Source organism: Lycium barbarum, chromosome 9 (assembly GCF_019175385.1).
Source record: "Lycium barbarum isolate Lr01 chromosome 9, ASM1917538v2, whole genome shotgun sequence".
Classification (NCBI taxonomy): Eukaryota; Viridiplantae; Streptophyta; class Magnoliopsida; order Solanales; family Solanaceae; genus Lycium; species Lycium barbarum.
Window position 1 is genome coordinate 17204633 of NC_083345.1, and position 51896 is coordinate 17256528.

A 51896-nucleotide genomic window follows, 5' to 3' on the forward strand; every position below is an offset into this window, starting at 1 on the left:
ATGTGCAACCAACCATACGCTTGTAATTACACTGTAATTACGTTATGACAAACAAACAGACTGTCGTAATTACTATGTTGCGTAACTACTGGGCTGTGTAATTACTACCCTAGCAATTACAAGTCCACTTAGAAGGTGGCTTTCCAAACGGACACTAAATGATTCTGGTGAATGGTGCTTTTACAAATCTTGGTTGCTTACCCAAGTTGTGGTGGGGCGATAAGTATCTGTGAATCCTAAACTAAAAGTTTCGAGATCAAATTTTGAGAATAAAATCTCATTTAATAGGGGACAATTTACTCTAAATTATAACTTTCCAATGCAAATCCAGATTATCGGATCCCAAAGCGGTTATCGAACACAAGTTGGAAACCCAAAAAAATAATCTTGGTTGCTTAGGGAATTTAAGACAATGTGAATCGGAGAATTTGCTCAACTATCTACATACGTTTTTGAATTGGAAAAATATATTTGGCATAACCATAAATGGCACAACTTGGCACAACTCCACCTTTTTAGGGGTATTAATGTAAATTCAAGTGGGATTTTGGCACAAATTGCACAAATGCCGTCTTTGTCTATTACGTTTATGTCCTTTCTGAAAATTTTAGAAGCAAATTTCAAATTCATTCAAATTTGAATCTCTTCACCCAAGATCATTATTACATATATTCCGATTTTCTATTTATTTATTTATTCCTTGTTGTTTTATTGGTCATCAAATAGGTGTTAACCAATTACCTATAGTAAAAAAAAAGTAGAACCTAGTATACAACTTATATATATATATATATATATATATATATATATATATATATATATATATATATATATATATATATATATATATATATATACGTATATTCCTATTTTTTTTTTGTTTTATTGGTCATCAAATAGATGATGACCAATTATCTATAGTAAGAAAAAAAGTAGAACTTATTATACAACCTACTTTTTTTCTTATACAGTATAGACAATTGCATGCCTGTTTTTTGAAAAAATACTATTCAAAAATATCTTCTTTGGAAAGCATATCTTCTTCCAATTCCTCGGATCTATATACCTCTGTACTCTTTGATATAAGGCAATGCATGTGGTTACATAAAAAAATATTCTAGTAAAAATAGAAATAAAATTATTAATAAAGATTTATAAAAGTATATACTAACATGTATATAAATTCTTCATTTTTTTCATTAGTCATCACAGAGACGGGAGAAGCTTATATTTTTCTTTTATTTCTTTTTATGGTTTTTTTTTTTTAAAAGATTATGATGAAACTGAGTTCATATTTTACATGGATGACCAACATTCATTTACCCTCTTTTATTTTTTCATTTATTCCATTATGATTGACTTTAATTTAAACATTAAATTAACTCAATTTAGCTAAACATTAGATATAATTGAGTAACAATTAACAAATTTTAATTTAAGTCAATCAATTTTTAAAAAAATAATAGATGTGACAACTCAACATTATGGTTGACTTTAATTGAAATATTGAAATGGTTCAATTTAACTAAGTATTACTTATATAAGATTGAGTAAAACAAATTGATAACTATTGATTCAATTTCATCAATTAAAAAAAATGTGGATGTAACAAGTAGTCAACACTAATGGTTACTTTAATTGAAACATTGAATTATCTCAATTTAGCTAGGTATAAGATAGAATTGGTAACAATTAATAAGTTTAGATCTAATTCAATCAATTTTTTTTTTAAAATAGTGGATGTAATAAGTAGTCAACATTATGATTGACTTTAATTAAATTTAATTAAATTTCTTTAATTTAGCTAAGTATTATATATGATTGAGTAACAATTAGCAACTTTTGATTTATTTAATCATTTTTTTTTAAAAGATGTAACAAGTAGTCAATACTATGGTTGATTTTAATTGAAACATTGAATTATCTCAGTTAGCTATGTATTAGATAGAATTGAGTAATAATTATCAAGTTTAGATCTAATCCAATCAAATTAAACAAAAATAGTGAATGTAACAAGTAATCAACACCATAGTTGACTTTAATTGAAACATTGAATTCCTTCAATTTAGCTAAGTATTAATATAAAATATTGAGTAAAATGTTTGGTAAGTTTTTTTTTTTTTTAATTACATAGGGGGTAGGGGAAGGGGAAATGGGGAAGGTGTAACGGTTCGCTTTTTCGCGCGGGTTTAGGGCGCAAAAAGACTACTACAAACTCGTTGATGCTCTTTCGGACTTGTTTTGAAAAAGAGTCGCCACCTAATATTTAGGAAATTAGGAAAACCAGTTTTGAAGGGTTTATTCAAATACCGTGAAAAAACCTTTGTAATCCAGAGTTCTAGGTAAGGGTTCTGATGATCCCCTCGGGAATGTGTTAGGCACCCCAGTATTAAGGATCCGTACTTTACGATTGACCTTCGAATTCCAGTGTATGAGTTTTTGTTTAAACTGCCTATTTCGTGTTTATTTTCCCTTAAAAAGAGCCGTCATGCGTATTATATAGTTTGGGAAAATATATCCCCTTTATTTATAGAGGTATCGTAATTTCGGATTTATTATCCGAGTATAAATCGCTTCCTTTTATGTATAAGGAATAAGTATAAGTTGTGAAGTAAACGTTGTTTATAAGTTATTTTATACTCAGACACCGGGGTTTGGGTTGACTCGTATTGGTACGTTTCAGTCTTTATCCGGAACTTTATATTACGCGTAGGTTCTTTAATCGTTTATAAAGGCATTTTATATTTGAACGAGTGTGTCTCGCCTAAAATATGCATTAAGTTAGGCCCATTTTGAGCCAAAACAGTATCATAAGTAAAAATCCCTTTATTTGTTTTAAACTCTTTCGAAACAAATGTTGTAACTTGAAAATCTGCTTTTATCCAAATCTGTTTGGTGCGTTTTTTGCCAAAAAGAGAATATTATCATTTATGCAAAAGGAATTTTTTTTAAATATTTAGAAGTCATCTTCTATTTTATCCAAAAATACTGATTTGATTTGAAAGAAAAGCCAGTTCGCATTTGACTGAGTTAGAAACTTTGTTTCTTGAAATCCTCTTGTTTAATGCTGATATCCTTGTTTCGGGTTTAGAAAAAAGAACTTTATCCTTAATTTATACTTAAAACCAGTTTTGAGTGATGCCATTTACATACTTAGCCATTTAAAAACGCTATATTCGAGTCCGTGGTTTTTGAAAATGCGTTCGGGGACCTAAAGTCGACTAAACGGCACAAGAACCGTTGTCCTAAGACGTCTAATTCCAATCATAAGAATTTTTCACCATAATATGAGTTTGAATACACATTTTTACAAGTGCATCAAGTTGGAAATAAGTTAACCAAATATAAAGAGACTAAGTTTAGACTAGGGGCATACTAAGCCCCTAGTTGGTCATTTTCACGTATGGCTGGGCCTTCTGCGCGCGTTGCTATCTTCCCTTTGTCTTTCCGGACTTTATTTTGAAATAGTATTCCTACTAAGGTCCAACGGGGTGATTTCATGCATTGTGACCCGAGTGGTCGCGTGATAGGAGGAGGGGGGGGGAGGGGAAGAAAGAAAAACACCGGTTAGTTTATAATCGCTGAATTTATCACTAGGGTAAATAACTAAAATTATAAACACACACACGTGTATAAGATAAAGCATACACACATATACATATATATACAAGGCAACCCACACTTGTTCCACACTTACCCCTTTGCCTACTGTAACAAAGCTCAAATTATCCTAAGACTTAGACGTGGCATGAGGACTAGGTCTGGATCCCGTATACCCGATGTCGCACAAGTTCCAAAGGGTTTCGAAGAACCCCAGGCATGGCTAACACCGAGAGATTAAGACAACCCCGAATTAGCACACTTGGCCTTAGATTCATTTGGGCCTTATTGAGAGTGGACAGAGAGAGAACAAAACCAAAATGCTATGGATACACAATTAATATGCTAGTAGCTTCAACGAATGGTTATGGACACTATACAAGTATATACACTGAAACAATCCTCCTAGAGAAACTGGATATCACAAAATGGCACTTGACTAATCAAATTCAACTTCTTTTGAAAGGGCAAAAGCAAGCAGCACCAGCATTTGTAAACAAAGACACAAGGGAAGGAAACAAGCAGCTGCCAAGGGTAAATACAACAAACCCAAATACTTGTAGGCTCAAACAGTCCAGCCAGATGACAACCACCCTCAAAATACTTATATAAGCACCTCATGTTTAGCAGGTGACAACCAACCTCAAACATTTAAAACTTAACATGACTAAACTTAAGCTGGCATCCAGTATGCAGACTAAAATGGAGAGAAGTGTGCATGATAAAATGTAGGAAACAATGTTGGGCAAAATGGAACACCTTGGAGGTTATGTGGTCACACATAAGCAAGCATACAAGGTTTTTTCAACCAAAAGAGAAGCAAAAGAAGAGAGAAACACACAAAAAGAGGCAAGTCAAAAAGGAAACAGGAATGTCTTGCAAAAAACACAGGAAAACAATAGCACAGGGTGGTGTGGGTAGGCAGCTTATGACACTAGAGATGAAGGAGGACAGAGGCAAGGCCACAAGGGAAGCTAGCAGGCAGAAATAGATGTAAGTCCTGGGGCCACGAATCACACACACAGATGCAGCAGCCCATACAAAATCAAAGCATGATTATAAAGAAAGGTTTCACTCCACAGATGTAAAATGGGAAAGTGTTAATGGCAATGTCACATAGGTATAGGGTGAGTAAGACACAAAGCTGGGGACATTCAAATAACTCATAACAGCTTGGTTCTAACTCTATGCCATGGGAGGGGCTAAGACAAGATATCAGCAAAGAAACAACACAACACAGTCATGGACAAGTGGGGATCCAACCAATATTTCAGACCAAATTTCAAACCGAGCAAGGCTCAGAAACCTATAGACTCTTTAGACCAAAGAACCCTTAAGAGAGGAAAGAGCAAAGTAAGGATCACATAGCACTCAGACTAGGCAGACATCTACAGTAGCAAACTAACTGGTTCATGAGGACTAGGTTCAGGTTTCAGAGACCTTTGACATCAAATCCAAATGCAAATACTGGGAACAAGCATTTTCATAGGCACACAATAGGTGGGAATAAACTAATCATCCCTAACATCTATAAACTGAACCAAAAAAAAAAAAAAAAACATAGGGAGAGACTCTTATTTTTTATCACACCAGAATTTAGAAGAAAGAGCACACCTTTTGTTTATCAGAATCAAACCACAAGGAAGACAAATTGCAACACCAAGTGAACATAGAGGCCACAAGACAATTTGAAAAGGATTTTTGAAGACAAAAGAAGTCAAACAAGAAAGAGAACTCCCAGTTTGAAAATGTAAATCCATGTAACACACAGAAGTTTCAGAATGAGGACAAGCATAGTAGGAGAAGGCCCAGGTCAAAGCACATAGTTGCGTTTCCAGGAAATATAAGGACTAATGCTTCATTTTCTGAGGCCAAATGGCTTCCAAGTCTAAAATGCACACACAAACACATCCATGGGACTTCATCAAATTCCAAACAAGATAAATCATCTGGAGACCTTAGCTTAATCGGCTAGTTGATCACACAGTAAGATCAAACAAGAATAAAGAAAGGACACAAGACTTTCATGACACAAAACCAACTTGAACCAAATCACAAGCCGCAAGACTTGCAGGTTTTTAGACAAAAGGAGAACTCATGGTCTATGTTAAGCCTAGGACACTTGAAGACTTATTTATTTTTTATTAAAAGTTTACAGGAAAGGAGGTTTTGAAGAAAATACAGTTTGTAACTTGAGATCCATCCACATGTAGGTTCAATGAACACAGACATCACAAGAGGGTCTGTAAACCAAACATAAGTTCAAAGAAGCAAATTCTTTTGAAAGTTCAATGACAAAGCAAATGTCTAGAACTGATTCTTATGATCTTCAAACTTGATAAAAAACTTTTGACTCAAAAACCTGATCATGTTATAAGTACAGACTAAAAATGGAAGGACAAAATGGAAAGGACAAGAATAGACTGTGGAACAGTCATGACACAAAACCAATTCTCTTAATTCCTAGTATTTCATTAGCTAGATGACCACGCAAGGAGAACAAGGCAAAGAGACATAAGACCTCACTTAACTCTAAGTTGCTTACAGATTTACAATAGACTAAGTAACTGTGCCAAATGAGAAACTTCATCAAATTCAGACAAACTAGGGGGTACAAGCAAGACAATCCTTAAAGCAGTAGCCCAGGTCACACACATAACTTGATCTTTTAAGAAAAATACTTGCCTTAAGTGATCACAACACATATGAACAAAGATCTTCCTCTTTTAAGGTCAACCACCACTTTACACTACTGGTCTGGACAAATGAAAAGACTAAGGACCCAAACTTATACTAACTTTGCAAAACTCTTCAACACTTGGTAAAAATTATTCAAGAAACAGTTTGACCCTTCACCCCTTGGCCAAAAGAGTAGTTCAATCAAATAGGTAAAACAGATGCCAAATAAAGTTCAGTCCATGTTTTCAAACCCTTCCTCAGTTTATCTTAACCTATATATAGGTGGAGTAAATTTACATGAAAACAGTCTTTTCTTATAAGCAAACATTCCAGGCCACTTAGAAGAATCCAAACAAGTCAGGAATGAATCACATACACTTAACTGAACTCTAAGTAAGTTATTTTAGGAAAAGTAGTAGTTATCAGGCAACAAAGAAAACAGAGGAAGTGTTTGTTAATTAGAAGTACATCTAACCAGTTCCAATTACAAGCTTACATTGAGTAAATTCCAAAGATCCACTCAATATGATCAAACAGGTTCAAGAGGGAGGGACCAGAACCCCATCATGAACAGACAAACTCAAAGGAAAAGGAAACAGATAAGTTTAAATACAGTTTGAAAGAAAGAAAAAGGGACAACCCCTGTATCGGACAAAACCAATCTCAACTTAGCCAAAACCAACCTCACATAGATCAAGTGAAGAAACTTAGTATCATCACAGATTAGTAATCAAATTGACTAAAGCTTGGCACATATGAATTCAGACTAGGCTAATTAACAAAGAATCAGTTCTAGGGATTAATCACTTAGACAGAATAGACTGTAACCACAACTACTCTAGCCATTAACCATTAAGTCTAAACACTGAAAATAAAAACTGTGGATATCTCAAAGTTAAAACATGAACCTATCTCTAATCTAAACCTCAGTCAAGTAGAACAGACAAGACTAAACAAATATCAATAGAAGAACTCCATTAAACTACTGTCTTAGCTAAGCTTAACACAAGTCCTATGTGCACTAATTCAAAAAGGCAAATGTGCTTAAACTGATTTATTTCTTCATCAAATCCATTTATCTATAAAGGGAAAATAAGAACAAATCTAGGGAACACAATAGTCTAGATTCAAACAGGTTCTACCAATACCTAGGTCAAACTGGGCCAAACTGAAGAACACAAAATTGAAATTAATTAACAACATTACCAAATAATTAAATACTAACCTCTCAACATAAATAAACCACCGTATAATCACAGTTAACTAGCAAAAACCATAAAAACTCTGGGACATAACTAAAACAAGTATTAAAAGACTGAAATTAAAACAAGGGAACAACAAGAATGAGTACTACCTTTTGTTGGCACGGCCTAGACCAAAATCGAACTTGGATGTCACCTCCTCCAAACTCAAGCCTAGAAATGCCAAGAATAACAAAGAACAACAAATTTTAGAAACTAGGTTTTCGAACAAATCGAAGAAACCTTAAATCTTTTGATAAAAATAACTTTTTAAGGACTAATATTTCAAATCCCTAATATTTTCTTAATATTCCGACTCTCTTTCTTTCGTGAATGGGGGTTTCTATTTATAAAAACCCCAGAAATGCTCTGAAATTACAACCAATCAATGTGGGTCTTGCAAGTTTTATGCAAGTCTCACTCACAAGCTTAAATTAACGGCTCAGATCTGAAGCAAAACGAAATCAAAGGTTTAAAACACTTCAATCCTAACCAAATATATAACATGGGGGGTGGGTATACCTTTAAGGCCAGTTTGGCTGTCTCTTGGTGAGAGAAGGACGAAGCTTTTAATGCTTCGTCCTCTCCTCCGCTTTACATGCTTCCAAAATCGATAAGACGTGACCGAGAAACAGTGGTGGGTAGGTGGTGATGGTGTACAGGGAGGCGGCGCTAGGGTTGCCCCTAGCCGCCTCCCTCTTCCCTCCTTTGCACATAGGCCCTTAGGGCAAAAATAAAATGAATGGGGAGGAGTATAAGACTCCCCCCCCCCCCCCCCCCCCCCCCCCCTTAGCTGCTAAATGGACAGGGTCTGGTCCTTTTGGACTGGGCCTGGTCCGAGCATATATATATATATATATATATATATATATATATCACACCATGTATATTGATATATACATGGTGTATATACATACCTATATATAGAGGGTTGGGGGGAAAAATAGACTAGTACATAAAATAAAAATGAAAAACTAATTGTTAGTCCATTAGGACTTAAATAATTTAAGAATCCAACCCCTAAAATAAAGTAAAAATCATTTTGCAGATACCGACTGTTGAGTTAAGAAAATTAATCGACTACGCAAACGCACACAAAATCCGGATTTAAAGGGTAAAATGGTCATTCCTTTTAATTACTCAAAATGCCCTGGACAATAAATCTGGAATAAAATTACTCATTAATCTAATTTTCCTGATTTAATTAACTAAACAAATAATTATCCAAAAGGGATTTTCTTGCCCCTTCAATTAATTACAATAAAATTTTCTTCAAAATCAATTTCCACAAAATTTAAAATACCTCAGATGTTTCTTTATCAACTCAAAAGGGTGAAATATTATCCCAAATAATTTCATAAAAATTATCTAGACCCCTTTGAGGTGCGCAACTGATTTTATTTATTGTTCAAGGACTCCGAGCACTTAAAATAGATTTCGGGAGGTCAAAAATTAGCTGTCAACAGAGGGGATTACAATGTGGGGATTCAAACCCTCACCAATAAGGTGAAAGTTCAGGTAGCCAACCAACTGAGCTACTAGATCCCTACAAAATGTTTGGCAAGTTTTGATTCAATTATAAATAAAATATATGCGAAAAGTCGACTATATGGTTGATTTCAGTTGAAACAATTAATTATCTCAATTTAACTAAATACTAGATAGAGTTGAGTAGCAATTAGTGAGTTTAGATTTAATTCAATCATTTTTTTTTTAAAGTGTGGATAACAAGTAGTCAACACTATGATTGACTTTAATTGAAATATCGAATTGCTTCAATTTAGCTAAGTATTATGTAAGATTGAGTACAATTTTTGCTAAGTTTTGATTCAATTCAAGATAAAATGTATATAAAAAGTAGTCAACACTATGGTTGATTTTAATTGCAATATTGAATTATCTCAATTTAACTAAGTATTGGATACAATTGAGTAACAATAAGCATGTTCAAATCTAATTCAATCAATCTAAAATATACAGTAGATGTACCAAGCAGTCAACACTATGGTCGATTTTAATTGAATTGAATTGCTTTCAATTTACCTAAGTATTATACATGAATACATGATAGAGTAAAATGTTTGCTAAATTTTGATTTAATTCAACCTTTATTTTTAAAAACAAAATATAGATGTAACAAGTAGTCAATACTATGATTGACATTAATTTAAACATTGAATTATCTCAATTAGCTAGGTATTAAATATAATTGAGTAACAATTAACAAGTTCTGATTTACTTCAATCAGTTTTCTTTTACAAAAACGGCTGATGGAACAAGTAGTCAACATTATGTTTGACTTTGAATGGAATATTTAATTTAGAAAAAAAATACAGATAAGTATTATATATGATTGAGGAACAATTAACAAGTTATTATTTATTTTAATCAATTTTTTAAAAATCGCAAACAATATATGAAACAAGCAGTCAACATTATGATTGACTTTAATTAAAACATTAAATTATTTCAATATAGGTAAATATATTATATCAAATTGAGTAAAAGTTTTTACTAAGTTTTGATTCAATTCAATCATTTTTTCTTATAAAATAAATAAAATTTCGTCAAGAAGTAGACAAGTTTTCTATTTAATTTAGTTTTTTTCTTCTATTGTTTATAAGATATTTATAGTGCACATTAACATGTAGTTTGTATTGTAGACCGTATAAATAGGTTGACTGTATAACTAAATTAGGTGTATATCTATATGTATAAACATTTTAGAGGGAAAAATAAAAAAATATTTATAAAATATCGATTTATTATCTCTAAGTGTTGGAAGAATAAAAAGATGAGGCATGCAAAGTGTAATAAATGCTTTGTCTTGGAGGGAAATATGGAGCCAATTCTTCATTAAGGGTATAACAAACTTTTTAATCGAGTTGTGCTAAATTGTGCCGTTTTGAGTTGTGCCAAATAGCAGCACCCTTTTGAATTTTCTCGCTTTGTCGTGCAAGAGAAAATTGAAATGATTGGATAGTAATACCTCACTGAGGTTCATGTTTGAGTTTGACCAAAAACTTTGTTTCAGTCATTATAATACTACGAGTAGTATTTTTTTCTTTTCATATTTACGGGTTAGTGTTGGTAACTATTTATAACTATTGACTTAATTTAACATTTGAACTTTGAGTGAAATATATAGAATTGAAATACTGATTTTACATGTGCATTCAAGTGAAATATTAGTTTTCACTCACAATGCTTCGACTTCACACGCTTTTATTTTCAAGTGAACTTTATGTCCAAGCACACTTTCTTCTACAACCTTTTTTTCAGTTTCAAATCTTAAGCTTTTGTTAGAAAAGTAGGTAAATATAATTGAAGAAGAAATTGCTTTGAGGCGAGGAAGAATCGACTTTCCTTAAAGAGATACTATCCGTATAGAAATTGGGAAAAATACAAACAATTTCTTTTAGAATACAACAAAACCCATGTTTATACATGCAGATTTTTCAATATGCTACTCTAAGAGTGTCCTTCTATTAATAGAATTTGAAAGATTACTTTTTAGAATAGTCATGTCCTTTCACGAACAGATCTATTCAATTAATTAAGACCTCCTGTATTACAAGCTATCTAACAGCTTTTACTCACAAGTCACAAATTTTCAACTATCATCTTTTCTAAGAAATAAAATTCATAGACAAATATATATACAACGACTTCCACAAAGTTTCTTTCAACCTCGCCTCAGATTCTTTCCAAATGAATAAAGACACTTCAAGAAAGACAATGATGCTTTCTCTACAAGGAAGTGGGATTTTGATTGAAAATGAATTCCAACTTCTTGGACATAAATCAACAACTAACACACGGGAAAAAAAGACGTGGATGTATGGTAATCATTCAGGTACAGACGCATAACAACAGCTAGCTACAGAACCTTTTGTCTATTGACTCGTAATAATTTTATTGTCTTTAGACTACAAAATAATGGGTAATTTGCGGAGGTTGAAAGTTGCAATTTCCGGAGGTTTTAGCTTCCACTAGTTGCTAAAAGAGGGCATGACGCAGTTTCAGCTTACCGAGGACATGATCTTAGATAAAAGGTTGTGGAGGACTCAGATTAGGATAGAAGGCAAGGAGGTAGTCTCGCTTATTCTTTCGTCCTAGTAGTTGTAATTTTGTTCATTCGTTTATTGCCATTTGATTTCTGATTATATTTGTTGGGTCTTGTACTTCGATTATTTTATTTATCTATGGTAGTTACTGCTCATTTCTTTTCAGATTGTTTTATCATGACTTTCTCGCTTTTGTTATTTCTCGTTTTCATATTGTTTTGATATGTTTTTCCTTATCTGACCTTTTTGTCTTGTTCTCTCTTGAGCCGAGGGTCTTTCGGAAACAATCTCCCTACATTTCAAGGTGGGGGTAAGGTCTGCGTACACTCTACCCTCCCCAGACCCCACAGTGTGGATTCTACTGGGTATGTTGTTGTAGTTGCTAGAAGAGGCTAAAACCTCCGCGAATTGCAACTTTTAACCTCCGTAAATTACCTTTTTTTTTTGTTTGTTGTGTTAGCTCTTAACTTTTGTTTTTCTTCATTCTTATATAATAATATTTAGTGCACACTAAGCTTGCGCAAATGAATATTGCATAATTGGCTTTAATTTGACAAGGACAATTATTGCTTTTGTCCTTGTCAAAATTAAAAATCACAACATCTAGATTCTGAATAGTACTTTAGTGGAGTTGGTAGAAAAATTTATTTTTTGTCTTATAGAAAAGAGTCTCATACAACTAATGTCAGTTGTGTGAGGCATATATTAAAAAATTTCGAGCTGGTACAAATAAAAACAATGTCTCTCGAATGCACACTGCTCAATTCGTCACTGCTTACGTTATTTTTGCTAAATTTGTAGTATCAGTGTTACCCTTTTTTAAGTACTGTGTTTCTTTCACCTAAACAAATGTTGAAAGTAGATTATTTTATTCGTCGACAAAAAAAAAGGTATAGAATTTCATTCCACTTATTAGAAAATTTGATATAATAATTTAAGATTAGAAAGCCAAAGGTTAAAAAGTTGACAAAATATATCAAATAAAAGAACGGAATTTAATCCTCACAATTTATTCACTTGCATGCATATTGATAGTATAGTAGTATATTCTTTCAACATGTACGAAAATATTCATATCACGTGTGGAAGAAGGACAATGCTTGCGAGGTGGATAGCAACTAGTCACTAATAGATTAAAAAATATTTTCCTCCTCACTGAACTTGATTGCTTCTTTAAGTACTATTACTTTTTTTCAATTTATGTGACACTATTTTCTAATTATTCCATACTAAAGAAAATGATATATTTTTATACTTAATAATTAATTAAAAAAATTATAACCACATAAATATTATAATACGTTTACCACTATAAATTTTAAAAAATCAATTTAGTATTTAAAAGTTTGATATAATCTTGTTTAACAGTACCCCACGGCTTTAATTGATGGTTGTCCACAATTTGCCTTCTCTTTTAATGGGGTATAAAGTTGACAATTGTACACAGAAAATGATACCAATAATTAGTGTACGAATCCTCTATTGAAAATGACCGCTACGCATCTTTGTTTTCACTTTACTTTCTTTTTGGATTGGAAGACCAAGTAATGAAATATGAAGAAGGAGATGCGAATATTTTGGTGATGATTGAATATTGTACTTCATAGATTAGAGTATAATTTAAAAATTCTATTAATGACCTTCTACTCTATTTTCTACGTTTCTCTTCATTCTTCGACACTAGTAAGTAAAAGGTAAAGTGAGTAAAAGGTACATAAACATTAGTCAAATATTGATCTGCTTTTCAAAAAAGACGCAAAATACAAGTCACAGCAATTAATGACACCAAATTAGCTAAGAATTAGGCGTGACAACAATAAGTCAAAACAATAAGAGCCTGTTTGGAAAGCCAAAAGGGAATGGGAATTGGGTGTAATTTGATGTAATTACACAACATGACATATTTGTTTGGTCAGGTAATTATCAAGTTAGAGGAGAATCGAGTGTAATTACACTCTCCAATTCTCCGGGGGAGGGAGGGGGGAGGGTTGAGAATTGTGTTTAATTACACCATGTAATTACATGGAAATTTGTTTTTTTATATATTAATTTCCTCTTTTAAATTTATTTCAATTTTTTTATTTCTTTTCTTTAAATTTATTTTAAATTTATTTTTTGTTTTTACTTTATGAATTGTTTTTATTTTTAATTTATTTTCTTACATATTTAGGTTTCATTTTCTTTCTTCTCTTTTTCCGACCTTTACTTCTTGTGATTTCATATAATTGCTCGTAGTTTTTTTTTTCCATTTATTTAGCGTAACTGCGTTATTATAGTTTTTGAAACTGCACCTCGTAATATTAGAAAAATGAGTCGTTAACAAACTTGCATTTAACGAGTGATGTCATCAAAGTATAATTTCGTAGTTGAATGAGGTTGTAGACTTATGTAGGCTTAATGCATATGCATCCCCCTAAACTTGTCCCTTTTTTTCATTTTGGCACTTCAACAAAGTGTTGTTCCTATTGAACCCTTGAACTCGACCTCTAGTGTGTCTATCAAACATAATCCGACTTACATTATAACATTTATGGTGAGTTTCATTTTCTTTAGTCTTGCGCGTGAATGCCAATCTCATCCTACGTGAAAAATTTAACCAATTAAAACACCCCATCCATTTTAATTATACACATCATTAAATATGTGTATAACGGCCTTTTTTCAAGAACCAAGCAGTTCGGCCAACCAAGAATTGAAGACTAGCCTTTTGAGAGTTATTTTGAATCTTTTTTGGGATTCTGGAATAACAAAATAGGATCTGAGGTTGCTTAATATTTTTGACTTCTTATTTTCCAATTTTGGTTTCTTATTTTTAGTTTTAGTTTCCAATTTTGATTTCTTATTTTCCAGTTTTGTTATTTGATTGGTTTAAATGGTGCTTCTTCACTTGTATGACACAGTAGCACACTTCTTCTTATCTAATCTGTATAATTAAAATGAGTGGGGTGTTTTAATTGGTTGAATTTTTCACGTAGGATACGATTGACATTCACGCCCATGGCTACAAAAAATGAAACTCACCATATTGTTACTATGTAAGTTGGATTGTGTTTGATAGACACACTTGAGGCCAAGTTTAGGGGTTCAATAGGAACAACACTTAGTTGAGGTGTCAAAATGAAAAAAAAAAAAACGACAAGTTTAGGGGGCTGCATATGCATTAAGCCTTTTGTTGGAACTTATTTTATGTTATGTTGGAATTTGACATAAGAGTATTATGTTTTTAAAAAATTATAGAATTTGAATTTTTGTTAAATTTTGGGTTCCAAGTCGTTCATTTTTCCAATTAGAATAGATAGAAATGTTTTAGTCAAACATATTTAGAAATATTAAGTAATTTTTTTCTCAAACATGTCCATGAATTTTTTACAAAATGTATGTTTTCAGTTTTTATAATTAATTATACTAAAATATTATTAATATGAAAAATATATATCAACTATTTTTTTACAATATTAGTTACAAATATATGATTATTAATTAATATATTTTCAAGAAATAATATGTATCCTAAATATATAATTTAGCATCATTTATAATTGGCAAATATTTGTCAAATTAAATATTAACTTTTAATTTTGATGACTAATTTTTATTTTTAAAATTTAATTAAACTATGTAATTACACTTGTACAACCAAATAATACGCTTATAATTACATTATAAGAAACAGGCAGACCATCGCAATTACTATATTGTGTAATTAGTAGGCTGTGTAATTACTACCCTAGTAATTACACCAATCCCAATTATCAGATGGCTTTCCAAACTGACCCTAAGCATTTGTTAGCCAACTCTTCCAAAACAGACGGAAAAAAAATGAAGTGAACTCTAACTCAAATTTCACTCAATAACCCATAAAATTCTAAAGATGATCTTCTAAACCCGGGAAAAATGACAAGTCGCATTTCCAATACTTTTTTTTGTCCAAGATTGATTATACTTTCTCATATAAAAAGAAATTCTTTTTATATGTGTTTTTAGTGGGTGTGGCTGGAATTGGTTTGAAACATATATACGAGGTTACAGACAAATTTAAGGAAGACTGAATTGAAAGTGATTAGGACTAAATTGGAGTTAAAATCCAGAGTTGAAAATGTTTGTGATGTGTATATTGGGTATATCACAGACAGATTCTCAGGATATACATATATATATATAAGAGATACAAGGTTATACAAAGGGATATATACAGATATACAGGGGGATACACGAAAGTGCTCGTCTTCAACATCGAGTTTTCAATATAAAAATCAACTCAATCCATCTCAGATAGTCTTCAAATATCTCCAATATTTATCTTCAAACTCTTTAATTTTTTTTAAAAGAACTCGATATCAACCAATCGAAACAAATCATATTATGCAGATTGAAAATGTCGAATCAAACTTCAACGATCTTTAACGGGGTACGGACGACGATGTTAATGACAAGCCCTTTCCATCCACTCACTGTTATCACACGTCTCCCTACTGCTATTGGTTACTAATATTGTGATCCGGATTTGACCGCAAACTAATTACAGCAGTGACAGAAATATATACGAAGGTGGGAGATTTATACTTCACTATTAAATAGGAAATTTTAGTTGAATTTTAGAGAAACCCCAAATGGTCAAATTGTAGAAGGGTATTAGTTAAGGTTTAGTTCATCACCTGCTGCATTTTGGATTCTACGACAAAAGATGGCTTGGCGAGAATAAGAATGTTCATTAAAAAAGGAATTTAGAATTAATTAGGAGGTCATTCGCACCAATGTCCCTATCTTGGGGTGGTATTTAATTTTTGTCCCTCAAATCGATCTTTAATTTTTGTCCTCGGCACTTTAAATAACAACAAAAGTGGCCAAAAATATCTTGATATTGAAAAAACAAAAAAAAAAGAAATTCGGTCTATCCTAATATATGACCTAATTTCGCAAGGCAAAGTTTCATTGTCTTATCCGGCATAAGTTCTATAGGAATTAAGTTATTCGGGATTACTTCATTTCTACAGAACTTATGCCGGACAAGACAAAACTTATGACGCCTTGCGAATTAGTGACTACAGAACTTATGCCGGATAACTTTATTTTTACAGAATTTATGCCGGACAAGATAAAGTTTCTATGCGATTTTTTTTCCGACTCTACTAGGGATCGAACCCAAAATCTCTGATTTCGTAGACCATGGAATAAGGATACTTTAGCCTACAAAATTTTATTAAACGAAAAACAGGAGCAAAAATTAAAGACCAGCGATTTGAGAGGCAAAAATAAAGACCACTCCGCATGAAGGATAATCCGCGCAAAAAGCTGTTAATTCGTCTTCTTGTACTTGGTTATAGATTGCCAACTTTTTCTCAAATTGAGTTGGAGCTTGCTAATAAATAAAGTGGATCATTTTTGTCAATTATATCTCCCGCCGGTAGATTTATGTCATTTTTCTAATCATGGGGCAGATGGGGCTATAATTAATTTCCCCTCTCTTTTCTTTCATGCAATTCGATTAATATTTGGGATCTTTATATAAATAGACGGTCGGATTTACTGCTTATATTTTTTAGCTGATATATATAAATTATACACTATATATATATATATATATATATATATATATATATATATATATATATATACACGTTCGTCGGCTATTTTTAGTTTAAGCAGTTAAATAACCGTAATTCTTCAGAATATGAATATCTTTTCTCCTGCTATTGGTTGATTGACTGACCAAATAATTGAAACAAAACTTCATATCTTCAAGGGCAAAAAACATATATATACATAGTAAGAGGGTATATTTACAGAACACGACGATACTTTTCAGTTTACAAAATATATCGATAGACGAGGAAAGAAAATCCGGAAATTTTAGGGAGAAGGATTTGGCCCTGACTGATAAACTAACAAAAGGAAAACGAAATGCAACTCATCCGAATAAGACCAATTTTGTTACAAAATCTATGCGAATTAAGTAAATTAAAAAGAAGCAAATAAAACACATTAAATAAATTGCTTTCCTTGTTTTATTCACTTTTCTCTCTCCATTAAAAATTAAGAGATATTGTTCCCTGATTTTCTCTAACTTTTGTTCTTTTATTTCATCCATTTTCTCTCCCCATTCAAAATTAAGAGATGTTGTTCCCTAATTTTCTCCAACTTTTACTCAAAAAGTCTATTCTAGTCGGTAATTTTTTATATACAAAGTTCATACACCAGAAAACATGTATGTATAATTTTGTATGCAATATGTATAACTGTATAAATTCGTTATAATTTTTATATATGAAACATGTATAAAAATAGTATGTGTATTTTGATTATGATAGATTACAATTTAATTGTATAAAATATAATCAAAGTATGTATAAATTTTGAGAAAATATGTATAATAAATTTGTAATTGGTACAAACCAGATTTCATACAAAGTTCATACTCCAGAAAATAAATATGTATAAATTTTTGTATGCAATATGTATAACTTTATAAATTTGTTATAATTTTCATATATGAAATATGTATAAAAGTTGTATGTATATTTTCATCATGATAAAGTACATATAAATTGTATAAAATCTAATCAAAGTATGTATAGATTATGAGAAAGTATATATGTGTAATAAGTTTTCTGATTGATGCAAACCAGATTCCATACACATTTCATACACATATCAGTTTTCAACATTTTTAAGACTAATTCATATCGAATTTATTCGCATTTCATACAAATTGTACCACATATATCTAAATGATATATAGCAGATTCCATACACATTTCATACATATATTAGTTTTCAACATTTTTGAAAACTACAATTTATATAATATACAAAGATTTCAAACACACAATGATCACACATATCTCAAAACGATACAAACCAATTTTTATATACAATTAATACATAAGTCAATAATAAAAAATACTTTGTAATATTAGTTTGAAAATTGATTCTAGGAGAGAAGATGAATTTTAGGTCTGAAAATGGTGTCTATCATAGAAGGAGAGAGAGAGAGAGAGAGAAAAATCTTTTTTAAAAGAAGAAGAAGTTTATTGGTAACTAATAACTATCCTAAAATTGAACCCACATTTAAAATCAGATTCTTTTCCTTAAAAAAAATCTAAAATCGTGGGTATCCCATTAAACCAAATCTGGTATACTTTGTGATTTTATTGGTATATTTTATAAATAAAAAAAAATATCCTTATATTTTGTAATATAGAGTTTTTAAGTAGTATTATCAGGTCATTTTCCCTATCTTCAATCTTCAACGCCGCAAACTAGAATGGGCTACATGTTGCTATAATGCCACACACACAATTTTTTGGGCCACAATGTAGAAGGAGAATCAGGCCCATCATGGCATATTGCGGGCCTCATCCATTTGTCAGGTCATTAAACGAAGAAAATAATTGGAGGTTTAAGGATAAGATTTTTAATTTTTTTTTTCAAGTCCTCAAGTTTGGGGGTAAATTTATTTCATCCCTATTATGTTCTCTTGAGCACAACTGATCTTTTAAGTTTTATATGGAACTCCCAGAAGCATATGGCAATTCTCTTAGTTTTAATCGTTGATTTAAATGGTCGGTCAGTTGGACCAAGAGTGCTTAACTTATGGCAACTTAGGGAAATAAATATAGTTTTGGAAAAAAAATAAGAAACAATATATATTTTCCCTCTACACTGTCACGAAAAATCACTTCACACTTAAACATCTTTTTATCTCTTTGAAATTAATACAACCCTAACGAATCGAACATCTATCTTTTCTAAGCGCTATGCGATGATGATCATACGGAGCACGACTACTGCATGGCTAATGGCTTTGGACATTTTTAATCTTTTAACCATCTCACCGCGTTAACTAAGACTTAAATCATTCAGTACACCATTAACATGTTCAAATATTTTGTTATTCGCATATAAATCCTAAACACCTCGAGTTTGGGAGTGTTAAAACTCGTAGGGGTGTGATTTCATTTTGAGCAAGAATAAATAGCACTAAGAGATTACTCATAAAATTAAGGCTCAATGCATATGCGACCCCTTAAACTTGTCCTTTTTTTCATTTTGGCACCTGAACTAAGTGTTGTTCCTATTGAACCCCTGAACTCGTCATCAAGTGTGTCTATCAAACCCCCTAAATTTAATTTTTATTAGAAGCAGAAATTAAATTAGGAAAATAAAGGTGGAGTAATATTTTAGACACGTGATAAGCTATTCTTTAGGTCATGGATGTGTCGGTTTCTGCTGGTTTTGCTCTTCCACTGCCAGCTTAATTAAGAGCTACTCTTTTTTCCATTCTCAATTGCTGCTAATCTTAGCTAAAAGATGACATAATTAAATTAGAATATATATTAGCACGTTGCTAAATTGAAGTTGAAATACTATGTAAGTCAGATTGTATTTGATAGACACACTTGATGACGAGTCTAGAGGTTCAATAGGAATAACACTTAGTTGAGGCATCAAAATAGAAAAAAAGAGACAAGTTTAGGGGGCCGGATATGTATTAAGCCTTAAATTAAAGTGTGTAACTAAGTTTTCAATACAAGTTTGTGGGGGCAATTTATGTATTACTCAAAAAGAAATGGTCAAAGATACTCCTAAAAGATGATTACTCCAATAATAATAAACCTAGTTAAAAAAACTGGGGATAATTAGAAAACTTTGGGAAGTGAGCTCACACACTTTAAACTTAAGGCTTAAGGGTTGTATATTAGTAGCTGTGCCGCTTCACTTTTGTTATTAGGGTTTTTCATAGTCTCTCTTTCTCTCTACCTTTTCTCATCTACTCAGTCCATACACAAAATTCAAATATGAGGTAATCAACATCTCTCCCTTTTTCAATTATTATTCTACTAATTTTGTTGCTTTCAATTAGATCTCACCATGTTATTTTTTATTTCTTTTTGCTGAACCTTTATTGCTGGATCTTTAACAAATTCGTTTACTATCGTTGTTACTTTAATTAGTCCACTTATGTATAACTGTGATTTGTTTGCACTAATATTTTCTCGTGGTTTATGGTTATTTTTTCTTACATAATTATCAGTTTTTTTTTTTAATTTTAGGTAATGTTAATTATAGATTTAGAAGTTGACATGGTAGTTGATCTATTGAAGTCAAGGTGGAAATGGTCTGGTAGGATAGTCATGTTAAATAATGTCTCATGAACAGGGAAGGTAAAAATTGTGTTATCTAGCGAAACATTAAAATGATGGAACAAATTCTTATTTTAGTTTATAAATGAGTTTCGTGATGCGCCACCTTTTTTGTCGCTTAGAGAATTTAATTTTTCCGTCCTTGTGAGATATCTAATTTGCACCAAACATTAAAATGATAAAACGAATGCTTATTTTAGTTAGTAAATGAGTTTCGTGATGCGCCACCTTTTTTGTCGCTTAGAGAATTTAATTTTTCCGTCCTTGTGAGATATCTAATTTGCACCAAACATTAAAATGATAAAACGAATGCTTATTTTAGTTAGTAAATGAGTTTCGTGATGCGCCACATTTTTTGTCGCTTAGAGAATTTAATTGTATGTGAATATATTGTGACTCTGTCTAATTTGCACAAAGCCCTATATATATATAGTAGAAATTCCCTCTTATTTTGTCCGTTCTAGGTGTCTGAATATATTGGTGGCTCATCTAGTTTGCACCAAACATTAATATGATGAAGCGAATTCTTATTTTAGTTTGTAGTTGAGTTTCGTGATGCCACATTTTTTCTATGCTTAGTCAATTTCTTTTGTCATCCTCTGTATGTGAAATATATTGTGACTCATCTAATTTGCACGAAACCGCGCATATATGTTTAAAAATTCCGTCTTTTAGCTAAAAGTCATCTTTTCTTGGTTGGCAGCCTCTATCCAGAAGTCAAGTGGGCACAGAGGCCTGATGTGGTGTATCTCACCGTGATGTTACCTGATGCTAAAGATCCAAAAGTAGACTTGCAGCCAGAAGGGGTTTTTAACTTCTCTGCTACTGGTGGGGCAGGAGACCGTCTCTACGAATTGAAACTAGAGCTCCAGGATAAAGTTAATGTTGAGGTATTGGATGGTTTGGATTTTCTAGTTACTCATACCATGACTGCCAATATTATATTTACAATTGGGGCAAGTTAGGTAAAGCTAACGTGACATTGTAAATCATGAGAGACAAATCAGAAGAGTAATTGAACCAATCTGAAAGGCAAATTTTATAATTTAGTAAGATATAACAAGGGGATGGCAGTTTATGTGATTTAGCTTATAGTAAAATAGTAACAAGGGGATGGCAGTTTATGTGATTTAGCTTATAGTAAAATAGTAACAAAGTGATGACAGTTTATGTGATTTAGCTATCATAATTTAGTAACAAGTGGTGAAGAGGAACTGTTCAATTGAAGATACAAATTTAAGCCAGCCTTTGATTTACGCTACACTTTCTTATCCCATTATATAAAACTGCATTGTAATTTGCAATTTCATTCTGTAGGAGAGCAAAATAAGTACTGGTACCAGAAGTATATTCTGCGTTTTGCAAAAAGCAGAGCCCAAATGGTGGAACAAATTATTGCGTGGAGATGGGAAAGCACCACACTATGTGAAAGTAGATTGGGACAAGTGGGTTGATGAAGATGATGAACCTGATGCTGGTATCATCTCTATCGTTTCTGTCGATCTTTTACCATAGTTGTTATAACACATGCAGAAACTGACTTTGTTACTGCTTCAAACATCTTTTAGGTCCTGGCGATATGGATATGAATGGAATGGATTTCTCGGTAAGAAGTTACTGCATTATTCTATATATGTGTTGCATGTTTAATTTGGAATATCTTTTGATCTTTCTCTTCGCTGGTATAATTTGTAGAAATTCGGTGGAATGGGCGGTGGTGATATGGCTTCCATGATGGGTGGAATGGGAGGTGGTGATATGGCTTCAATGATGGGTGGAATGGGCGGAATGGGTGGAATGATGGGCGGAATGGGTGGCATGATGGGTGGAATGGGCGGAATGGGTGGAATGGGTGATATGTCTTCAATGATGGGTGGAATGGGAGGTGATATGGGGGATGACCTTGATGATAGCGATGATGAAGGTAATTTAACATCTTTGAAGCATGTATAGATTGCCGGTTTCTGGTTATGTCGATGTGTTGGATTAGTATCCTCATGGAATCAGTGGTTGCATATTTTGCACGACTTCTTTTGGCCCTTCTTTCTCCTTCTATCTGCATAAAAAAGTTTTTCTTTGTCTCTTCCTCTCCTTCAGAATGCACAGATGGGGAAGAATTCAATTGCGACCCTATTAAAGCATGTTGCTTTTGGAGACAATAATTATTAAAACTTTAAAAATGTTTGAGAGATTTATGCATTCCGTGTTAATGGTTCTTCAAGATTGATACGGTTGGAGTGACGGTTACCTTTTTTTCCCCCCCCTTTCTATATTGATGTCTCTTTTGGTCTGTTTCAGTATAAAGTTTGATTCCTAGTGTTGCCTTCTTCCAAAAGTTGATGGTAGTGGATAAATTTGGTGTATACTGTTGTTGATATGCTAATCAGGTTATTTCCTAAAGGAGGTTATGGCATACTTTTATGTTAGGCAATTTGTATTTAAAGATGTGTCCAACATGTGTATATCGTCTAGAATCAGCCTGAGGCTTATTTATGTTATATGAGATTTCCCTTCCTTCTGCCTTGGGGTTTATAGTGCCTCTTCTACTTGTCATAGGGTACTGTATATAAAAGCTCGATTTTATTCTCTTCTGCAGAGCAAGAAGTGACAAAGGATTCAGCTAAAGCTGCAGAGACGGTAGATGCGAAACCTAAAGGAGCAGACAGCAGCAGCAAGGCAGAAGATAAGGCTGGAGCAGACAGCAGCAGCAAGGCAGAAGATAATGCTGCATAGGGAAGAAGAGGAGGCTCAGCCAAGCTCTTGAGTGCATAAGTAGTAGACATTGCTGCAGAGATCCATTGGCTTGCTTTCAGCAATGCACTAGAGTGACATGGTTATAAGTTGTCCCTTTCAGTTCATGAAAGTAAAGAAGCTTATCGCGCATGAGAGTTTGTTGTGAGGGACATTATTATCATATTTTCATCCACCTGAGCTGGAAAACATACCTCTATGCTCTGAAATGTGGGTTTTTGTACTATTGTTTTAAGTTCCGACTGAGAATGGTGTTTGAATGACTTGGATCAAATCTCTGTATCTCTCTTGCCTGCCGTCTCTCTTTTTGATGCTTCTGATTAATATATCTGGTTGTTGCGGAGATAGTTCAACATTTTAGAGAAGCCAAAGCATATTTGATGAATAATCGTATCAACTCTAATTCACATCAGTTTCATTATCCGTAAATATTTAACTAGGTGGAAGAAATCTACTGTATTTTGTACAAGTAGATTGGAAATAATTTTAACAATGAAGGCCCTCAGTACTTCATGGGTTTTGCTGTTTAAAAAATTCTACAATGCTCATAAGCGTTAATTTATTTATGGTTGATATTTTTTTGTGTGAAGTTCTTACAATACATAGTTCCGACTTCCGAGTTCGCCTAAGTGGCTAAGTCGGTCCTGTGTTCTCTACTGTAGCTATGCAAAACAATCAACGACAAATTGGGTCAAAATCTAACCTTGAAAATGTAGTGACATCTTTGGTTCTCTCTTCTCTATTAGCTATGTATAAACAACTCACTCCTATTTCTTTATTCTATATTATGTGCAACAATTTTCTATTACTTAAATGTGGTCATGACATGTAATAGAATTCAAAGGGGAAGACCTTCTAGATGGATCTAAACTGCGTTGGTAACGAATGTTGCCTTATGTTCCACAAATGCTGGCACCCATATGTGCCTCGGGAGTCCTGAGCCATTCAAATAAAAAAAATATAACGAGCACCTACGAAAAAGGTGAATCAAATGTCGACCGCTGAGCAAGAATATTTTTTGGGGTAATCACCGCACATTTTTCTCATGATCTGGAGTTCGGTAGACGAGATAGAGCTGCTAAAGATGACCAAAAAAGCCTCAATAAAGGAAGAATTTTACACGAGATAACAAGGAACGTTAAAGTAATAACTAATGACAAAAGTAACAAGTTTACCGGTTCTTCCTTTGATGTCTCTTGTTCATTCTTCTTCATTTCATCATTTTGTTGTGTTTTCATAATTATATGACCTTCCACTTGCACCATAACACTAACTTAACCTTCCGTTGCTTGCTACAATCCTTTGTAAAGATAAAATCGTACCCACCAATTCTAGCATGAACTATTCCGTCTTTAAAAAATGACATATTTATATATTTAAAAATAACTAAACTTTGAAACTTAAGATATTATCCAAGAATCTTTTATAGCTGCACATATGTTACGATATATACTATTTAAAATCACAAATTTCACAAACCTCATTCCTTTGCTGTTAAACTCAGTCAAATCAAGGAGTTTGTATTGGACAGAGTCCAACCCGAAACCCTAAATAAATAAATAAAAAACAAAAAAGTCCAACCCTAAACCCTTGTGTCCGAGCCGGAGTTCTTACTTCTTCACTGTTTTTCCTCCTCTCTCACACACACACACAAAAAAAAAAAAAAAAAAAAAAAATGGATGGGGCAGAAGAGATGGACATAGAACAACAACAACAATTACCCAACACTCGTAAGCGATTTGGTATCAAAAACTCAATCCAAACTAACTTCCGCGACGATTACGTTTTCCAAATCGTTCCCAAGTATCTCTCCTTTTTTTTTCCTTTCACCTATTAATTTTTTTTGTCACATACATAAATGAAATAAAATACATTCTCACTGAACGTGTTTATTTATTTATTTATAGGAATGACTGGACATCAATGGCAGTATCACTCTCTACAAATACAATTAAATTGTACTCTTTAGCTACGGGACAGTACATTGGGGAATGTAACGGTCATTCTTCGACAATCAATCAAATTACGTTTTCTGGTACTTCATCGCCACATGTATTGCATTCTTGCTCTTCTGATGGGACCCTCAAAGCTTGGGATACTAGGTCTTTTCAACAGGTTTTAATATTTAACTTCTATATGCATTTGAGTTTATGGTAAACTATTAGCTTTTGGGCGAATTTATGTACAAATTTGGGACACGTGAACCTATGGTCTCTCTGTTATGTATATAGTTTCTAAAATTGGCATAATAGTATCTAATGGCACCCATGATCAATTCCCACTTGGTACATTTCTTTAGGGGTGCCTCCCATGTTCTAGAAATCCTAGATTCGCCTCTGTTCGTACCTGAACTATCACCATATGTGTATTAAAAACACACCTCTAAGTTGATTAGGCCAATTGTCAACTGTTCCCTTTTCCTAGCTAAACTATCAACTAGGCGTGTTTTAATAGACATAGATGGTGATAGTTCAGGTAGAAAAATAGAACAGTTGATAGTTGATAGTTGAGGTGTGGAATTCGCGAAAAAATGATTGTATTTTTGACCATTATCTCTATGTATTTCTGGTTTTGTTATTTTGTTTTTTGATTTGGAATAGATGGAATGCAGGTGTTTTCTGTAAGTGGTGGGCCTTCTCAAGAGATATTTAGTTTCTCCTTTGGTGGAGCTAATCATAATCTGCTTGCTGCTGGGTGTAATTCTCAGGTACTATGCTTTGTGGCTGCAAATTAGCAGTAGTTGATTAGTAGAATCTTAAGTTCATACGTGTAGAGAACTACAGCACCCACTAAAGCAGTAGCGTGTGGGAACTTACGGATTGTTTGGCAGGAGGTATTAGAGAAAATAATACTGGTATTAGCTTTGGTATGATTTAATCCCTTGTTTGGTAGTGTTTTCAACCTATGCATAACTAATACTTGTATGGTTATACTGTTTCTACTGGTTTTTGCTTAATTTCAGCTTCATGTAGTTATGTCCTGAAGCTAACTGTTAGATGTTTTGTAACTCTGCATCTTCTTGATGCCTTTCTAATGCAATTTATTTACTTCATCAAAAAAAAATAAAAAAATACTTGTAGGGTTATACACCCTATTTAGTACTATTCTTATACATAGTAAACCACATCATTAACAATAACAGTACTTTTCCTATGCTAATACACCCTACTCAGTACTGTTTAAAGAAATTATGCCAACAAACCAGACAACTGATAAAAAATAATGCCAGCATTACTACTACACCGTATTCAGTACTATTTTTATTCACCCTACCAAACGACCCCTTAGTGTCTCTGTGTGTATATGTATATTTACGAAATGGATGTTTAACTACATATGATTCAAGCCAAGGACAGTGTTGGCACCTGCTGCCCTAATACTATATCCGTCCCTGGAAATTAGTTAGTTTGATCTGTTGTAAACTATTTGACTACTTGCTTCAGCCTTCAAACGAGAAATTTAAATTGCTTGCAACTACAAAAAGAATACTTCTTTTCCAGATATAATTCCTTAGAATTCTATTATTACATGAGAGATGTGATTTATCTTATTCTTTTGACTGAGGCTCATGAAATTACTTAGCTCCATTTAGTGTTATGAGGTATGTGGCAGTTTGACATTGCATTGTGGTTATTTTTGTACAGATACTCTTCTGGGATTGGAGGACCAAGCGTCAGGTTGCGTGCTTGGAGGAATCTCATACGGAAGATGTTACTCAGGTGTGTCACTATACTAGTAAATTGACTCATTTCCCGTAAACTTTTGGTCAGTAAACCATTGGGTTTATTGTGTTATAATTAATGTTCTATAAGTTAATAACAGTTTCTCATCAGTGCTAGAACAATTCACACCCATGTTTGTACGGGTACCACAATGCAAATTGTATTTCTAAGAGCTGAATTATCTTTCTGAAATTTCCGTTGTAGTAGCACAATAATAGAAAATATTTGATCGTGGTCAAGTATTCTGGAGTACATTGTCATACCTGAGGTGCTCTTTGAGTATTATTCTGTTTTCTAACAATATGGTTTGTATTCTAATGACAACACAAAGAAAGGTAAGATGTAAGCATACCATGTGTTAGTCTTACTGTAACATTATTACTAGTTTGTTTTGAAGTTAGTATGTATGAGACATTATTATAATTTTAAGAGCTAATTTTCTATCTCTCTTGATGATATTCATTACAAAGTTGACTGACAGTAGTTGGAGGTTGTGCTGGACCTGGTATGACAGTCAGACATCTGATTACTGCTCCACAATACACAGATGTGATTGTGGCATTCATTGCATGTTTCCTTAACTATATGCTTTTAATGATTACCAAATGCATAACCTTTTGGAGTCTCTTATTTTTTTTTTCTCGTTCAGAAATACTGCAATATTGTCATTTTAAAAAAAAAATAAAAATACTGCAATATTGTGTCTTACTCTTTTGTTGCTTGTGGTCACTTTTAGGTGCACTTCATTCCAGGCTATGATGATAGACTCATTTCCGCATCGGTTGATGGATTGATGTGTCTATTCGATACAGGTGGAGATATCAATGATGACGAACAACTGATATCCGTATGTCAAAAGCACAACTTTTGAGTCCATATTTTCTGTTTGTTTATTTCATTCAAGAGTTCTAGGCTTCTAGCTATAATATAAAGGTGGAAAAGCATACACTAGCTGTAGATTGCTAATATGTCTTATGTGTTACCAATACTTACCATACTGTTATGCTTCAAAATTATCCCTATAAAGATATGCCAGACTGTTATTGAAAATTTTCACGAGCTCATTTCACTTGTAAAAGAAAAAAGGTAGTTCCTGTGGATTCTAGTCGTAATTTTCTTGTCATCTCTTGTTATGGAACACGATCTCCATCCACTCTCAGGATATGGTACCTAGTCTTTTTCTCATGATGATTTTGAATTTCTTTTTTGTTTACTTCTGAAATTGCTAGTTTTGACGTCAGTACAGTGTAGGCATTTAGCTAACTTCGAAGCAAAACCTGGGGTATTGCAGCTTTTATTGATTAATAAGCAATGCCAGTGTTTTCATGTTTCTATCTTCTGTTAAGTAGATTTCTGTTTTTTTGATCATTTTTATGCTACTTATACCAATATACAATTACAGGTACTCAATGTGGGAACCTCAATTGGAAAAGTGGGATTTCTTGGGGAGAAGAATCAGAAGCTTTGGTGTTTAACTCACATTGAAACTTTAAGGTTTTATAATTTCCATCATCCTAACATGCTCCATAGCTCCATGTTGATTGTCTTTTATGCTTAGCTCCATGTTGATCGTCTTTTATGCTAAACTTTTGGTCCCTTTAGTACAGTTGGTGTCTTTTTTATGTTGTGCATCTCTCCTTGTGGATATCTCTGAACATGATCTAGCTATTGTCTTTAACTTTTTTCGAGGAAAAATCTGAAATTCTCACCCTTTTTTAACATCTTTTTCTGGTACAGTGTCTGGGACTTGAAAGACGAAAGAACAGTGGCCAGTTTTGAGGATGCTAGATCCTTGGCCTCTAAGAGCTGGATGGCAGACAGCGTATGTGACTTGTACACCTATTCATTTTCTCTACTTATTCTATGCAGGGAAACTTCTGGAAACTTCTGTCTCTGTTCTTGTCAAAAATATAATAGATGTATGCATTCAAAAAGAAGACAAACTACTCCTGGTTTGCAGTTGGCAATTTTCTTCAATACTTGGCAACTGCAATGTTCTGCACTTTTGGAAGTTTTTTAAATAAATTAAAGATTTATCAGATTATTTGGTCATCTGTTGTATTCAAGGTATTGAAGGCAATTGTTCTGAGTTTATATAGAGCATAAACTGACTACTCTGGCTTAAATTTCAATGGCAGGTTGACTATTTTGTTGATTGCCACTATTCAGTGGAGGAAGACCGTTTCTGGGTGATTGGCGGGACGAATGGTGGTTCCTTGGGCTATTTCCCTGTAAGTTATAAAGAGACGCAAACAATTGGTCCTCCAGAAGCAGTTTTGTGCGGTGGACATGAAGGTATCATTAGGAGTGTGTTGTCCGGCGTACCAGGTGAGACCATGGATAACCACGGTATCTTTGGATGGACTGGTGGTGAAGATGGCCGCCTTTGTTGCTGGTTGTCTGATGGTTCTGATACATGCCAATCATGGATCTCAACTCTTGCTCTTAAATCAGAGAAGACCCGCAAAAAGAGCAGGCATTCTCCGTATTAGCAATTTTTCCTTTGGATAGAAGATTATGTTGTATATTAGTTCTTTATATTTATCTGGCTTATATCAATGTTGTCGTAATTCATCGGTCAGGCTTGCTTCATTTTTGCAAAATGCAGTCTTTCTTGATCACTTTTGTGTTTTTAATTATTTTGGGGAGGTGCTTGAGCTCGTTAAGATTGTGAGGGCTCACAAGACCCAAGTGTAATACTACATCTTTGGTGTACCTTAATGGAAGCCAGTGATTGTCCAATTACTGAATTTTTGATTGTCCACTTCTGCTTATGTAACCCGTGTATGTATAGATATCATCCAATTCTGAATGTGGTTATTGATAGGTAATAGTTTGACGATAACTACGAACATAATTGATCTATTATATGAATCTTCTGAGTATTGAATAATAAAGTAAAGGTTTTGCATAGCTGAGTTTAATTAAAGATTTGAGGCATTGGTTCATTAACTCCTTATCTGATTGATGATAGTTTTTTACAACAACAACAACCCAGTGAAATCCACATCGTGGGGTCTAACTGATTGATGATAGTATACAATAGAATTTCAGCCTTCCATTTTTGCAGCACATTTTCAAGTAAGTATAATTTGAAGCAAAAAAAAAAAAAAAAAAAAAGGATTGAAAGAGGCGCTCCACTCTAGCAGTTACTTGACCCTTCCGTTCATTGTGGAAATTGTGAAAAGCTACCAAATAATATCATGAAAAGACAACAATAATGTCAAATTAAACGTAACGTACCATTCTCCTGTCACACAAAAGTCCCTTCCCTCCACCTTTCAAAACAAAGTGCAGTTAACGCGAAAAAAAATGGTGTGCCATGTGCCAGAGATGAAGAATAAAAATGTTCTTTAAGCAAATAGAAAAATGCAATGAGTAAAATGGAATAGATGGAAAGGCAAAAGACCCCTTTATGTATACTCTGTTAACTCCTCGCCATTTAGATAATTCTATTTCCATATGCAAAATGCAGTCTCAATTTACAGGTGTCCAATAATTTACAGAAAGAAGTCCCTGCTTCAATTCGGTAGGCGATGTTACCAACTGGAGTTTATAAGGTGGTCTCATCTGCTTCTAATCTTCTATGTACAGTCCTCAGATCAACTAAGTGACGCATTGTCGGTCTACCATGTGGACAATTCCATGGAGACTTGAGGCGTGATAGATTATCAAGTATCTGAAACAACAATTTTACAACTCGAGTCATAAAGCAAACCAGGCAGAAGATTTTTAGGCCAAGAAAATTTCACCTTATTTCCCTTCTAAACAACACTTTATAGAGGTTAAGCAATACAAGGTTGAACGATGAAAAGAAATATTTTTGTGACAGCTGATAATCATGCATCCTCAAATTCCACAATAAGCAGGCAAATAAATGACTAAATGAGAATACTTCAACTTGATTCACTGGGCATGTTGTTGTTGTACTTATACGTGATTCAGTGCATATTTCCTACCAACTGGTGGTTGTGCACAAATTCTATATTAAACTAGACAATTGCTGAAGTATAAAGCAGAGATGCCATGACATGAACATAAATTCAAGAACGGTAAAATGAACAAAAGTACCTTTCGCATCTCATTTCTCCCAAGTGGATCTCCAATAAAGACAGAAGATCTGCAGGCACGCGATGCAAACATTGCACGAACTCTAGGAGGACATAATGAATCGGCTCTATCATCCCTATAAGTACCCATCATGGAACATTCTTCCTCACTATCAGCAAGAATGGAAATGAGTTCTTTCACATCTGCAAGAACAATAAAGTAATTGAAAAAATGATCCCAAGTTCCTTCATGCAATAAAGCAGATGCAAGAGCTAACACGACTTATCCTCCCTTACATTAGGCCCAACTAACTGCCAATAGAATGACCAAAAGGAAATTTGTCCAGTAATGCAGAGCGCATTCCACATTATGAATCTCTTTAATTAATTTTATATGACACTCTTCTTTAGCTATCTTATCACGTTCAGATCTGAAATCCCTACTCTAATTACTTGTAGATTGTCTGTATCAAGGATTGGCAACTTCTGTGGTCGTTTCTGAAGTAGCGAACCAAAGATGAAACAGTGACCTATGTCCTACGGACCTTCACATTGGTATAAGTATGGAATGCATCTTGAGTGATTACCTGCAATTCCAAAAGTTATATTTTTACTGAAGGGGACTGCTTTTAGCTTAAAACGATTCCCTGGAGGAGCGCACAGATCCTCTTCCAATAGAAATCCATTTCTCCTGCAAGCCCAAGGATAGAAATGATATTGTCATCACTCTAAGAGAGCACACATGGCATCAAACAGAAAAAGTGCAAGATGCCAAGATGTTTTTGTAGACTGCATTTGGCTACTTATTAAAGCTGGTTTTACTTTGCTGTCAACCTATTTGATTAGCCAGATAAAGAACTTATTTTTTTAAAAAAATAAAAAAAATTGGCACTTCTGTTTGACTAAACCTTAGAGACTTTTTTACTGTTATTCTCATTTAAAATGTTTTATGTTTCCTTCTTTTTCTGGTTTCCTTATTCGCCATGGAGAGCTTACGCCATTTCCCATGTTAAGAACTTAAAATGGTGGAATCTGGGTAGTTAGGATTGTAGTGATAGCTCAATCTTGCCTAGGGGAGGGGATTGCATGGGGCTAGGGAGGGGGCTGATGAGGTCTGGAACAGTGGGTTTATAGGTAATGGTTGAGGAGGGCAGACAAGCTAGGGGTCAGAAAGTTAGTATTAGGGGCACTACTGAAAAGCAGCAGCTATCTCATGTCATATTAAAGGCATGACCACAAAAAAAACAATAAAGTTAAAACTGCAATATAGAAAAGGAACCACATCACAGTGTAAGGTGCAAAAGGTACAGTTCATCCAAATTCTTCACATTTTATAGACTAATTTGGTGAAAGAGTCAAAGACAATAGACATCTCAGAAGTGGATTAAATATGCGTTAGGGGTGCAAAGAATGGGAGGAAAAGATAATGATAACGTCAGACAGCTAATTATCATAGAAAGAAAGTAAAGGACTACTTATCCCTGACAACTAATTGATTGGCTTAAGCATCAGTGTGGTCATCCTTTTGACTTTTCAAACAGGTTGACAAGGTTAAGAAAACATGCAAAGGTTGAAAACATGTCATCTTAACCTCATAAGTTGAACATAACCATACTTCAGATCGTTCAGGAAGAAACACAACCAAATGATGAAAAGATATGCCAATAAGAATTCACAATAAACAAGAGCAATAAGGATTCTCAAGCACCTGAATGTATCATTGTGGATGGAAATAACTATTTCTTCTTCAGGAGATAACTCCATCTTCAAGGGCCTAGATTTTAGAAAGAAAAAGAATTTAATTTCAAGCCAAGAACAAAAATTCTCGAGACTGCAGAAGAGAAATATTAAAACATCATCATCCCTTCAATGTTCCACGGTTTGGTTCATTAAATGTGTCGACCTAACAATAGCAGCTCCAAAAGATTGGATCTATCTTGATACATAATAAATTTAAAAAATCTTAGACAAAACACACAGCAGGAGAATGAAGACCCTCACCGAAGTAAAGGTTGCTGATTCAAGATAGTTGATTGCGACAGACGCTCAAAATTATATTTCTCGTCTGCGGCATGCTGACCAACCAAAGAAAAATTAGAGAGAGAGAGAGAGAGCGTCCAATGCAAATCACATAAGCAACTTTCAAAAACCAAAATCAAATGAAAGATTAGTTTACTATTAACTACAGAGAGGTCAGTACACAAAAGCAAAGGAATAATACCTGATCAACAATAAAAAGGTCTTGATCCAACCTGCCTATAATGAATCCAAGATTGAATTGCCCAATCACCTGTATTACCAAAATAGAAGTTGAGAATTTTCTACTGCTGATACTAAAACTCTGCATTTCTGCTGAAACTGCTGATGACAAAAATAAACCTGCACGAGTAATTACCAATTGCATGTAAATAAACTAGTACTTGACCGAATTTATCATTGGAAGTATCCCAACCAAATAAGTTACCAGTTTTTTTTTTTAAGTATCCCAACCAAATAACAAATAAAAATCACATTTTGCAGATGCATAGCACAAATTCAGCTCTCAGAAGTTCAAAAGAGTAGGTTCATATCAGCATATCCAAGAGAGGACAGCAAAAATCACTTATTTTGGACTAAAGAGTCTGTTACAATATTTTAAGTCAGAATGCTTAAGGCTTCATGGTGTAAGGAGAGGAAAAAAGAGAGCAGAAAAATTCTGCAGTTAGAAACATCAAAATGCAAATAGTGTCTCAAAAGAATAGCTGAGAACAAGTATTATGTAGCGTTAAATGAGGAACATGTTCAGACTGCACTTCATAGAGAAAGAAAGAGTTGCATTAAGGAGCGGAGAAGTGGGTTTATAAGGCATTTCTCAAAAAAAAAAAAAAGGGTTTATAAGGTACAATTAAACTGTCCCTTAAGCAAAATAATAATAATAATAATAATAAGATTTGAACTGTCACCTTTAAAGAAGTAGATGCTATTATTTATCAGGCAGAAGTAAGAGGTGGGCGAATTCAATTTGGGACCAAGGAATGCTAAGAATTTCACAGGGGAGCTTATAAGTGTTGCTGACTGGAAAAAGATAAGAAGCGTCAGAACATCCCCTGTATCACAAGATCCTCAACTGAACCAACTAGGGGAGATTTAGCAGTAACATTCACATGCAAACAAAAACCAGAAAACTAAGATTTTTGGATTAGAGGCAGGGTCTATTAAGATACGGGTATGGATAAAAGAAAAGAATGCCCCAAGGAGATCCTAAAACAATCTTACCCTCCAGTCAGAATCAGGAAATTAAATTATTGCCAAATCAAATCATAATACAATACAGGTTTGATTTTGAATACTAATAAATGGACGAGTTTGGACCTTCATTTTAGTAAAATCTTCTTTCTTGAAAAGTCTCTCCAACTCATTGGTAGCATCAATCAATGCCCTTGCCTTGGCCTCTTCATTTTCTGATTCGGAGAGCTCCAGGGTTGCTGCAGCAAAATCCCTACAGAAACCATTAAAGAACTTTTAAGAACTAATTGAAAGACCAAAAGCTCTTTTTCCCAAGCCAAGGGAAATTACCGTGTAGTACCTCTTTGTTTTCATTCTTTGAGATGTACAATTAAGGAGTTGCAATCTTGACAGCCTCTGCTTCCTTCTTGGTATTAGTTCTTTCACACTAAATTGCAATGTCGAAACAATCTCTCTATTAGATGAAGCCTTAGGAGCATCCAGAGTCAGACTAGCAGGCTGTTCAGAAGAAGCAGCATCTACCATATTTTCTGACACATCATGGATGTTGTTGCTAGTAGAATCAAGAGGCACTGGTTCAGTTACACATAATTCATTCATTTGAACCTCATGCTCCTGAAAATGAAATGGTTCAAACCTAAAAGGACTGACCAAAATAGCATAGAGAATGAATTGAAATTATCTTCTGTGTTAACTATCATTCCTAATCCAATTCCACTGAACAACAAAGCTATTAAAACCATTCAGAAAGGTAATTTCTATTAGTTTTCTCTTACCTCCTCAGATTTTCCATTTTGTATACTATTTCCAGGTGGAGGTAAATTATTTGTTCGATCAAGGACTGTAGCCATTCTTGAGTGCTTCATTTGCTGAAGAAATCTATCTAACTTTGAGAACTTGGAAGATCCAGACTCATTAATGGTCACTTCATCACACTTATCAGCCTTAACTGGATTATCTGGAGATCTTAAGGATGTAGTATCCTTCAAAGAATTGTCTTCTCCTGATGGACTCACAGTCAATCCATTTCTTGAGTGCTTCATTTGATGAAGAAAGTTATCTATCTTTGAGAACTTGGAAGATCCAGACTCTTTAATGGTCACTTCATCACACTTATCAGCCTTAACTGGATTATCCAGAGATCTTAAGGATGTGGTATCCTTCAAAGAATTGTCTTCTCCTGATGGACACACAGTCAATCCATTTCTCAGGAGAGGTACCTCAGATAATGTGGTACTCATACTCTCGTGCTTTCTCTTATTTACCGTAACAAATTTGGTGAGTGATGACTGGACAATGCTTGCACGATCGACACAACATGCAGTATCGATACAGCTTTTATCTTTTGAGCCCGGGGTGAGTGCATGTCTGTTGGTTATAGCAGTAGTCAGACCTCCGACTTCCTTCCAGGGACTTCTGGAACTGTTATTGTCTTTCTTCTTTCCATGGAATCGAAGACTGAAGTCTTTCTCGGTTGACCTGTTTCCATCATTTAGCATCACCTCCGTGACAGATATATCTTTTAATTCCTTTTGAGCTTTTTTGAGAAAATGACCTTCTTTAGGTAGTTCTCCAACGTATTCACCTTCCTGAGTATCAGCGCTATCTGACAATAATTGCTTGGATTGAAACTGAAAGGCCTCAAGTTGGGAAGGAGTGGATGTATTCTTTTCTTCAACCTCTTGGAGACTATTAACAGCATAACTAGCATAATTAGATGAGTATATCTTTTCTAAAGCTTCTCTCAAAGAGTGCAATATGGAGCCTTCGTCAGACAAAAATATTTTTCTTTTATCAGGAGTTACATTGACATCAAATGCACTTGGTGGGATTGCAAAGTTCATAATTGCAATGGGATATTGCCGAGAGTTTGCACCTCTATACAACTCATTGACAAGCTTGCCAACTTTTGGCATATCTACCGGCCGTCCATTCACAAAAAAGTATTGTCGATCTCCTAAGTTGCGTCCACTACCATAGCCAGACTTGGAAATGAATCCTTCAACAGTGCAACCATCCGACATACATATTTTGAGAGGCTCCAGACAAGTAAAGGTACTCATACCAAATATTGTTATAATGTTATCTTTCAGGGATCCACTTCCCTGAGTCTTCAGAACTACAGATTTTGCATTTTTGAGAGCTGAGTTGGTGCAAACTAGTCTGACTCCCTTAGAAATAAGAGCATACGCCTGGAAGTGCAACAAAGACAAGAAAAAAAAAAAAACTAAATAACTTAAACAACAAAAGCATTGAAAAAAAAATACTTCAGCAGGAAACAATGCCTATATTCCCTTAGATTAAGAATCTTGACAAGAACAAATTATATAGCAGCGCAACATGGATGATGTGGTCACCAAAGTTATAACACAATGAGACTTAGAATACCCAGAAGCAAAAAGCTCTTTTGATGAAGTAAATCAATTTCATTAAAGCAGGAAATCTTCCCAATACAAGAAGTAAACCAAAAAAAAAAAAAAAAAAGGGTGGAGGGCCTACACAAAAGTATGGTTCTCTACAAATTGCACCAATCTTCAATTTAGAGGAACCTCATTTTCCAAGGAAGGTCTCTATTTTGCACCCCTCGTAGAGTTTGAATTTATAAAGAGGCTGAAATTCACTCAGGCAGTCCAACTTACTTTAAGGTTTTCCAATTGAATAAAAAATATTAGCAGATATTAAAGAATCTTCTAAAAAAAACTACAGTTCCAACACAGCACAACTGCTATGACATACAAATTCATCTATAACGGTGTCTGTTCGATAATATTCATTACCGAGATACTTCAAATAGAATCATAAAAAGAAAATTTCAATATGGTGAAGAAATTCTCTTTTTTATCTTTCTTTTTCCTTATGGTTGCAATAGTGGTCAACAAATTTCTAAATTTAGAAAACGATTTCCTCCAAAAGGAAAAAGAACAAGATAGCTACTGTAACACAAAAAAGTTTGATGCTTGAAGTTTGAACCAACTTGAACTGAATTGGATTATACCATCACGAAGTGCCCTACAAATTTGAAGGCACCAATTGAAACTCCCATCTTCAATTCTTAAGTTTCATTTCAATTAAATCATCCTAAGAATTCAATAGCCAGACACGAGTGAGATAATACAGATTAAAGGCATCATACATTCAGCAATGTGATAAGCTTTCCATATTCCTTTCGGATATTGCGGTGAAACTCTTTACTTCGCACTGGTAAAGTGGAGAACAACTTCTTAACAGTGACAGTGGTACCAACTTGGCGAGCCGTGTTCCTTTCAGCTATCAGAAGGCCCGAATGATCAAAAGTCAAGTGTGTCGCAATTTGCTCATTCTTCGTTTTTGTTTCAACCGTTAAATCCCCTAAAGCACAAAGTGAACTCAATGCCTCCCCTCTAAATCCAAAAGTCGCTAATGACTGAAGATCAGGAATATCTGATAGTTTTGAGGTATGATGTTTTAGGGCCAGTACCTTCAAAACCAAAACACACACACCACTTAGTACCAAATTAGACCAATTTACTATTGACACGACAAGTAGTGAAATTAATCAACATTAATGACAAAATAGACACAAACAGTGGAAATTAGCAGCAAGTGAGCTACAACAGAGCAGAAGCAACCTTGATTGGAAACAAAGATTACTATAGTGACAATTTACACGTGTGCACATTTAACACATGTATATACACATCGATGCAACTTCGATTGAAACTAGTAAGTAGTATAGAGAAAGCCTACACACATTGTCTCTGTATGCATATTACACGCACATATATACATATATATACAGACACATCCTTGATTAAAAATACATAGTATATGGAAAGCTTTTACACACACATACACACAAGATATTACTACTCATTTATTCAGAGGCGAATATAGGATTTTTAGAACATGGGTTCACCACTTAAAAAAAAAAAGAAGGAAAAATGTGCTAAGTGGGAATTCATCCCTAGTCCTCTAGGTAAATAACTCAACCTTCGACCAAGTGCATCATTTAGCCTTCTTGTAGTATGGGTTCCAGCAGGTAATATTATACTAATTTTAGAAAATATATACATAAAATTCCTACTTTTACAGAGAGACCATGTGTTCACGTGCCCTAAATTTCCTACCTAAATTCACCCCTGCATTTATTCAATTGGGGTCATTTGGTAGTTGGTTTGGAGGTGAGTTATTCGTGTATTAAAAGTACTGCATAAGTAATACCATGTTTTGGTAGCTGGTTAGGAGGTAAGTTATTCATGTATAAAATTAATACGATATTTGAATTGTAATTTAGAAACTCACAAAACTAGCACCAGTATAAGTTACGAGGGAATTTATGTATGCATAACTGATTCCTGCATAACATAATACGTAGATGTTTTCATAACTAATCTATGTATTACTAATGCCCAGTGGCGGAGCCAGTATTTTCATCTAGGGGTTCAAAAATTCTAAAAGGTAAATACACGAAGAAGTCAGGAGATTCAACATCTACTATATATACATAACAAAATAATTTTAACTTTGAAAATATACTGTAATTTTTCACCGAGGGGGTTCGGAACCCCCTGGAGCCAATGTGGCTCCGCCCCTGCTAATACCTGCATAACTCTAACGAGCTACCAAATGACCCCCCCTTATAACAATCAACAAGAAGAGAGTAACGAAATTTAGGGCTCAGAGCAGTAAAAATAGAAAAGGAAATAGACCTTGAAGTTGTTCGGTGAAATGCCACAACCATTATCGATGACCTGGAAGGATTCAGCGCCATAGTCTTTGAGGGAAACTTCAATGCTGGTAGCGCCAGCATCCAAGCTGTTCTCAACTAACTCCTTGACGGCTGAGGGAAGGTCGAGAATAACTTGACCCGCACAGATTCTATGCACTACTCCCTTGTTTATCGCCTTTATAGTCGACGGTGAACCTGAGGTTCCTGCTCCCTCCATTTCAATGCCGCTCAATTTTTAGGGGCAAATGTAGGGTATTTATACTCTCTTTTCGGCAACTTTCTAAAATCAATTACTTACTTTTCAAAAAAAGTAATTTTGGTGGAACGTTTAGTTAATTAATTTAAAAAACACTTCTGACCGTAAAGGTTTTAGAAAATTGTATTTTTGCAAAATGGTTTATGAGAAAGTGTAACAACACAACACCAATATATTAGTGTAATCTCATGAGTGGGTTCGAGGACGGTAGAGAGCAGGAGGTAAAGATTATGCACATCTTACCCCTATTTCGAGGGATAAGGTTTTTTTAAAAAGTATTTTTTAGAAAAAACTACTTACTCTGTCTCAATTTAAATATTTTAGTTTGATTGGATACTAAATTTTAAGAATAAAAAAATGACTTTTGAATATTATGATTTTAAATTAGGAATGTGTATAGTTCTCTAAATTTTGTGATCTTAAATTTATCATGTGAAATTTTAAATTTGAAAACTTACTAAATATAGAATAAGACGTTTTTTTATATACAAGTCAAAAAAAGAAGAAGTAAAACACTTAAATTGGGACGGAACTACTTTTTTAAGTTTATGAAAAACAACTTCTTTCTACTTTCAAAAATACTTTTTTTTTTATCCTAAAAGCTTGACCAACAACTCACTTTTTTTAAAATAGTAACTTTAAAAAAAAAAAAAAAAAAACAATTTTTGACCTCCAATGACTTAACCAAACAGACCATTAAATCTACTTCATGCTGAGGAATTACAGAGCTGCATATATGCAGATTTGTAAGGTTTAACTGATTGTCTATTGGAGCATCAAAAACCAGAAATCTCTCTGAAAAAAATGAAGCAACAAAACCCTATGGTTTCAATTCGATTGCTATTCATAGAAATCGCTTATTGCCGCAAAAAATGAACTGTCTTCCAAAGATACTACGTATATTGGGAAGCGACGTGGTGTAACAGTGTCGTGGTGTAGTTGGTTATCACGTCAGTCTAACACACCGAAGGTCTCCGGTTCGAGTCCGGGCGACGCCATTGATTTTGTCTGTTGAGTTTTCAACTCTTTTAAAACTGAAGAGCTCCCTTTTTGCTCCCTTTATGACTCGAACCCAACTTTCAGGTTGGAGGTGGAGATGAATCATCTGGGCAATCCCCTCTTGTCTTATCTTTTCAGTGTTCATTTCCTCTAACGAATATCGAGATATCAACTAAACGATAGAGGTGACAAACTAACCCTATTTAAGGAATAAGGGGCACTTAATATAGGATTTAGAGAGTGTTGTACATATTACACGTCTTATATGATCGTTGTGTTTAAGTTACAATATATTTCATTCAATTTTAGAAATTATAATAAAGTACCAAAGTTCAAAGGATCCGCAAACCTTTATCACAAATCTTGTTGTTAAAGATAAGATTATTGTGTATGACTTAGATCGGCAAAGAAAACTAGATTGTAAGTACAATCTTTAAAGATTTGATTGTTGACATTGCTTTTATCTTTGTATTGACTGCTTGCTTTGAGATCGTCGATGAATATACACCCTAGGAATTCTCTAAGCCGGAAGGAGCTTCGATGTTATTTACTTTCAAAATGCTTTTATTATAGCTTCATCACTTGTAAATGTGTCTATAACCTCTGGCAAGGATGAAGTTACTTGGACAATCAAGTGCGAGCAATTCATCAAGCAGTTTGCCCGACAAACTGCCACTCGCGGCGCACGAAATGCATGGGTGACGCTCCCAGAAGATATTTTTATTGGATATATTTGAGACCTCATATAAAAATTTAGTTTTAGACCATCAATTTCATTGAACAACCCCTGTTCATAACCCCTTGAAGAGATATGCACTGCATTCTGCTGATGCAATAATCCTCGGACCTTACTTCCACAGTGCACGGAATCGGATTTGGACATGATTCTTCACTATTACATTTTTTAAAACAAATCATCTAGAATCTCCTAATGATTTGTAGCACATATTTAGTCGTTCCACTCAATCATGCTGATTTGCGGGAATCGGTGTGCCGATGTCAAAGAAATCTGTCTTTCCCAGTACAAAATTGGACTAAAGAGATGCTTTTTTCCTTTAAAAAAAAAAGTAAACAATAATCCCAAAGTTTTTTTTTTTGGAACCTCAGGATAATTCGCATCCGCTACAACCTCTGCCACAGCCTCTACCCTTCGGGTGAGCACTCTGTGGTGAGCACTTTGTGCGCACTGGATAAACTCCCCACTGTGTAATAGCTTGCAAACCACACAGGGAATGTAAACCACACTAGGTGCGACAGGCTCGACTCAGAAAGCATTGAGGGGGGAAGGATCCCGGGTCATCCGTGTGGATAACCACCCTCCAAACCAACTGAGCCATCCCGAAGGACAACAACCCCAAAGTTTCTCGAATTCTCTGGTAAACTTTTTTATCTGGAAAGTCCGAAAATGGAGGTCAACATCCACAATACATCCAACAAAAATTTGTAGATCAACTCTTCTCATTCATGTCATGTGCAAACTGCATCCTTCACCCTTTTTTGATTAAGATTGTCCATAGGAGGTCAGAATCAGATTGCACTGTTACTATATTCTCTTTCACAATATTTGATGTATTGACTAACAATCAGTTTCATTTCTATCTTATTTCCTTCCACTTCCTTGTTTCCCCATAGCCCTTTCAAGAGCTGTATGAAAATCATTAAAAGGTACCATCTCTATCCTGTAAAAAAGATAAATATTTACTCATATCGAACTTTTATATTCAACTAAATAATTGAATTTTAATGTGAATTACATAGGGTATGTTGTTGTTGTGGTTATCACATCATATATGATTAAGTATTAAAAAATATATATTTTATATTTATTGGCTAAATATAAACATCTGATGTGAGTATTCTTTTAATAAAAAAAGACATCAACTGATGTCACTTTGTGGATTATTACAAATCAAATTAACCTCAATTTCGCCGTGTAAAAGAACACTTTTAAACTATCATATCACTTAAATCTTATTACAAATTTGTATATAAAAGATGAAATTAGTAACTTAGAAATAAAATAATTATTTATTACAACATATGAAAATATACTCATAGTAAAAAAATGTTTTTATATTATCATTGTATATATGTTAAATTCATCCCCCCCCCAAAAAAAAATGGAAGTTCTTTTTTTTTGTGGTTGAAACCCCCTTTTGTAAGATCACCAATGGTTAAGGGATTATTCCTTTTTCTTTTTCAAACTTTTCGTGACGATACTTGTGCACTAGGAATTGTTTCATCAAAACATTTATAAAGTAAGAAAATTCAAGATTATAACATTTTAATTTGATCCACTCACCCAAAGGAAGAAAAAGGTCAACATATCCCTTTATAATTTCATTAGAAGAAAGTAACTTTATAAAGATTTTTCATGTGTTATTTTCAAATATCTTATTTGTAAAAATAATTTTTCCTTTATAAAAACATAAATTTTAAGTTAGAGATCGTACTCATATTTCAAACTCCCAGCAAAAGCCAAGAGATAATCAATCGAACACCTATATGCTGCTTTGTCTAAAGTCTTTTCTTGTAGCCAGTATCCTTTCAATGAAATATCCTGCCAAAGAAAAAAAACAATAATTCCAATAACGACAGTTCAATATACAATCAAAAAAATTATGTAGTGTTTAAATTACATAATTGACCATTTGAAACTGACCTTGAATATTAAATATGTGGTAGATATGGTAATAGGCTTCTTTGACATCCCTCCATACGTAACCATTGTGCCACCTTGCTTGAAAAATAAAAACATTCTTAGTTTTCTTTACAACATAAACGTGAAACGGTTAAATTAGAAGCTAACTACATAAAAATAAAAAAGGTGTCTCACTTTAAGAATTTGACGACCAAAGTAGCTGCATTTCCACCAATATAGTTCAAACCCAAAAGAGGTTCAGGTATATCATCCTACCACATGTTACCGTTATAACATATTAAAATACACTCGCTGATAGTGCGATATTTATCATGTATATAATTTAAATCCGTACCAGGAGACTTTTGATAGATTTTACTTCGAGTTCACTCTCAGTAAACACTTTATTAGCACCAAGTTTCATTAATTTTTCTTTTCCTTCATCAGATCCTGGTTTATCTCTTATGATATTAACACTATGAATTCCACAAACTCGAGCTAGCTGAATAACACATTGTCCCACAATGCTTGTAGCTCCGTTCTGAACAATTGTGTCCCCTGTTTTATGGAAAGAATAATTAATTTTTTTATGATAACCAAATTAAAGTAATTTTAAAGGTTTTAATTTGGGAACTAAAAACAAACTTGGTTTTAAAGCCACAAAGTCCTCAAGCATTCTTGTCACGTCCCAAAATACCCGCTAGACGTGATTGACACCCAGCAAACACCACCCGCCAGGCAAATTATATATCATACTCTTAATCATTTACAAAAGCACTAAAAGAAAATAAGTGCAGGTCCAACAACGTTATTAATGATAAAAATGTGAAATAGTCGCCAACCAAATCCATAATCGATTTATGAAAACCAACCAACGCTAAGATAAAAAGAATCTCTGGCCCACATCCCACGCTAAGACCATGGAGCATCTAATAGAGTTACATGAGTTTGAGTGTCGGGCATGTAAACCCAAAATAAAAGAAATAACTAGGAATAAACTAGATAAAGCTGAAATGGTCGCATCCACGAACAATGCGGTGGCTCATCTCAGCAACAGAATTCACTCACGAAGTCTTCAATTACCAACCTCGTTCTCAACGACAGTATCTTCATGGACATGCAGGTAAGGAGTGAGTTATATATAAATATAACCCAGTAAGATCCTCGACCCGCCACTTCAAATACCCCTGGAACAAGTGTTAGAAGATACAAACACACAACAAGCACAAAAATATTATGCACATGAATATATCATTATATAATAGCAACCAAGGTCCAAACCACTGTTTATCAAATATATTATATATCTCAACACAATTTACACTACGAACCGTCATAAGTGGCAGTTAAAGAATTAGTCAACACTATGAATCCACGGCAAGATACACAATGTGCCAAATATGTCAGGTTGCATACACAATGCTAAGGGAAGCATACACAATGCCCCAATATCATCAAGAAGCATACACAATGCTAAGGGAAGCATACACAATGCCCCAATATAATCGAGAAGCATACACAATTGTTACACTTTGGAAATTCCCCATTAACGTACAGTGAATAGACTAACGAAGAGCACGACGTATACAATGTTTTGATAAGTAAGAAATAGCATTTGATGATCCTAATCGAAATTTTAAAGACATTTGAGGTAAGGGAAGAAGGTTGTTAAGGAAAGCAAGAGATATGTTGTGTGTCGGGTAAGAATTTTGAGTGTCAAGTTAAAGATGACTCAATGATGTTTTGGAGAAGAGTGATAATGTCCCTTAGATTGGTAATGAGGTGTTAAACAAGTGTCAAGAAGGTTCCATAAGGATTGGAGATCAAACGAGTCAACGAGAACGAACTTCGGAAAGCTGGGCATTATACGGCCAAACATACTGGCCGTATAAAACATATGGACCGTATGTTCTGCCCAGAATGAGGGTCTTCACTGGACCAAACATACGGTCCAGAAATACGGTCAGTATAAAATATACGGACTGTATGTTGGTCCGTATGTTCGTGTCGGGTCAGATTTTAAAATGATATAAAGACCCTCTCTCTCATTTAATTCATTTCATTTCTCCTCTCCACACCTCAAGAACACTCTAGAATCCTCTCCACTCTTCACCCACAAGAACCCAAGAGAAATCTATGATCAGCTTCATCAAACCCACAAAATCAAGTGTATGAAACACATCAAAGTTCATCTAAGCCAAGAAATTCCAATGGAAGTGAATTAGGGTTGTGGTGCAAGAAGAGAATTTCCACTCAAGACTTATTCTTCCATTATCTAAGGTGAGTTTTATGATCATTCCATGTTGTTTAAGGTATTATAAAGTTGAAACACTTGGATTATAGGAGGATATGGAAAATGGGTCATGAATGTGGGAATAGTGTCATGTTGAGTAGTAGTTTGGAGTGAATTATGAATATTGATATATTGTGATTATAAGTATACTATAAGTGACATTTAGAACATGGCATAAGTATTATATGTGAGAAAACATGATAGCGAACTATGACCACGATTATGGAGGAATCGAAGTGAAATTGTGAAATGTGGATAATGTAGATGAATAATGATTGTTGTTTATAATATTGTGAATGTTGTAATGGATGTTTGGGAGTTGATATGTAAAATGAGGAAAGTTGTATAAACAAAGGAAATGTTGCCCAATTTTCTCTAGCAATAGTAACACGTTCATATAATCGATTAACTAATGTTGATGCGAATCCTCTTGAAGGTAGAAATGCGAGCATCGAAGGAGAACGATCAAGCGATAAAACTGTTAAACGAAAGAGGTATGTAAGGCTAATCCATTCTTTCTAAGGCATGATTCTTATGGCACGATATTTTCTATCTCTTCATGACTTTCCTACATCCCGAAAACTAAGAGTCAATCTTGGTAAAGAGCTTCATATGAGATAAGATGAGAGATATGTCACGAGTGCGATAATGATAATGATGAGTCTAAGTCTAAAGATTCTAAGGCCTATAATATCACGTTTCTACAAAGTTAATGATCCTTATTATGATCCATTGATGTTGTTCACTGAATACACTCACCTTATATGCTAATTCCTTCAAGGTGAGGCAGAATGCTTATGAATACTCCATAATGGAATCGGGGGTTCACGACCTTACGTCACCCCGACAGATGTATAATTTGTCTTGAGTTTTATGCATGATTTATGATAAGTATATGATGATGTTATTACACCGCGCCTACATGGCCGGGCAGACACCGCTAAGGCGGGCAGCGTATACACCATGTCTAGATGGCATGGCAGACACAACTAGTGGGCAGCATGATATGGTACCTCGGACGCGGGAGGCCTGGACGCGGGCTAATGTTTATCACACCGTACCTATATGGTCGGGTAGCTTATACATATATGCATACATAATATGATGATGATTACGGAGTAAGCCAGTATCCATAATTTCTTTTATAGTTGATGGTCAGTTACATGATGCTTCTTATTTCATTGATGTATTGTTATTGTTGATGCCTTACATACTCAGTATAATGTTCGTACTGACATCCGTTTTCTTTGGACGTTGTGTTCATGCCCACAGGTAGACAGGGAGGTGATCCAGACTCGTAGAAGTTATCAGCAGAATTACAGGAGCACTCTATTATTCCGGAGGTGCTATTTGGCTTCTTCTTTTGTGTACATATACGTATTTTGGGCACGACGGGGTCCTGTCCCGTCCATATGTCTAATACTCTAGTAGAGGCTCGTAGATACGCATGTGTGGGTAGTATGGTCTCACGATGTCCCTATTGTATATATATTATTTGGATAGCCGAAAGGCTTATGTATATTAAGGTATTTATGTTCCAAATGAAAAATGGTTTTCTTATGATTATGAGCACATGAATATTAAAGAAGTGTATAATGAGTATGATGAGTGATAGAATGAGTGGTGCTCGGTGGTTAGCCCCGGGTACCCGTCATGGCCCCTAGTCAGGTCGTGACAACAATGCCCCAATATCATGGCTCACAGCTATATCACATCACAAAATAATTTATAAAGAGAGTTTTGGATTATTTGAAAATAAAGTATATGCGGTTGGCCTTAAGGACCACCGATTCTGCCAAGCACACGCTAGCCCCAACACATGGACTAGGCAGACAAAACATATGTTTAAAATGGGTTTTGAAAAGCAAGTACCCAAAGCTTAAAGTCTCACTTACCTCAAATTCACAATTCAAGCACACTTCCCAATAAATCAAAATTGCGTTTTCGAGTCTCTGGATTGCCTCAAACTACACAAAAACGAATTTAGAATGGTCAAAACCCTTAGGGTAAACCACTTCTATATTTTTAGAGGCTTAAACGGTTAAAGTCAAATTTTAAAGGACGAAAACGCCCTCTGGTCAATGTGTTTAAAACCCGACAAGACTTATGTTTTCGGAAAGGCCTTAACGAGAGGATTCCAATGATATATAAAAGTCTAAAATCCGACGCTATTTTCCCTTTCAAATCAATGATTTTGGTTGAAGAACCCTAGAGCTAAACTTTCTCAATTCCTCAAAATATCCCCATGTTTTTACCATAAAAATTTACCCATAATTATGTAATAAACTTAAAAAAAAGGACTAGAGTAATTACCTTGATGATTTGGGGTGAAAGTTCTTATTTTTCTCCTCTCCTTTCTTCTCTTTTTCTCCCTCTTTTTTCTTTTTTTTTCCTGCTGGTTTTCTCTCCCTCTGTTTGCTCGTCCTCTTTTTTTTTTTTTTTTGGTTCCTTCAGATTGTAATGTTTCACGTTAGCCATCAGACTTTTTAAAGTCTTTTTTTTCTTTTCCTTTTCCTTTTTGGGCTTGGCTACATTCCTTCTTTTCTATTTTTTTCTTTTTATTTCCTTCTTTTATTTAAATTACCAACTAAGCCTTAAAAAATATATGGGTTATTACATTCTCCACCACTTAAAATGACGTTCGTCCTCGAACGGGTCTAATTCATACCTGTCGCGTCAAATAAATGAGGATATTTATCTCGCATATCCGCCTCGGACTCCCAAGTAGCCTCCTCGGTTGGGTGATTACGCCATAATACTTTGACTGAAGCTACCTTCTTCGACCTCAATTGTCGTACTTGATTATCAAGAATAGATATGGGACCCTCCTCATAAGTCAAATTCTCATCGAGCTCCACATCCTCTGGCTGAATCTTATGGCTATCATCACTAACATATCGTCTTAGCATAGACACGAGAAATACAGGATGAACAGCAGACAATCTCGGAGGTAAAACAAGTCTATATGCCACTAACCCAATTCAATCCAAAATCTCATAAGGACCAATGTACCTAGGACTTAACTTACCTTTCCGACTGAATCTCATAACTCCTTTCATAGGGGATACTTTTAGAAAGACTTTTCCCCCTTCATGAACTCCATATCACGTACTTTCTTATATGCATAGGACTTTTGTCTGCTTTGTGCTGTCCGAAGCCGTTCTCGTATCAATGCAACTTTTTCCAAGGCTTGCTGAAACAGATCTGGACCTAATAGTTGTGCTTCGCCTGGTTCGAACCATCCAACTGGTGAACGACACCTGCGACCATATAGAGCCTCAAACGGCGCCATCTGTATACTCGATTGGTAGCTGTTATTATAAGCAAACTTTGCCAAAGGCAACTGATCGTCCCAATGACCACCAAAATCAATCGCGCAAGCTCTAAGCATGTCCTCTAAAATCTGAATAACTCGCTCAGACTGTCCATCAGTTTGTGGATGAAAGCTGTAGTCAACTCGACCTGTGAACCCAACGACTTCTGAAAAGACTTCCAAAACTCAGCAGTAAATTGTGCACCTCGATCAGATATTATAGAAATAGGCACACTATGAAGTCGTACTATCTCACGGAGGTAAATATTTGCTGACTACTCTGCGGTATGAGTAACCCGAGCTGGTATAAAATGAGCGGATTTGGTGAGTCTATCCACAATCACCCAGACTGAGTCATGTTTCTTGAAAGTATTCAGCAAACTAACTACGAAATCCATCGTAATCCTTTCCCACTTCCACTCTGGGATAATCAAGTTTTGCATTACTCCGCCGGGTTTTTGATGTTCATATTTGACCTGCTGACAATATAAGCAACTTGTCACATGTTTCAAATATCAGCCTTCATACCTTTCCACCAATATAATCCACGCAAGTCTTGGTACATCTTCGTAGCACCTGGGTGGATAGAGTACCGCGAGCTATGAGCCTCTTCAAGAATTAGTTGCTTCACATTACCCACCATAGGAATACACAGTCTACCATGACAACGTAACACGCCTTCGCCATCAATAGAGAATGACTTAACGCCCCCATTTTGCACTCGATCTCGCAGTCTAGCAAGACGGGGATCTTCATATTGGCAAGCCTTGACCTGCCCCACTAAGGACGATTATGCCACCATAACTGCAAGTAACCTGCCCTGTACTGTATGATCAATCCGAACTCCGCGGTTGGCTAATGCCTGAATATCCTTAGCCATAGGTCGTTCTTCAGCAGTAAATCGGTCCAAGTTGCCCATAGACTTTCTACTCAAGGCGACTGCCACCACATTCGCCTTACCAGGATGATACAAAATAGTAAGATCATAATCTTTAAGTAACTCTATTCACCGTCGCTGTCTCAAATTCAGATCTCTTTGCTTGAATATGTATTGCAAACTCTTGTGATCAGTATAGATTTCACAGCGCTCACCATAAAGATAGTGACGTCAGATCTTGAGTGCAAATACAACTGCGGCCAATTCTAAGTCATGAGTTGGATAATTCTTCTCATGTTTCTTTAGCTGTCGATACGCATAAGCTATCACTTTACCATTCTGCATCAAGACACAACCCAACCCGACTCGAGATGCATCACAATAAATGGTGATACCACCCTTATCAGTAGGTAATGTCAAAATCGGAGCCGTAGTCAATGCAGTCTTTAATTTCTGAAAGCTTTCCGAACATTCATCTAACCACTGGAATACCACACCTTTCTGAGTTAAACGTGTCAATGGAGCAGCTATCTTCGAGAAACCCTCCACAAACCTTCTCTAATATCCAGCTAGTCCCATGAAGCTGCGTATCTCTGTGGGAGTAGTGGGTTGAGGCCAATCTCGAACTGCTTCAATTTTCTTTGGGACGCCATGTGTCCTAAAAAGGAAACTGTGCTCAACCAGAACTCACATTTTGAGAACTTGGCATAAAGCTTTCGTTCCTTAAGTGTCTGTAGCACAATTCTCAAGTGTTGTCCATGTTCAACCTCACTCCGAGAGTAGACCAAAATATCATCAATGAACACAATCACAAAATGGTCTAAGTATGGCTTGAATACCCTGTTCATGAGGTCCATAAATGCTGCGGGGGCATTAGTCAGCCCGAATGACATCACCAAAAATTCAAAGTGCCCATATCTTGTCCGAAAAGTTGTCTTGGAGATGTCCTCAGTCTTGATTCTCAGCTGATGATAACTTGATCTCAAGTCGATTTTGGAAAAATGAGTAGCACCTTGCAGTTGATCAAACAAATCATCAATACGAGGCAATGGATACTTATTCTTGATAGTCGCCTTGTTCAGTTGCCTGTAGTCAATGCACATTCTCATCGTGCCATCTTTCTTCTTCACAAATAACACAGGTGCACCCCAAGGCAATACACTAGGCCTAATGAACCCCTTATCAAGTAGCTCTTGGAGCTGAGCCTTTAGTTCTCTCAACTCAGCTGGAGCCATACGATATGGAGGAATAGAGATAGGTTGAGTCCCTGGAACTAAATCAATGCTGAACTCGATTTCTCTCATCGGGGGTAGGCCGGGTAAATCTTCAGGAAAAACATCCGCAAATTCGCGAACAACAGGAACACTATCAATAGTAACATTCTCTGCTCGAGTATCATGAACGGTGGCAATAAAACCCAAACACCCATGATTAATCATTCGGCGTGCCTTTACATAAGATATTATTTTTCCTTGAGTCACAGGAGTCATGCCTTTCCACATTAAAGTTTCTCCAGGAAAATTAAAACGTATAAGCTTAGCATAGCAATCAACCGATGCATAACATGATGCCAACCAATCCATGCCCATAATCACATCGAAAGCGGACATCGGTAACACACATAGATCAACTACGGTGTCCCTGCCCTGAACAGATATCACACAATCTCTATAAAATCTATCCACTAATATACTCCCCCCCCACTGGGGTTTCTACCACATACGGTACATTAATAGACTCAACTCCCCGTTCTAAGAATATAGCAAAAGAAGGAGATACATACGAATACGTAGAACCGGGATCAATAAGAGCATATGCACCATGAGAACTAATAGTAATAATACCTGTGACTACTGCATTAGATGCCTCGACATCCCGTCTGGTCATAGCAAAGAATCTCAGCGGTCCACCCCCTCCCTGAGCAACCTGTGCACCCTGTCGACCCTGTCCACGAGCACCCTATGGAGCGGTCCTAGCTGGCTGAATCTGACTCTATGTAGCTGTTGTAGTTCCCTGCGGCTGTGTAGTAGCTCGACTAGCACCAGAATTTCCTTTAGGACAGTATTTAGCAATATGCCCCATTTCACCACAAGTAAAACAAGCCCCATCTGCCCCAAAGCAACGACCACTGTGATTTCTACCACAGTTAGAACACCTCGGATGATAACTTGACTGATATGAGCTATTACCCTTCCTCTACATCTGCTGCTGGTCCTGTCTAGTGGAATAACCACTAGAAGACTGCACCATTGATTCTGACTGAGTAGATTTGGACTGCCCACGATAAAAACCACTCTTGCCCCCAGATGAAGCACCACTAAACCCACTTGTG

At 34.8% G+C, this 51896-nt stretch overlaps 3 protein-coding genes and 1 non-coding gene across 6 annotated transcripts; 3 read left to right on the plus strand and 1 right to left on the minus strand.

Moving 5' to 3' along the window:
* Nucleotides 1-20229: 20229 nt before the first annotated feature.
* Nucleotides 20230-23763, plus strand: LOC132609785 (uncharacterized protein Os08g0359500). 2 transcript variants are annotated; one of them, XM_060323938.1, is made up of 7 exons: nucleotides 20230-20390; nucleotides 21434-21620; nucleotides 22048-22207; nucleotides 22299-22336; nucleotides 22426-22515; nucleotides 22576-22654; nucleotides 23327-23763. In XM_060323938.1, exons 1-7 carry the CDS (start codon nucleotides 20386-20388, stop codon nucleotides 23461-23463), a joined length of 696 nt encoding a protein of 231 aa, XP_060179921.1. In that variant the 5' UTR covers nucleotides 20230-20385; the 3' UTR covers nucleotides 23464-23763. The 2 variants fall into 2 exon arrangements, with proteins under 2 accessions (XP_060179921.1, XP_060179920.1); XM_060323937.1 differs by having other exon boundaries at nucleotides 22426-22654.
* A 1188-nt stretch (nucleotides 23764-24951) lies between these two features.
* On the plus strand, nucleotides 24952-29967 carry LOC132608937 (WD repeat-containing protein GTS1). Its single transcript, XM_060322739.1, has 8 exons — nucleotides 24952-25284; nucleotides 25389-25596; nucleotides 26093-26188; nucleotides 27126-27200; nucleotides 27940-28050; nucleotides 28606-28697; nucleotides 28941-29025; nucleotides 29342-29967. The coding sequence occupies exons 1-8, from the start codon at nucleotides 25157-25159 to the stop codon at nucleotides 29693-29695; spliced, it is 1149 nt and encodes a 382-aa protein (XP_060178722.1). The 5' UTR covers nucleotides 24952-25156; the 3' UTR covers nucleotides 29696-29967.
* Nucleotides 29968-30537: 570 nt separating this feature from the next.
* LOC132608935 (DNA mismatch repair protein PMS1) lies at nucleotides 30538-39460 on the minus strand. Of its 2 annotated transcripts, XM_060322737.1 has the most exons (11): nucleotides 39166-39454; nucleotides 37611-37934; nucleotides 35254-36669; nucleotides 34818-35092; nucleotides 34604-34730; nucleotides 33474-33542; nucleotides 33254-33327; nucleotides 32961-33026; nucleotides 31840-31943; nucleotides 31275-31456; nucleotides 30538-30882 (listed from the first exon to the last, which is right to left on the minus strand). In XM_060322737.1, exons 1-11 carry the CDS (start codon nucleotides 39400-39402, stop codon nucleotides 30757-30759), a joined length of 3000 nt encoding a protein of 999 aa, XP_060178720.1. In that variant the 5' UTR covers nucleotides 39403-39454; the 3' UTR covers nucleotides 30538-30756. The 2 variants fall into 2 exon arrangements, with proteins under 2 accessions (XP_060178720.1, XP_060178721.1); XM_060322738.1 differs by lacking the exons at nucleotides 30538-30882; nucleotides 31840-31943 and having other exon boundaries at nucleotides 31281-31456; nucleotides 39166-39460.
* Nucleotides 39461-40365: 905 nt separating this feature from the next.
* TRNAV-AAC (transfer RNA valine (anticodon AAC)) lies at nucleotides 40366-40439 on the plus strand. Its single transcript has one exon. It is a non-coding gene; the product is annotated as a tRNA-Val (tRNA).
* The last annotated feature ends 11457 nt before the right edge of the window (nucleotides 40440-51896 follow it).

What these genes read in the sequence shown, in the direction of transcription:
- LOC132609785 (XM_060323937.1), top strand. An exon ending in AGGATAAAGTTAATGTTGAG is followed by an intron (nt 21,621 to 22,047) that starts GTATTGGATGGT and finishes TTCATTCTGTAG; the next exon opens with GAGAGCAAAATAAGTACTGG. An exon ending in TGATGATAGCGATGATGAAG is followed by an intron (nt 22,655 to 23,326) that starts GTAATTTAACAT and finishes TCTCTTCTGCAG; the next exon opens with AGCAAGAAGTGACAAAGGAT.
- LOC132608937 (XM_060322739.1), top strand. Translation starts at nt 25,157, where the DNA reads ATGGATGGGGCAGAAGAGATGGACATAGAACAACAACAACAATTACCC. An exon ending in ATACTAGGTCTTTTCAACAG is followed by an intron (nt 25,597 to 26,092) that starts GTTTTAATATTT and finishes GATGGAATGCAG; the next exon opens with GTGTTTTCTGTAAGTGGTGG. An exon ending in ACTCACATTGAAACTTTAAG is followed by an intron (nt 28,698 to 28,940) that starts GTTTTATAATTT and finishes TTTCTGGTACAG; the next exon opens with TGTCTGGGACTTGAAAGACG.
- LOC132608935 (XM_060322737.1), bottom strand. Translation starts at nt 39,402, where the DNA reads ATGGAGGGAGCAGGAACCTCAGGTTCACCGTCGACTATAAAGGCGATA. An exon ending in AGCTTATCACATTGCTGAAT is followed by an intron (nt 36,670 to 37,610) that starts GTATGATGCCTT and finishes TTGCACTTCCAG; the next exon opens with GCGTATGCTCTTATTTCTAA. An exon ending in ACCTTTTTATTGTTGATCAG is followed by an intron (nt 33,328 to 33,473) that starts GTATTATTCCTT and finishes TTGGTTGGTCAG; the next exon opens with CATGCCGCAGACGAGAAATA.